Source organism: Salvelinus sp. IW2-2015, linkage group LG16 (genome assembly GCF_002910315.2).
Source record: "Salvelinus sp. IW2-2015 linkage group LG16, ASM291031v2, whole genome shotgun sequence".
NCBI classification, from domain to species: Eukaryota; Metazoa; Chordata; class Actinopteri; order Salmoniformes; family Salmonidae; genus Salvelinus; species Salvelinus sp. IW2-2015.
Window position 1 is genome coordinate 9,474,982 of NC_036856.1, and position 68,092 is coordinate 9,543,073.

Sequence of the window (68,092 nt, forward strand, 5' to 3'; positions counted from 1 at the left end):
GTCAGCACCTCAGGAGTAAATGTCAGTTGGCTTTTCATAGCCGATCATTCAGAGTTCGAGACAGCAGGTGCGGTAGAGAGAGAGAGTCGAAAACAGCAGGTCCGGGATAAGGTAGCACGTCCGGGGGAACAGGTCAGGGTTCCATAGCCGCAGGCAGAACAGTTGAAACTGGAGCGGCAGCACGACCAGGTGGACTGGGGACAGCAAGGAGTCATCAGGCCAGTTAATACTGAGGCATGGGCTCAGGGAGAGGGAGAATACTTAAATTCACACAGGACACCGGATAAGACAGGAGAAAGACTCCAAATATAACAGACTGGCCCTAGCCCACTGACACACAACTATTGCAGCATAATTACTGGAGGCTGAGACAGGAAGGGTCAGGAGACACTGGCCCTGTCCGACGATACCCCCGGACAGGGTCAAACAGGCAGGATATAACCCCACCCACTTTGCCAAAGCACAGCCCCCACACCACTAGAGGGATATCTCCAACCACCAACTTACTACCCTGAGACAAGGCCGAGTATAGCCCGCGAAGATCTCCCCCACGGCGACAACCCGGACAGGAAGATCACGTCAGTGACTCAACCCACTCAAGTGACGCACCCCTCCTAGGGACGGCAGGGAAGAGCACCAGTAAGCCAGTGACTCAGCCCCTGTAATAGGGTTAGAGGCAGAGAATCCGAGTGGAGAGAGGGAAACCAGCCAGGCAGAGACAGCAAGGGCGGTTCGTTGCTCCAGTGCCTTTCCGTTCATGGAGCTCTATAGGAGAAAGCCCAGTCTCCAGCTGTTTGCTTAGAAATTGTAGGGACAGTAAGGAGGCCTGCGTCTTGTGACCGTAGCGTACATGTAGGTATGTACGGCAGGACCAAATTGGAAAGATGGGTAGGAGCAAACCCATGTAATGCTTTGTAGGTTAGCAGTAAAACCTTGAAATCATCCCTAGCCTTAACAGGAAGCCAGTGTAGAGACGCTAGCATTGGAGTAATATGATCACATTTTTTGGTTCTAGTCAAGATTCTAGCAGCCGTGTTTAGCACTAACTGAAGTTGGTGCTTTATCCGGGTAACCGGAAAGTAGAGCATTGCCGTAGTCTAATCTAGAAATGACAAAAGAATGGATACATTTTTCTGCATCATTTTTGGACAGAAAGTTTCTGATTTTTGCAATGTTACGTAGATGGGGGAAAAAAGCTGTCCTTTAAATAGTCTTGATATGTTTGTCAAAAGAGAGATCAGGGTCCAGAGTTACGCAGAGGTCCTTCAGTTTTATTTGAGACGACTGTACAACCATCAAGATTAATTGTCAGATCCAACAGAAGATCTCTTTGTTTCTTGGGACCTAAAACTAGCATCTCTGTTTTGTCTGAGTTTAAAAGTAAAACATTTGACGCCATCCACTTCCTTATGTCTGAAACACAGGTTTCCAGGGAGGGCAATTTTCGGGCTTCACCATGTTTAATCGAAATGTACAGCTGTATATCGTCCGCATAGTAGTGAAAGTTAACATTATGTTTCCGAATGGCATCACCAAGAGGTAAAATAAACTCTGCAAAAAAAGAAACATCCCCCTTTCAGGACCCTGTCTTTCAAAGATAATTCGTAAAAATCCAAATAACTTCACAGATCTTCATTGTAAAGGGTTTAAACACTGTTTCCCATGCTTGTTCAATGAACCATAAACAATTAATGAACACGCACCAGTGGAACGGTCGTTAAGACACTAACAGCTTACAGACGGTATGCAATTAAGGTCACAGTTATGAAAACTTAGGACACTAAAGAGGCCTTTCTACTGACTCTGGAAAAACACCAAAAGAAAGATGCCCAGGGTCCCTGCTCAGTTGTGTGAACGTGCCTTAGGCATGCTGCAAGGAGGCATGAGGACTGCAGATGTGGCCAGGGCAATAAATTGCAATTCCGTACTGTGAGACGCCGAAATGGCGCGACAGGGAGACAGGACGGACAGCTGATTGTCCTCGCAGTGGCAGACCACATGTAACAACACCTGCACAGGATTGGTACATCCGAACATCACACCTGCGGGACAGGTACAGGATGGCAACAACAACTGCCTGAGTTACACCAGGAACTCACAATCCATCAGTGCTCAGACTGTCCGCAATAGGCTGAGAGAGGCTGGACTGAGGGCTTGTAGGCCTGGTGTACGGCAGGTCCTCACCAGACATGACTGGCAAAAATGTTGCCTATGGACACAAACCCACCATCTATGGACCAGACAGCACTGGCAAAAAGAAAGTGTTTTTCACTGACGTATCACGGTTTTGTCTCACCAGGGGTGATGGTCGGTTTCGCGTTTATCATTGAAGGAATTTGCGTTACACTGAGGCCTGTACTCTGGAACGGGATCGATTTTGGAGGTGGAGGGTCCGTCATGGTCTGGTGCGGTGTGTCACAGCATCATCGGACTGAGCTTGTTGTCATTGCAGGCAATCTCAACGCTGTGCGTTACAGGGAAGACATCCTCCCTTATGTGGTGCCCTTCCTGCAGGCTCATCCGACATGACCCTCCAGCATGACAATGCCACCAGCCATACTGCTCGTTCTGTGCGTGATTTCCTGCAAGACAGGAATGTCAGTCTTCTGCCATGGCCAGCGAAGAGCCCGGATCTCAATCCCATTGAGCACGTCTGGGACCTGTTGGATCGGAGGGTGAGGGCTAGGACCATTCCCCCAGAAATGTCCGGGAACTTGCAGGTGCCTTGGTGGAAGAGTAGGGTAACATCTCACAGCAAGAACTGGCAAATCTGGTGCTGTCCATGAGGAGGAGATCCACTGCAGTACTTAATGCAGCTGGTGGCCACACCAGATACTGACTGTTGCGTTTGATTTTGACCCCCCCCCTTTGTTCAGGGACACATTATTCCATTTCTGTTAGTCACATGTCTGTAGAACTTGTTCAGTTTGTCTCAGTTGTTGAATCTTATGTTCATACAAATATTTACACATGTTAAGTTTGCTGAAAATATATGCAGTTGACAGTGTAAGAATAGTGGTCCTAAAACGGAACCTTGGGGAACACCAAAATGTACAGTTGATTTGTCTGAGGACAAACCATCCAGAGACAAACTGATATCTTTCCGACAGATAAGATCTAAACCAGGCAAGAACTTGTCCATGTAGACCAATTTGGGTTTCCAATCTCTGCAAAAGAATGTGGTGATCGAGGGTATCAAAAGCAGCACTAAGGTCTAGGAGCACGAGGACAGATGCAGAGCCTTGGTCTGACGCCATTGAAAGGTAATCTACCACCTTCATGAGTGCAGTCTCAGTGCTATGATGGAGTCTAAAACCAGACTAAAGCGTTTCGTATACATTGTTTGTCTTCAGGAAGGCAGTGAGTTGCCGTGCAACAGCTTTTTTTTTTTTTAAATGAGAGGATAAAATGAATGGTGGAAAAATGATTGTAACAGCTAGGTTTTATGGGTATTATGACACCTCCACTGTGGGGCTCTATTGCGGAAAAGAAACTGATGTCTGTGGCGTGGCGTAGCATTTGGCCAGAGCAAGGGGTTTAGCTAGCAAGGCAAGCCGTGATTTAACATAGTTATAATTCATGAAGTTAAATATCACATGATGCTGACTGATTTAGGATGCGGTTCCATGAGTTTTATTACTGTAGTGTTGCAAGTATTGTGGCTGTTTCTAATGAATTGAAATGGAACATCTGTATTAGTTTCAGTAACCACATGAAACCCCCAAAAAGAACTCAAACCTCACCTTCATTTGCATGAAAAGCCAGCTTCAATTGAAAATGTAAAATGCATAAGTGTTTTTTGACAATGGGTTGCTGGAAATTATGAGGAGATGGTTTCCCTACCTCTGAAATAAGGTGCCTTCGGAAAGTATTCAGACCTGTTCACTTTTTCCACATTTTGTTACAATACAGCCTTATTCTAAAATTGATGAGGAACATTTGAACTTTTATCAATATACACACAATACCCCATAGTGACAAAGCGAAAACAGGTTTTTAATACATTTTTCCAAATGTAATACATTTTATATATTTTTTAAACCTTATTTACATAAGTATTCAGACCCTTTGCAATGAGACTCGAAATTGAGCTACGGTGCATCCTGTTTCCATTGTTCATCCTTGAGATGTTTCTACAACTTGACTGGAGTCCACCTGTGGTGAATTCAATTTATTGGACATGTTTTGGAAAGGCTCTGATGCTGCTGCTGGTCTCATTAGTAGCCTACCAAACGTGCTAACTGCCTGGTACTCAACACTATTGTCCCTCTAATCACTCTGACATCAATGCAAATGTAATTGAAAATCTAATCAAACACTTCATGAGAGCCCATGAGCTCATGTTGCACAACATTTCTATAGGCTATGCAATTACATGAGAAAACAGAGTGATGGCCTCTACTAAAAAGAGGATCCCATCAGCTTTCTATAGGCTAGGCCTACTATATTTATTTCTCAACTTTCCTAATATTAAGCACATTACTTATTTATAACAGGAGTATAGCCTACCTGGCTGGCATGAAAATTAACCACGGAAAAAGTGTCCTCCATTCGCTATTTATGTGCATAGATGACATGTATTTTTTTCCTGCTGTCCCTGTTTCGATAAAGGTGCATGATAAATGTCCGTTCTAAATCAAAACAAATTTCACACATATATTATTTAGTATATGCAAAGACGATTAAATCAAGAGTAGTCTGATGGGTGACAATATTAGCCTATCACTTGTGAATGATGCCCAGCATAAGAAACAAAGCCTATTTATTTATTTATTTATTTTTGGCTCATTTTCAAATTAGCCTAGCCCTATATGTTTTGATAACTTCTTAAAATTTAAGCATATTAATCCGCTTTACAAGGGGTTTAGAGCCAAACTGGCATACACAAGCAGCGCATGAGTTTCAAGTTTGGGGAAGATTATTTTCACCATAAAATTGCACCTTTTATAATAAAAGCATTACATTCATAATTGCATTGCGGTCACTTATGATAATGGTGTTTTCCTGCTAATGGAACATTCACGCCTAGCCTATTACCATGTGTGCATTGCTGCGCTTATAATGTGAAGAAATAGACTAATAGTTTATCAACATTTTAAGTAAACGTTCTGATCTGCTGCGTCAGCCACATTGCGTAAAAAAGTTTTATTTGATGCTTGTGTTTGTATTAATTCGGGATCTATCGCATCCCACAATTGTCCCAGACTATGTTTGGAATATTTATTTCTCGAATAGAATAGGTCGACTTTTGTACTATGGGGGATAGTAGATTGACATAGGCTAGTGCTTTTGCTGTTCATTTGGCCTACTCATCTTGTTGGCTGACTAAGTAAATGTGGACAGTTCTTCCAACATCTTCAATATGCACCTCAGAATTAGATAAGGATGCACGCAGTTGCGTCCCCTATTTGTCTGTCTTCACTTGTAGCCTGTGAAAAAGACCCGATCACGTGATGGAGAGTCATGTGAGTGAGAGGTGATTCTGAGCGAGCAGCACTCAGGGAGAAGGGCACAACGGCCACTGGCCGCAAAAGGCACAGATTTTGTTTTAGGGTGCATTACAGCCACACAAAGGGGATGCTGCCGTGAAATTGTGAATGAGTGACTGATGTAGAGTGTATGTCCTGCGCAACAAATAAAGCACACAAAGCAGAGCTCATGCCTTTTTTAAAGCAACTTTTTTTCAAATCATCTTTAGTCACGTCATGCAGCCTTACAATGTATTAAAAATCAAAACATATAGATCAATGTTTGTAGAACAACTAAAGTTACAATAATAACTAAATTAAGCATATAGGAATACCTATTTCTTTGTTAACACAGAATTGCGCACTCAAATTGTTTGGAGTAAATCGCCTTTCTATTTTATTCAGCTTTGTTCAAGTGTATTCTTCATACTAAAAAGATTATATAAAATAATCCCAAGGAATTCTAAGCAAATCTTGTCTGCTAAATTAACTAATGTAGCCCACAGCCATTTGGCATAGCCAGATCAGAGCCTAACATAAGGACAACTCAGAGTATGCTATTCTGTTCTTCTGAATTTGATTTTCTTCATATCATACTTCTTTAGACCTGTCTAAAATAATAATGGATTTATTGCGAAGGTGTAGGATATATTACATGGATTTATTAGACTTTTTAAAATGTAGATGTTCTGCATCAGGGGAGCCAGAAGATGCTAAATGTGTTTGTTAATTAACGGTAAGTTACCATGAGACCGACAGTTATTTGCTTGACAATCACCAGCCAACTAAATTTCGTGACCGCCACAGCCCTAGTCAAATCAAATTATATGAGTCACACGCGCAAAATACAACAGGTACCTTACAGTGAAATGCTTACTTACGAGCCCCTAACAAACAATGCAGTTAAAAAAATACAGATAAGAATAAGAAATACAAGTAGCAAGTAATTAAAGAGCAGCAGTAAAATAACAAGAGTGAGACTATTTACAGGGGGGGTACCGGTACAGAGTAAATTTGTGGGCACCGGTTAGTTGATGTAATATCTACACGAAGGTAGAGTTATTAAAGTGACTATGCATAGATGATAACAGAGTAACAGCGGTGTAAAAGAGGGGAAGGGAGGGGGGGAATGCAAATTGTCTGGGTAGCCATTTGATTAGGTGTTCAGGAGTCTTATGGCTTGGGGGTAGAAGCTGTTTAGAAGCCTAGACTTGGCGCTCCGGTACCGCTTGCCGTGCAGTAGCAGAGAGAACAGTCTATGACTAGGGTGGCTGGAGTCTTTGACACTTTTTATGGCCTTCTTCTGACACCACCTGGTATAGAGGTCCTGGATGGCAGGAAGATTAGCCCCAGTGATGTCCTGGGCCGATCGAACTACCCTCTGTAGTACCTTGCGGTCGGAGGCTGAGTAGTTGCCATAGCAGGCAGTGATGCAACCAGTCAGGATGCTCTTGATGGTGCAGCTGTAGAACCTTTTGAGGATCTGAGGACCCACCCATGCCAAATCTTTTCAGTCTCCCGAGGGGGAATAGGTTTTGTCGTGCCCTCTTCACGACTGTCTTGGTGTGTTTGGCCAATGTTAGTTTGTTGGTGATGTGGACACCAAGTAACTTGAAGCTCTCAACCTGCTCCACTGCAGCCCCGTCGATGAGAATGGGGGTGTGCTCGGTCCTCTTTTTCCTGTAGTCCACAATCATCTCCTTTGTCTTGATCACGTTGAGGGAGAGGTTGTTGTCCTGGCACCACATGGCCAGGTCTCTGATCTCCTCCCTATAGGCTGTCTTGTCGGTGATCAGGCCTACCACTGTTGTGTCATCGGCAAACTTAATGATGGTTTTGGAGTCGTGCCTGGCCGTGCAGTCATGAGTGAACAGGAAGTACAGGAGGCGACTGAGCACGCACCCCTAAGGGGCCCCTGTGTTGAGGATCAGCGTGGCGGATGTGTTTTTACCTACCCTTACCACCTAGGGGCGACCCGTCAGGAAGTCCAGGATCCAGTTGCAGAGGGAGGTGTTTAGTCCCAGGGTCCTTAGCTTATTGATGAGCTTTGAGGGCACTATGGTGTTGAACGCTGAGCTGTAGTCAATGAATAGCATTCTCATATAGGTGTTTCCGATCTGTGGATCGGTTGGGGCGGTATGCAAATTGGAGTGGGTTTAGGGTTTCTGGGATAATGGTGTTGATGTGAGTCATGACCAGCCTTTCAAAGCACTTCATGGCTACAGACATGAGTGCTACGGGTCGGTAGTAATTTAGGCAGGTTACCTTAGTGTTCTTGGGCACAGGCACTATGGTGGTCTGCTTGATTATTACAGACTCAGACAGGGAGAGGTTGAAAATGTCAGTGAAGACACTTGACAGTTGGTCAGCGCATGCTCGCAGTACACGTTCTGGTAATCCGTCTGGCCCTGCAGCCTTGTGAATGTTGACCTGTTTAAAGGTTTTACATCGGCTGCGGAGAGCGTGATCACACAGTCTTCTGGAACAGCTGGTGCTCTCATGCATGTTTCGGTGTTATTAGCCTCGAAGCGAGCATAGAAGCTGTTTAGCTTGTCTGGTAGGCTCGTGTCACTGGGCAGCTCTCGGCTGTGCTTCCCTTTGTAGTCTGTAATGGTTTGCAAGCCCTGCCACAACCGTCAAGCGTCGGAGCTGGTGTAGTACATTCGATCTTAGTCCTGTATTGACGCTTTGCCTGTATGATGGTTCGTCGGAAGGCATAGCGGGATTTCTTATAAGCTTCCGGGTTAGAGTCCCGCTCCTTGAAAGCGGCAGCTCTAGCCTTTAGCTCAGTGCGGATGTTGCCTGTAGTCCATGGCTTCTGGTTGGGGGTATGTACGTACGGTCACTGGGGACGACGTCATCGATGCACTTACTACTGAAGCCAATGACTGATTGGGTGTACTCCTCAATGCCATTGGAGGAATCCCGGAACATATTCCAGTCTGTGCTAGCAAAACAGTCCTGTAGCTTAGCATCTGCTTCATCTGACCTTTTTTTATTGATCTAGTCACTGGTGCTTCCTACTTTAATTTTTGCTTGTAAGCAGGAATCAGGAGGATTGAATTATGGTCAGATTTGCCAACTGGGGGGCAAGGGAGAGCTTTGTATGCGTCTCTCTCAGGTGGTCCTGAGTTTGGTCAAACGGATTTAAGTTTCCCTGCATTAAAGTTCCCGGCTATTAGGAGCACCGCCTCTGGGTGATACAGCTCATTCAATGCTGTCTTAGTGCCAGCCTCTGACTGTGGTGGTATGTAAACAGCTACGATAAATAGAGATGAGAACTCTCTAGGTAGATAGTGTGGTCTAAGTACTTTACCTCAGGCGAGCAATAGCTCGAGACTTCCTTAGATATCGTGCACCAGCTGTTATTTACAGTGGTGGCAGCATTATGCTGTGGGGATATTTTTCAGCGGCAGGGCCTGGCAGAGACTAGCCAGAATTGAGAGAAATGTGAAGTGAACAAAGTACAGAGAGATCCTTGATGAAAACCTGCTCCAGAACGCTCAGGACCTGGGGCGAAGGTTCACCTTCCAACAGGACAACGACCCTAAGCACACAGCCAATGCAATGCAGGAGTGGCTTCGGCCAAGTATCAATGTCCTTGAGTGGCCCAGCCAGAGCCCGGACTTGAACCCGATCGAACATCTCTGGAGAGACCTGAAAATAGCTGTGCAGCGACGCTCCCCATCCAACCTGACAGAGCTTGACAGAATCTGCAGAGAAGAATGGGAGAAATTCCCCAAATACAGATGTGCCAAGCTTGTAGCGTCATACCCAAGAAGACTCGAGGCTTTAGTCGCTGCCAACGGTGCTTAAACAAAATACTTATGTAAATGTGACGTTTCAGATTTTATTCATAAATTAGCACAAATTTCTAAACTGTTTTTGCTTTGTCATTAGGGGGTATTGTGTGTAGATTGATGAGGGGAGGAAAAAACTATTTCATCCATTTTAGAACAAGGCTGTAACCTAACAAAATGTGGAAAAAGTTAAAGGGTCTGAATACTTTCCGAATGCACTGTATTTGTATGAGGCAAAAGTGTTACCAGAATATACCAAAATCCCTAGGCACTGGTTTTGTGTCCCATAAATGTTATGAGACCAATGTACCACAGCTCTCTTGAAGGATACGACCCAGGATATAAAAGTTATCTAGCACTTATATTATCAAATTAGCAGAATGTTGTTCTCCATATTTGGCGCTCGGTCATGAAAAATGCTTGCTCGCCTTTTTCCTGCCTGTGGGGAATGTTTTTTTTTTTTTTTTTTACAGCACTTTTGGGACGTCGTGAAAGATAACGTTAACAGAAGTTTCATGCTAATGTGCTTTCTTTTTCCGACTTTTAGTTTTTGGAGGCCTCGATTGTGAGATACTTTAATGACGGTTGAAGTTACCCTGTACCCAAATCCATGGGTATAGCATTACTCATATGTATTATATGTCCTTGTAAGCTACAATTTCACACCATTGTGGGGGACTACTTAAGAGAATGTGTGTGTGGGTAGGTGAGTGTTTGTGTAGCAATGTATGAGGGAGAAAGATATTGTGTTAAGAGGTTTGAGCTAATGTCCTCTGGTTGGAATATATTTTCCTCTGACAGGTTATGCCACAGTACTGCTAAGCCCTGAGATAAAGACAAATGGTTCTCTTCAATTAGAGCCCAATGCCCTCTCATCTGCCTTCTCAAAAGGGCCAAGACAAAACTTACAAGCTTGACTAATACAGGCCTACCTTTGCTGTCTTTCAGTTTCCAAATGATACCCTTAGAGTTAATTACAACCTTAGAACTAGCCTATTTCTTTGCTCATAGTTTTAAACCTAGCAGACAGCAAAACATGTCAAACTAAAATTACTACAGGTTGCAATTATTTTATCCCCATACCAGCTAACTGGAACTAGTACATCTAGCTGGTAGACAATGGACAGTCAGTCAGAAGGCCTGTGACTCATGCCTGATGATAATGGCCGTGTATGAATTAGAGCAGGGCGGTATATAGTATTTTACGATATACCGGTATTGATGCACAGACCGGTTTTGGTTTTTACTTTACCTTCTATACCTGTATTGGAATGTTTGTTAATTGGGACAAGCCGCGTGTGAAGTCCATTTTTATAGTTTACTTCGCTACTTGAGTCATCTCTCTCTGCTCTCTCTCCATGCCACTTTCCACACAGACCTAGCCCCACCCCCTGTCACTCAAAGAGCGCCATTGTTGTTCCTAGACCATGAGACACTTGCATTCAGTCTAGTCTGCATGGTCAATGCAGCACATGCAACAATGTTGATGACAAGGTTGCTGTTTTCACTTTGCTTCTTTAATATAAATCCACTACCGTTCTATAATTACACTTAGTTTGTGTGTCTTACATCTGCAAACAGATAGTTTGTCTTTTTCTTAGCAAGTTGGGCCTAAATCTTGTTAGCCACTAATCGCTAGTTAGCTGGCTAGCTAGCTAACAAATGTACTGAGTCAGAGCAAACGTAATTAGCTATACAGCCTGATAATACCAGTGATGGTGTAGACCTAAATCAGCATGTTATTTGTGCAATAGTATATTCTAAATCAAAGCGGAATACGCAAAGCATGAATATGTTAGCTACATAAAGTAGCTAAAAGAAAATGTAGCCAAAGATTATAGGGTCTCCTAGGAAACACTTGTCAACACTTTGGTTACTACCCTGTCACAATAACTCTTCCCTGGCATTTTAATTCTTTGTCATGTCAAACACTATTCAAAGTGCCCAGTATTATATTCTAAGTGTAGAATTAGAATAATCATTTTATTTCTATGATTCCAGCAGTTCACCCAAGTGTTTTTCACTAAATCGCAAGTCAAATCGGAATTGCAACATTTGATTAAAAATAAGGCCTAGGTTGTTTGCCCATATCGTGGCAGCCCTACATGGCAGTGTGGAAAGGATCTCAAAGGAGTGCGGGAAATGCAGAAATTGATGAGTCTTAAATAATTTTTGGTTGAATTGAACAGTATAAAACAATCAGAATGGAGAAAGACCCATTGAAATGACTTGTATTTGAATGTATTTGTTGCCACCCTAGGGTCACGCACTACTCATGAAGCAAATGTAAGAACTTCTATTATTAAAAAACATAAAATACCATCCATATTTTTTTTTAAATACCTTGATATGATATTTTGGCCATATTGCCCAACCCTAGTAGGAATGTAGGTGTACATACATTGGCAGCCAGATATACAGTTGAAGTCGGAAGTTTACATACACTTAGGTTGGAGTCATTAAAACTAGTTTTTCAAACACTCTACAAATTTCTTGTTAACAAACTATAGTTTTGGCAATTCGGTTAGGACATCTACTTTGTGCATGACACAAGTAATTTTCCCAACAATTGTTTACAGACAGATTATTTCACTTATAATTCACTGTATCACAATTCCAGTGGGTTAGAAGTTCACATACACTAAGTTGACTGTGGCTTTAAACAGCTTGGAAAATTCCAGGAAATTATGTCATGGCTTTAGAAGCTTCTGATAGGCTAATTGACATCATTTGAGTCAATTGGAGGTGTACCTGTGGATGTATTTCAAGGCCTACCTTCAAACTCAGTGCCGCTTTGCTTGACATCATGGGAAAATCAAAAGGAATCAGACAAATTGTAGACCACAAGTCTGGTTCATCATTGGGAGCAATTTCCAAACGCCTGAAGGTACCACGTTCATCTATACAAACAATAGTACGCTATTATAAACACCATGGCGCAGCCGTCATACCGCTTAGGAAGGAGACGCGTTCTGTTTCCTAGAGATGAACGTACTTTGTGAAGATGCTGGAGGAAACCGGTACAAAAGTATCTATATCCACAGTAAAACGAGTCCTATATCGACATATACCGCTCAGCAAGGAAGAAGCCACTGCTCCAAAACCGCCATAAAAAAGCCAGACTACGGTTTGCAACTGCACATGGGGACAAAGATTGTAGTTTTTGGAGAAATGTCCTCTGGTCTGATGAAACAAACATGGAACTGTTTGGCCATAATGACCATCGTTATGTTTGGAGGAAAAAGGGGGAGGCTTGCAAGCCGAAGAACACCATCCCAACCGTGAAGCACTGGGGTGGCAGCAGGCTATCTTCAGTCAACGTGATTTTCCTGTGTCATATATTTCCACACTGAGGTTGGAATACATTTACAATTTAGTCATTTAGAAGATGCTCTTATCCAGAGTGACTTAGTTAGTTCATTCATCTTAAGATAGCTAGGTGGGCCAGCGACATATCACAGTCATAGTAACTACATTTTCCTTAAAGTAGCTATCAGCAAGGTCAGAGCTAGTAAAAGTCAAGTGCGAGTTAATTCACAAAATGCATTTTTTTTTTTTGAGAGGGGTCAGGATGCTGTGGGATTATTTAAAATACTCTTTGAAGTGGTAGGGTTTCAGATGTTTTCGGAAGATGGGCAGGGACTCTGCTGTTCTAACTTCAGGGGGAAGTTGGTTGGGGGCACTAGGACAGAGAAGAGCTTGGACTGGGCTGAGTGTGAGCTGCCCTCTTGTAGGGGTGGGAGGGGCAAGTGACCAGAGGTGGCAGAACGGAGTGGTTGGGTTGTAGGGTTTGAGCACAGCCTGAAGGTAGGGAGGGGCAGTTCCCTACCTACAGGCTATGCTCAAACCCTACACCCCAACTCGAGCACTTCATTCTGCCACCTCTGGAATAATACTGTGAAAATGATGATAATGGTCTTTTAGTGATGTTTGAAAAGGCTGTCTGAAATTTCAGCCTGTTTTGGTGGGATGGAGTATTGACCTGCCTGGGGACATCACCAGGCTGTAAATTTAGTTAATAGACCAATAAGAAAGAGTTCCTAACCTCTCTGCCAATAACAGCTACATTTCAGTTTTCCCTTCCCCACTCAGACCACTCCCAGACAGTCCTGGCAAAAATTGTTTGAGAAATTGCTCTTTACTTAGAAGCAATTTGTGTTTTATTTTTTACAGTTTTAATTTAAAATAACAGTAAGGTACTTCATTGTTACCCAGAAATGATTTGCTATTGAGATACAAACGGCAACATTGGACCTTTAAGAAATGTGCAAGGGTGCCAATATATTTGTCTGCCACTGTATCATGCGTTGTGGAGGATGTATCGTAACTGTATGTGGGTGGATTATGCTTTATAAATTGTCCCTGAAGGAATCAATAGTGGTATTGGAATTAATCAAATCATGCTAGAACAAGGGACGTACAGGGTGCCCAAGGAGTTGAAGATTGGAAGGATATTAATTTTACCATCAGCTTTCATGTGGTGGATCAATCTGTGTCATGCCATATGCATTGGAATACAGTTTCCCACTATCCCTACAATACCATATCTGTGGGTGTACTAAATCAAAGGAAACCTCTTATAAAATCGAAAGGATTCGGCATCTCTGAATCACCAGTGTTAAGTGTGTTGCCAAATGCTTTTTTCTTGCTGCATTGGAATTAATTCACTGTTAATTCACAGTTTCCCTTTCATTCTGAGAGACAGAATTTCACCACAAATGCAGAACAATATAAAAAAAATGAATTGCTAAGGGAGGAAAAACATTTGTTCTGCTTCTCAGACATTGCTCAAGGGGCGTGCGGATCAGATCTTCGGTAATTGCTTCGCTGAAATTTTAGCTGTGATAACTGGCTTTGACCTGGAGGGTGGAAGTCATCTGAGAGATGGTCTTTATATCCTCCTCTTCCTCTCCTCACATCCTTGCTCCCATCCTCCCACGCATTGTTTGCCCACACAACACTGCACCAGCCCATCCAATCGCAGCCTCACTCTCCTCTGCCACACTCTCCTGCGTCATGCTGCATGTAGGTGTTGCCATGGCGATGGTCGACAATGCCCCCCCCCCCGCTACCCGAGGATGATGATGACGACTGCTGATGCAGGTAGGCTGTGGACGTCATCACTTCCCTTTGGAATCGGGGCTATTTTTACTGCAGGGCACAGATATACCAGCCTGCCCATGTATTTATGGAAACTTGTATCTAATGCAGGCTGCCAGGAAACATTTTTAGTTTCTCTCACCGATCACATTAAAGAGAAGCTTTTCCTTTCCTGTAATTTTGGTCTATTTGATTTCAGTGTAAGTGGTGAAATAAGATTATTCCAGTGCTGCTGTTTTGAAAGGCGTTCTATTACTTTGGATAATGTCTCCTGAGCAGTTGTCTGAGTTTGTTGAGCATCCTGTGAATGGATTTAACACTCACTGTGAGACATGATGTTACAGGGTCTTTTCCTTATACTAAGTACCTGGATGGACTGATCTGAGACATCGTAGGCCTACAGAATGTTCTCTTGTAAGGACATCTGTCAAAATTTCAAGCCCCACAAGAAAGACTCTGTTTTGATTCCATTTTTATTCCGCTTTATTGAACCACTCTGACTTTTTTTAACCAAACATACAGTGAGCTCAAAGTATTGGGACAGTGACACATTTTGTTGTTGTTTTAGCTCTGTGCCCCAGCACTTTGGATTCGAAATTACAGTGACTACGAGGTTAAAGTGCTGACTGTTAGCTTTAATTTGAAGGTACCATTTAGAAATTACAACACTTTTTGTACATTCCCCCCCCCCCCCATTTTAGGGGACCAAAAGTATTGGTGTACAGAGCCAAAACAACAAAAAAATGTGTCGCTGTCCCAATACTTTTGGAGCTCACTGTTAGTGCTAAATACCTTTGCATATTTGTGTGGCTATAAGTGGCATTTATTGTTGTTTCTTGTCATTGTGGAATTACTTATTCATTCCCCAATTCTTTGATCTTATCAAGAGGGTGTCAAGTGAAGACTTATTCGTTGTGACTGGATATCAGAGGGGCATGTTAAACATTTTTGGGCACTGAGGGCAGGTCAACTTTTTGTCTGAATCACAGAATTCCTTCTAGGCTTAGTTCAGTGATGTAGTGTTCCTTTGACTTTCAGGAAAAAATCTACAGAGAAAATACTGTTTAATATGTCATTCCTTTTCTGTAGGAGTCAACACACCCAGAACATTTGATCCCACTAAACAAATTATGGATTTGTTTCACCGTTTTCCCCTCATACATTAATATTAATCTTAGTAACATGGTTTCCATAAAAATATTGTTCAATTATTGCTGTGTTGTTGGCCGCATATTACTTTCCATCAAGTTTTTCCCTCAAACATCACTAATTTGCATGCCTCTTTCCTTTTAGAAAGTGAGATGAGAATGAATGGAAAAAATCTTGACATTTCGTAATAGTATTTTGAGGTTTTGTTTTTTTTCTTGTTCAGAAGGACATAATGATGATGAATTAACTAAATGCTAATTGTCCACCTGTCCTGTCCATTGCATGTTGTAAAACAGTCAACACATCAGTATCAAAGCCATAACACAAAACCACTGCTGTGATGCGTGGCTGTGGGTTTGTGGCTTTGAGTGCATGTCTGTGTGTGGGTGTGTGTGACAGGCCACCGTAGGCTCCCTCTAACCTCGCATGTGAAACTACTCTACCCCCTCGCACACAGGGATTCCCCCATAGCCGTGAGTGTGGAACGTCATCTACATGTTGAAACTGCGTCATGGGCATGGTAGAGTGCACATCTGTGGGAACAGAGGTGAAGGCAGACAACGTACTGTGAAACTGCTGCCCTTGCTCATTCTAACGGTAAAAACACTGCAGAACCACAATTTGGTTAAGGTAGAAAACACATATCAAAGCAGTCATGCTGTGATACATGGCATCAGGTATAAACTAATTAGGTGATTTATATTTTCTGAGATATGCAATCATTAACATCCTTGTGCTTGTTACTGCCATCCCAGACTTGCCATAGGAGGGGATATAACGCGTTCTGTATCAGAGGCTACAACCAGTCAAAAGTTTGGACACACCTACTCATTCCAAGGTTTTTCTTAATTTTTTCTATTTTCTACATTGTAGAATAATAGTGAAGACATCAAAACTATGAAATAACACATGGAATCATGTAGTAACCAAAAAAGTATTAATAAATCAAAGTATATTTGAGATTCTTCAAAGGAGCCACCCTTTGCCTTGATGACAGCTTTGCACACTCTTGGCATTCTCTCAACCAGCTTCTTGAGGTAGTCACCTGGAATGCATTTTCAATTAACAGGTGTGCCTTAAGTTCATTTGTGGAATTTCTTTCCTTAATGCGTTTTTAGCCAATCAGTTGGGGTGGTATACAGAAGATGGCCCTATCTGGTAAAAGACCAAGTCCATATTATGTCAAGAACTGTTCAAATAAGCAAAGAGAAATGACTGTCCATCATTACTTTAAGACATGAAGGTCAGTCAATCTGTAAAATGTCAAAAACTTTGAAAGTTTCTTCAAGTGCAGTCACAAAAACCATAAAGCGCTGTGATGAGGACCGCCACAGGAAGGAAGACCCAGAGTTACCTCTGTTGCAGAGGATAAGTTCATTGGAGTTACCAGCCTCAGAAATCGGCAATTAATTGCACCTCAGATAGCTGCCCAAATAAATGCTTCACAGAGTTCAAGTAACAGACACATCTCAACATCAACTGTTCAGAGGAGACTGTGTGAATAACACCTTCATGTCAAAATTTAAGATTTTTGGTTCCAACTGTCGTATCTTTGTTAGATATAGAGTAGTTGGACAGATTATCTCTGGATTTGTGGTTCCCACCATGAAGCATAGAGGAGGAGGTGTGGGGGTGCTTTGCTGGTGATACTGTCGGTTATTTATTTAGAATTCAAGGCACACTTAACCAGCATGGCTACCACAGCATTCTGCAGCGATATGCCATCCCATCTGGTTTGGGCTTAGTGGGACTATCATTTGTTTTTCAACAAGACAATGACCCAAAACACACCTCCAGGCTGTGTAAGGGCTATTTGACCAAGAAGGAGAGCGATGGAGTGCTGCATCAGATGACCTGGCGTCCACAATCACCCCACCTCAACCCAATTGAGATGGTTGGGGATGAGTTGGACCGCAGAGTGAAGGAAAAGCAGCCAACAAGTGCTCAGCATATGTGAGAACTCCTTCAAGACTGTTGGAAAAGCATTCCAGGTGAAGCTGGTTGAGAGAATGCCATGAGTGTGCAAAGCTGTCATCAAGGCAAAGGTTGGCTACTTTGAAGAATCTCAAATATTAAATATATTCTGATTTGTTTAACATTTTTTTGGTTACTACATGATTCCATATGTGCTAATTCATAGTTTTGATGTCTTCACTATTATTCTACAATGCAGAAAATAGTAAAAATATTGAAAAACCCTTGAATGAGTAGTTGTGTCCAAACCTTTGACTGGTACTATTTGATTAGATGAAGACAGATGCTCTCGCCAAATACCTTTTAACAACGCTAAACCACTCCAATCAGGGACATAAATCCTGGGCGATGCCTCGCATACAACAGCTCAGCAAATGACATGTTGCTCAACATAAACACACACTACCTATTCATTACCTGGGCCTGGCCACGGCTTAAAGGTGTTCCATTCCCAGCGTGCATTAGTGATGCCAAACATTCCTGATGTGTTATCTCACTGTGCCTTGACTTGTAGCATTGAAAGATGTGTAGTCTATATCCACCGTCTGTCTATACAGGTTTGATTCTCTTCTCCTGATTTATTTGTATCATTAACCTGTTGTTGCAGTATCAGTTATAGTATAGGTTTGTGTTCATTGGGGTACACTGTAGCAAAACAGTTTGAAACAGAAAACGAACATTTATTTTTGCACAAGATCAGATATGTCCCCGTTTCACTCCGTTTCGGGCATTTTTTTTTACTGATTTCGTGCTTACTAAACATGACCCAGGTTCCTGGTGTTAGTGAAGCAGGATAGCGTCAGCAGATGACATTAGACAACATCTCAGGATTTCCTTAGCTCTTTGTGAAATCAAGACTCATCGTGGAAACAAGTTCATTGGAAGCAGTGTTCTTCATTCCCTGAGGGCTGCCGTGTGTGCAGGCTTTTGTCCCAGCCTAGCAATACAATACCTGATTCAGCTAATCAACAAGACCATGACTTGCTGAATCAAATGTGTTAGTCCTGGGTTTCAACTAAAGCCTTTGCAGCCCACTATAACCAGGAATAGAGACCAAAGCAACAGGGTTGCTTCCAATGAATATGAATTGATTATGTTTTCAGGTTAAGATCATTGCTACATGTGTATCTGCTCCTAAGCAATGTATTACTTTGCCTCCAAATGTTAGATACATTAAAGAACCAGGTTAATCTGCAGGTGGAATGCTCTTACATAGGAGTTGATGTATAGCTGGTGAATAGCTCAATCGCAGAGAGAATAAGATTCTTCCTTTTGTATTCTTCTGTACATTGTCATTCCTTGACAGTATCAAATATAGTGTCTTGCCCTATAATATACTTTCCCAGCAGCTGGTATACCCACCATGACGTATTCATTTCATCTATTACTTTTTGGGTTATTCATTGAAAATAAATCATCATTAGAGCATTGAGCCTTCAAATGTAATAAAATGAATGTAAATGATGTGATTATGTACTTCTTCATGGTCTTTTTCTTGCCCCAAAAAAACATTTCTAGTAACAGCATGTATATTATAGTATGAGCATGCTACAGCAGCCCTGTTCACATTGCAACGAAAAAATACTAGATGTTACTGGCTTTTTTTTATCCTCTACTGGCTGTTTTTTCACTGGACCGCCCCCGCACGCTTTGCACTGTTGTATTCAGCCTTTTCTTACAGAGAAATATTGCCTGTTCAGTGAACAGCGTTCACCCCCTCCCTTTTTATTTTATTTATCCCTTCCGCCACAGAGAGCTCTGTCGCTGCTCTCTCTGACATCACAGGCAGACGTGGTCCGCCCCCACGTTGCCTTGCAGAGATGGGCCTACCTGTGACGCACACACTCCTCCTCGGTGTAACCCTTACCATGCCAGAGGCTTGTATGAACACAGGGAGAACCGGATTGGCATCATCTTTAAAAATAAGATTAGAAGTGCATGCACTGCAGTGGTTTGTTGTAGAGGTGGAGCAGCTCCATTCACAGGGGGAAAATTTGGGTTGTGTGACGTGTGTCTAATAAAACAAACAAGTAAATGTCCGAAATGCTTTATTGGCTCTTCTATGACATTTGTGTGTAGAAATAATATGTTGATATAGTATGGCCTTTGGGACAGGTCTTTAATGTTAAGAAATACTTTGCAGGAAGACTAAGGGAAGACTTTCTCTGGTGACAAATATTCCCTGCATCCTTTTATACATTTCTAGCTAGTTCGTGGTCAGTTTTATCCAAGATGTGATGTATAGTTCGTATTAGATGGTGAATAATAGGCAGCATGGGAACTGAATACGCAGCCTTGGCACTGTGCTTCAATCAACCAAGCTAGGCTCTGCTATTAACGTTAGGTCAGCCTTATGGTTGAATTGAGTGGGGATAAATGTAGATGGAGTAAGTAGCAGTGAAATGGGTGTACCCACAGGATATTTGGCTCAGGGAATCGTAGTGGACTTTCCTTATCCAAGCAGGAACTGTATCCTCCCTTATACTCATGGAACATGAAATGGCGACAACACATAGACATTACACAAGTGAGGCTGATCGAGGGGTATTGGATATCAAATGTTTCTGTTAGTAGTAATGGGATTTTAGTATATTGAGCGGTTAAAATGTGAGTGTGTGGTGTCTGGGGACCCCTATATCAGGCTATAAGTGGTAGATGTCTCCCCTCCTTGTATCTCCTTATTACACTGTCACATAATAGCTACATTGTTGCTATTGTGTAATGCAGTTTTACATGAATTAGTAACTGGATTATTGACACTTTGTAACAGAGCAATACTAGTGGTTGACAAGGTACCCCCCCATGTCTATCCAACTTGATGGATTCCCCATTCTACAAGTGAACAGGTCATTGGATTCAGGGAATTCCAGAGGGGTATGTCTCTTCATCAATAACAGATGGTGTGCAGACTCTAGCACAGTGGAAGTCTCGACCTATTGTTCACCCGTCTTGGAATACCTGACGGTCAAATGCCGACCCTTCTACCTCCCCAGAGAGTTTATCTGTTATCGTGACTGTGGTATATATTCCACCTCAGGACAAGAACAAGCTGGCACGTAATAAACTCTACGAGGTTATAAACAAGCAGGAAACCATGCACCCGGAGGCTGCTTTACCTGTTGCCAGAGATACGTGATGCCCAACTTCTATCAACACGTCTTCTTCACCGCTAGGGCGATAAAGTCCTTCCTCGTCCCCCTTTCGGCAAATCAGATCATGTCTCTATACTCCTGCTTCCTGTTTACAAACAAGCTCAATCAGAAAGTACCTGTGACGCGCTCCATAGAGAGATGGCCCTCCGAATCGGAGGCTATGTTACAGGACTGCTTTGCTAGTGCCAACTGGAATATTTGGGAATCCGCCGATAGCACCAATGAGCTAACCACCTCGGGCTTCGTCAGGGAATGCATTGCCGACGTTGTCCCCACCGTGAAGGTTTGCTGCTTCCCCAATCAAAAGCCCTGTATTAACACTGAGGTATTCTCTAAACTAAAGGACACAGCTAACGCACACAGTGCTATCGCAGCCAACTAAAGCTACGGCCGAGGACACAAACGTGTACAAGAAGTCCTGCTGCGACCTCTGCAGAGCCATGAAACAGGCAAGAGGACAATACAGGAACAAGGTGGAATATTATTATGCCGGCTCCGACGTTCGACGCATCTGGCTGGGGCTACAGTCCATTACAGATTACAAAGTTAGACCTAGCCGTGATCCATCCGATGCCTCTACCAAACGAACTCAGTGCATTTTATGCACCTTTCAACAAAAACTACACCGAGCCGTGCACGAGGGCCCCCACCGTACCAGATGACTGGGTGATCTCGCTCTGAGGCCGACGAGTATGGTTTTTAATCTGGTCAACACTCGCAAGTCCGCGCACCCGTACGGTATTCCAGGGCACATTCTCAGAGCATGCGCAGACCAGCTGGCAGACATCTTCACGGTAATTCTCAACCTGTCAGTCTGTAATCCCCAAGTCTCAAGCTGACTCCATAATTCCTGTTCCTGAGAACTCTAAGGCTACCTGCCACAATAACTACTGCCCTGTGGCACTAACATCTGCTTTGAAAGTGCTTTGAAAGACTGGTCATGGCACACATCCCCTCCATTATCCTAGACCCACACCAATTTGCATACTGCCGCAACAGATCTATAGACGATGCAATCTCAATTGCACTCCACATTGCCCTCTCCCACCTGGGCAAGAGGAATACCTATGTGAGAATGCTGTTCATCGACTACAGCTCAGCGTTCAATACCATAATGTCCTCCAAGCTCGTCACCAAGCTTGGGAGCCTGGAACTGAACACCTCCCTCTGCAACTGGATCCTGGACTTCCTGAAGGGCTGACCCCAGGTTGTGAGAGTAGCCAACAACACCTCTGCCACGCTGACCCTCAACATAGGGGACCCCCGGGGCTGTGTGCTTAGCCCCCTCCTGTACTCCCTGTTTACCCACGACTGTGTGGACAAGCACGACTCCAACTCCATCAAGTTTGCTGATGACATGACGGTGGTAGGCCTGATCACCAACAACGGTGAGACAATCTACAGGGAGGAGGTTGGAGAACTGTCAGTGTGGTTCCAGGACAACGACCTGTCCCTCAACGTCAGCAAAACCAAGGACCTGATCGTGGACTAAAGGAAACAGGGATTGGTACACACCCCCATCCACATCGACGGGTCGCAGTTGAGATGGCCAAAAATTTCGAATTCCTCTGTGTCCATATCACTGAGGACTTAACATGGTCATCTCAAACCAGAACCGTTGTGAAGAAGGTAGGCAACGCCTCTTCTCCCTCAGGAGGTTGAAACGATTTGGCATGGCCCCTCAAATCCTCAGGAACTTTTACAGCGGCACCATTGAGAGCATCCTGGCTGGTTGTATCACGTCTGGTATGGCAACTGCACCGCCCGCGACGGGAAGGCCGTACAAAATGTGGTGCGAACGGCCCAGCGCATCACTGGGGGCGAGCTACCAGCCACCCAGGACGTACAATGCATCCGGAAAGTATTCAGACCACTTCACTTTTTCCACATTTTGTTATGTTACAGCCTTAAAAAAAAATATGTCATCCATTTTTGAATATCTACACACAATACTCCATAATGACAAAGCAGAAATACGTTTTTACAATTTTTTGCAAATATATTAAAAATAAAATCATCTGAGCAAATGGGGGAGAGAAGGGCCTTGGTCAGGGAGGTTAACAAGAACCCGATTGTCACACTGACAGAGCTCCGGAGTTCCTCTGTGGAGATGAGAGAACCTTCCAGAAGGATAACCATCTCTGCAGCACTCCACCAATCAGGCCTTTATGGTAAAGTGGCCAGACAGAAGCAACTCCTCAGTAAAAGGCGGATGACAGCCCGCTTGGAGTTTGCCATAAGGCACCTAAAGGACTCAGACCATGAGAAAAAGATTCTCTGGTCTGATGAAACCAAGAATGCCAAGCGCCTGAATGCCAAGCGTCACGTCTGGAGGAAACCTGGCACCATCCCTACGGTGAAGCATGGTGGTGGCAGCATCATGCTGTGTTTTTCAGCGGCAGGGACTGGGAGACTAGTCAGGATCGAGGGAAAGATGAACAGAGCAACAGTGAGATCCTTGATGAAGGATGAAGGAGCTCCAGAGCGCTCAGGACCTCAGACTGAGGCGAAGGTTCACCTTCCAACAGGACAACAACACTAAGCACACAGCCAAGACAATGCAGAAGTGGCTTCAGGACAAGTCTCTGAATATCCTTGATTGGCCCAGCCAGAGCCCAGACTTGTACCCGATCGAACATCTCTGGAGAGACATGAAAATAGCTGTGCAGCAACGCTCCCCATCCTACCAGAGCTTGACCGGATTTGCAGAGAAGAATGGGGGAAAGTCCCCAATACAGGTGTGCCAAACTTGTAGCGTCATACCCAAGAAGACCTGATACTGTAATCGCTGCCAAAGGTGCTTCAACAAAGTACTGAGTAAAGGTTCTGAATACTTATGTAAATGTGATATTTCAGTTTACATTTTTTATAAATTAGCTAAAATTTATATGAGCTGTTTTTGCTTTGTTATTATGGGGTATTGTGTGTAGACTGATGAGGACAAAGAAAGAGTTAATACATTTTAGAATACATGCCAGGCGGTATCTGAAAAAGCCCCCAAAAATTGACAAAGACTCCAGCCACCTGAGACATGCACTGTTTTCAATGCTGCCGTCCAACAAGCAGTACCAGTGCATCAAGGCTCAGACAAAGAGACTCTTAAACAGCTTCTATCCCCTGGCCATAAGACTAACAAGTACTGCTCTCCCTCTCCCACAGACTATCCACACTGACTATATGCCCATTTACAAGTTTCTACCCACTCAGACAACTCAGACACAACCTACGCTGCTGCTAAAATTATTGATTATATGTCTTACTCCATTACACTACTGTCCATTGATTATTGATTGCCATTACATTGGTATTGATCTATTTATCCTGCTACTGGTCACTATAACTTCTGTTTACATGTATATACAGTACCAGTCAAAAGTTTGGACACTCAAAAAAAAAAATCACCTTTATTTAACCAGGTAGGCCAGTTGAGAACAAGTTCTCATTTACAACTGCGACTTGGCCAAGATAAAGCAAAGCAGTGCGACACAAACAACAACACAGAGTTACACATGGGATAAACAAACGTACAGTCAATAACACAATAGAAAAATCTATATACAGTGTGTGCAAATGTAGTAAGATTAGGGAGGTAAGGCAATAAATAGGCCATAGTGGCGACTAATTACAATTTAGCAATTAACACTGGACTGATAGATGTGCAGAAGATGAATGTGCAAGTAGAGTTACAGGAGTACAAAGGAGCAAAAAAACAAAAACAATATGGGGATGAGGTAGTTGGGTGGGCTATTGATAGATTGGCTGTGTACAGGTGCATTGATCAGTAAACTGCTCTGACAGCTGATGCTTAAAGTTAGTGAGGGAGATATAAGACTCCAGCTTCAGTGTTTATTTTTTTTTCAATTCGTTCCAGTCAATGGCAGCAGAGAACTGGAAGGAAAGGCGGCCAAAGGATAAGTTGGCTTTGGGGATGACCAGTGAAATATACCTGCTGGAGCGAGTGCTACGGGTGGGTGCTGCTATGGTGACCAGTGAGCTGAGATAAGGCGGGGCTTTACCTAGCAAAGACTTATAGATTACCTATTCGTTTGGTGACGAATATGAAGCGAGGGCCAGCCAACGAGAGCATACAGGTCGCAGTGGTGGGTAGGGAGTTTTTCCTAGCCACCGTGCTTCTATACCGTGCTTCTACACCTGCATTGCTTGCTATTTGGGGTTTTAGGCTGGGTTTCTGTACAGCACTTTGTGACATCAGCTGATGTAAGAAGGGCTTTATAAATACATTTGATTGATTGATTTGATAGTATATGGGGCTTTGGTGACAAAACGGATAGACTACATCCAATTTTCTGAGTAGAGTGTTGGAGGCTATTTTGTAAATGACATCGCCGAAGTCAAGGATCGGTAGGATAGTCAGCTTTACGAGGGTATGTTTGGCAGCATGAGTGAAGGATGCTTTGTTGTGAAATAGGAAGCCGATTCTAGATTTAATTTTAGATTGGAGATGCTTAATGTGAGTCTGGAAGGAGAGTTTACAGTCTAACCAGGCACCTAGGTATTTGTAGTTGTCCACGTATTCTAAGTCAGAACCGTCCAGAGTAGTGATGCTAGACGGGCGGGCGGGTGCGGGCAGCGATCGGTTGAAGAGCATGCATTTAGTTTTACTTGCATTTAAGAGCAGTTGGATGCCACAGAAGGAGTGTTGTATGGCATTGAAGCTCGTCTGGAGGTTTGTTAACACTGTGTCCAAAGAAGGTCCAGAAGTATACAGACACAACTACTCATTCAAGGATTTTTCAATTTTTTTTACTATTTTTTAAATTGTAGAATAATAGTGAAGACATCAAAACTATGAAATAACACATATGGAACCATGTAGTAACCAAAACATTTTTAAACAAATAAATATATATTTTTGATTTTAGATTCTTCAAAGTAGCCACCCTTTGCCTTGATGGCAGCTTTGCACACTCTTGGCATTGTCTCAATCAGCTTCACCTTGAATGCTTTTTCAACAGTCTTGAAGGAGTTTGCACATATGCTTAGCACTTGTTGGCTGCTTTTCCTTCACTCTGTGGTCAAACAGAGTGATCTGATGCAGCACTCCATTACTCTCCTTCTTGGTCAAATAGCCCTTACACAGTCTGGAGGTGTGTTGGGTCATTGTCCTGTTGAAAACAAATGGTAATCCCACTAAGCACAAACCAGATGGGATGGAATATCATTGCAGAATGCTGTGGTAGCCATACTGGTTAAGTGTGCCTTGAAATCTAAATAAATAACTGACAGTGTAGCCAGAAAAGCACCCCCATGCCATCACACCTCCTCCTCCATGCTTCACGGTTGGAACCACACATGCGGAGATCATCCGTTCACCTACTCTGCGTCTCACAAAGACACAGCGGTTGGACCCAAAAATCTCAAATTTGGACTCATTAGACCAAAGAACAGATTTCCACTGGTCTAATGTCCATTGCTCGTGTTTCTTGGCCCAAGCAAGTCTCTTCTTATTTATTTAGTAGTGTGTTTCTTTGCAGCAATTCAACCCTAAAGGCCTGATGAATGAATTATTCTCTGAACAGTTGATGTTGAGATGTGTCTGTTACTTGAACTCTGTGAAGCATTTATTTGGGCTGCAATCTGAGGTGTGGTTAACTCTAATGAACTAATCCTCTGCAGCAGAGGTAATTCTGGGTCTTCGTTTCCTGTGGCGGTCCTCATGAGAGCCAGTTTCATCATAGCACCTGATGGGTTTTGCGACTGCACTTGAAGAAACGTTCTATGGTCTTGAAATTTTCCGGATTGACTGACCTACATGTCTTAAAGTAATGATGGACTGTCGTTTCTCTTTGCTTATTTGAGCTATTGTTGCCATAATATGGATTTATCCCTATTTGGTAAAATACCATCTTCTGTATACCACCCCTACCTTGTCACCAGGGTTAGGGAGAAACGGATGACGTAATCCGTTACATGTAAGAGATTATTAAAAAACTGTAACTGTAATCTGTTACCAGCAAAAATATTGTAATCAGATTACAGATACTTTTTTTAAAACTAGATGATTACTTCGAAGATTACTTTTAAATTCAGAAAGGATGTTTGCGGGGCAAAAATCTGACACTTCTGTTTTTTCAATGCATTCAAATCAGCATTGAAAAAAGGTGCACTTTTAAATGTGTTCAACGTGAGCGAGACTGACCACAAGTCAGAGACCACTATGATGACACACCAAATGTGTTTGATGGATCGCGGGAAAAGAGCAGGAATAGGCTTTTGTAGGCTACAGTCCAAGCTATATCTTCCAATGATGTGACTGCTGTCGGCATCCAAAGATTATCCAACTTGAATACATGCTTGGAGGTAGGGATGACAGCAGTGGTGTTGTCTACGGCGATATGGATTTCACTTATTATTGATATCTACATAGCGCATTGATGTGAATCACACTGCTGCTCTCTCGTTTAGCTATTTGCAGCTTACGGATTGTGGTTGTTGTAGATGGCTGTTCACAATTCTAAATGTGTATTTGAATCGAATAATGGTTGAATTCAAGAAGTTTAAGCTGCCTATCAATCATTGTTTTTTAAACCATTGGACAGCCAGTGAAAAATGGGCTCTTGCAACAGTTGCATAGTGCGGATCCGAGCCTATGGAATAAAAGTGAGGCCTTTATTGGTTAATCTAATTAATGCGGATAAAAAAAGAAACCCATAGGCCTAATGGATACATGTTCAATCTCGCACACTTTTGATAGACTTAAAGGCGCAATCTGTAGTTGCTACATCCATTTTTGAACTTATCAAATATATATAATATATATATATATATATATACTGTATATATACACACACACAGTTGAAGTCGGAAGTTTACATACACCTTAGCCAAATCCATTTAAACTCAGTTTTTCACAATTCCTGACATTTAATTTTAGTAAAAATTCCCTGTCTTAGGTCAGTTAGGATCACCACTTTATTTTAAGAATGCGAAATGTCAGAATAATAGAAGAGAGAATGATTTATTTCAGCTTTTATTTCTTTCATCACATTCCCTGTGGGTCAAAAGTTTACATACACTCAATTAGTATTTGGTAGCATTGCCTTTAAATTGTTTAACTTGGGTCAAATGTTTCGTGTAGCCTTCCACAAGCTTCCCACAATAAGTTGGGTGAATTTTGGCCCATTCCTCCTGACAGAGCTGGTGTAACTGAATCGGGTTTGTAGGCATCCTTGCTCGCACACGCCTTTTCAGTTCTGCCTACAAATGTTCTATAGGATTGAGGTCAAGGCTTTGTGATGGCCACTCCATTACCTTGACTTTGTTGTCCTTAAGCCATTTTGCCACAAAAAATGGCTTAAGGAAGTATGCTTGGGGTCATTGTCCATTTGGAAGACCCATTTGCGGCCAAGCTTTAACTTCCTGACTGATGTCTTGAGATGTTGCTTCAATATATCCACATAATTTTCCTCACTCATGATGCCATCTACTTTGTGAAGTGCACCAGTCCCTCCTGCAGCAAAGCAACATGATGCTGCTACCCCGTGCTTCACTACTGGGATGGTGTTCTTCGGCTTGCAAGCCTCCCCCTTTTTCCTCCAAACATAACGATGGTCATTATGGCCAAACAGTTCTATTTTTCATTCATCAGACCCGAGGACATTTCTCCAAAAAGTACGATCTTTGTCCCCATGTGCAGTTGCAAACCGTAGTCTGGCTTTTTTATGGCGGTTTTGTAGCGGTGGCTTCTTCCTTGCTGAGCGGCGTTTCCAGGTTATGGCGATATAGGACTCGTTTTACTGTATATATAGATACTTTTGTACTTGTTTCCTCCAGCATCTTCACAAGGTCCTTTGCTGTTGTTCTGGGATTGATTTGCACTTTTCGCACCAAAGTACGTTCATCTCTAGGAGACAGAACGCATCCCCTTCCTGAGCGGTATGACGGATGTGTGGTCCCATGGTGTTTATACTTGCGTACTATTGTTTGTACAGATGAACGTGGTACCTTCAGGCATTTGGAAATTGCTCCCAAGGATGAAGCAGACTTGTGGAGGTCTACAATTTTTTTCTGAGGTCTTGGCTGATTTTTTTTTGATTTTCCCATGATGTCAAGCAAAGAGGCACTGAGTTTGAAGGTAGGCCTTGAAATACATCCACAGGTACACCTCCAATTTACTCAAATGATGTAAATTAGCCTATCAGAAGCTTCTAAAGCCATGACATTATCTGGAATTTTACAAGCTGTTTAAAGGCACAGTCAATTTAGTGTATGTAAACTTCTGACCCACTGGAATTGTGATACAGTGAATTATAAGTGAAATAATCTGTCTGTAAACAATTGTTGGAAGAATTACTTGTGTCATGCACGAAGTAGATGTTCTAACCGACTTGCCAAAACTATAGTTTGTTAACAAGAAATTTGTGGAGTGGTTGAAAAATGAGTTTTAATGACTCCAACCTAAGTGTATGTAAACTTCTGACTTCAATTGTACATGTAATTAGAGGGTGAAACACAGAAAGTCCGGGTAGCTGTTAAATTAACTGTTCAGCAGTATTATCGCTTTGGGGTCGAAGCTGTTCAGGAGCCTTTTTGTCCCAGACTCAGCGCTCCGGTACCGTTTGCCGTATGGTAGCAGAGAGAACAGACTGTGACTTGCGTGGCTGGAGTCTTTGGCAATTTTTAGGGCCTTCCTCTGACACCGCCTGGTATAGAGGTCCTGGATGGCTGGGAAATCGGCCCCAGTGATGTACTGGTTCGTACAGACTACCCTCTGTAGAGCCTTGCGGTCAGATGCCGAGCTCTCAATGGTGCAGCTGTAAAACCTTTTGATGACCTGCAGGCCCATGGCAAATCTTTTCAGCCTCCCGAGGGGGTAGAGGCGTTGTCGTGTCCTCTTCATGACTGTGTTGGTGTGTTTGAAACCATGATAGGTCCTTAGTGATATGGACACCGAGAAACTTGAAGCTCTCAAACCATCTCCACTACAGTCCCATCGATGTGACTGGGGTCGTGCTCGGCCCTACGTTTTCATGTATTCCACGATCAGCTCCTTTGTCTTGCTGATGTTGAGGGAGAGGTTGTTGTCCTGGCACCACACTGCTTACCAAGAAGTCAGTGAATGTTCCTGAGTGGCCGAGTTACAGTTTTCACTTAAATTTGCTTGAAATTCTATGGCAAGACCTGAACATTGTTGTTTAGGAATGATTAACAATCAATTTGACAGAGCTTGAAGAATTTTAAAACGAATAATGGGCAAATGTTGCACATTCCAGGTGTGGAAAGCTTTTAGAGACTTACCCAGATAGACACACAGGTGTAATATCTGCAAAAGGTGATTCTAACATGTATTGACTCAGAGGATTGAGTCTTTATCTAATCAAAATATATTACTGTTTTATTTTTCATTATTATAATTTTTTGTACAAATGTTAGTTTTTCTTCCTCTTTGACAGAGTATTTTGTGTAGCTCGTTGAGTCTGCGCTCCTCTCCATAACGATTTAATTAGCCTACATGTATTTTTTTATATATATATCAACTGTTACTAATAATCCTCAGCAACAACCACACGGCCGTGGCAGCGTTTACAGAGGTAAGCAAATATAGGTCAACGAAACAATATAATTAAATGGAATAATAATGTAGGCTGTAACAACTGAAGGGAACTAACAGTAAATTGGCAGTTAAATATGTGTGGTTGTTAGGACTCCCTACGGTCGACACTGATTGTGGCTAATATTTACCTTGATAGAAATAGGAAACAGAGAAAGTCTGGGTAGCCTATAACTAAGACATTCGAGGGTGCCCATCCCTGCAAGTAAAAAGGCAGTACAATTTAAATTCTGCATAATGGCACAGCATTTCATAAACTTTACTGTTCATGAAATGCTGCCATTTGACTGGTTTCACATTCATCTCCAGTGATTATAAGGTAAAATAGATCTAAAACAATGTATATTTACAATACATTTACAATGTATATTTATATTACAACAATGTATATTTAATCCGTTTGGATGAGTATCCAAACGGATTACTAATTTACCTATCTCTTATCAATAGCTCTCATTAAGTTGTAAATTACAGTGCATGGAGAACGGTGTTATTTCAATCTAAAAAAATTTAGTAATGCTTTTTCCACTTGGAACCGGTAAGTTCGCTAGACCTTATTAATGTTTTCTTTGTGCGTAAAGGTGGTGGAATTAATAGGGAATTAAGTCAAGGTCAGAATACGAAGTATCTGTAGACACACCTCCGCCACACCTTCATTTATTAAATCTCCACCCCAAACGAATAGCGGTTGAATAGCATGCTATTCTCATGTTTAAGTTAAAGGTCAGAATACGCCTAGAGAGAGAGGTGCATGAAAAGGGAATTACGTTTCATTTACTTGCACTTAACTCGGGTCAGAATCAGCCCTGTGGTGAATAAACTTTGAAACTTGAAAATAAGAGTAGGTCACTCTTACCTTATAACATTGTATATGCCTTTACTGTGTCAATCAGTTAGTGAAAATAGTGTGACCTTGAATACACTGATAGTCATTATATATCATGTGTTTTTTATAAAGCTCATTCTAAAATCCACACTCTTAGTCCTAGTATCTTCTCCATTTGCTATTTTCTTCTTTCACCACACTTTTTGGACAAGGTAAAAAATAACGTTATAGGGTATTTAGTGCAAAAACATTTGTCAAACAGAACTCAATGACTTGTTTTACTGTGCAAAAGCAATAGAACAGGGAAGAAAACAAGCCTTGACCAACCCCCACGCCTCCATCCAAGATTTGCTATGACATCAAACCACAATGCACCGCAGTGTTTGCAGTTTACCCGCCTTCTCCATGGCAATGGGGCTAGTACGTCCCCTTATTCAAATAAAATACGGAAAAAACGCGATTTCTGTCCAATCTGCGCGCTCTGAAGTGACATAATGGAATTTACGAGGATAGAAAAGGTAGCGGCAGCATGCGAGCGCACACATTGGAACTTCTACCCCTCTAGTCGGGAGATTAACCATCGACTGTTTCTTATCAATTGTTTATTAACAAGGAAAAACAAAAAACGACAACATTTTTTAGGCAAAAGGTGATTTATACCCTGAACTTGGAGAAGGGGTAGGGCAACTTTAAAAGAGCATTTGATTTAATGTTATGCAAATTACGCATCGTTTCCTCTTCAGCAACTGAGAGGTTATGGGAACCCCTCTTTCTGTCGTAAGGCTCTGCTGACTTTTTACAGCTGCTGTCATCTAAGAATTTGTCTTTTACCAAAATATGATGAAGAATGACATTCATTTAAACCTTGTAGATGCCACTAATCTAAAGCCCCATCTCCGCGACGCCGAGAGCATTCTCAACTCCCCGGACCTTGGGCTGCTGAAACTGGCTTCCCCGGAGCTGGAGAGACTCCTCATTCAGTCCAACGGAATGGTCGTAACAACACCGACCTCTCAGTTCCTCTACCCCAAGTCAGTAACTGACGAACAGGAGTTTGCCGAGGGATTCGTCAAGGCTCTGGAGGACTTACACAAACAGAACCAGCTGAACGGGGGGACTTGCGCTCAAACGAACAGTCTCGACCTAAGTACCAACGTGGCTCCTGTCACTGTACACATGGACTTACCCGTCTATACGAACTTGAACAGTTATGGTAATGGACCTTTGGGCACCACTGTCAATTACTCCACAGACACTGTACCCTTCCCACCTCCTCCCTCTCACCATTTAGGTGGCACACAGCAGCAACAAGCACATTCCCGGCTGCAATCCTTGAAGGATGAGCCGCAGACAGTCCCTGACTTGCACAGCTTCGGCGACAGTCCACCACTGTCGCCTATCAACATGGACACACAGGAGCGCATTAAAGCCGAGAGGAAAAAGCTGCGGAATAGAATTGCTGCGTCCAAGTGCCGAAAGAGGAAACTGGAGAGGATATCCAGACTCGAAGACAAAGTCAATAACCTAAAAACTCAAAACACTGACCTGGCCTCAACGGCAAGTGTACTCCGGGATCAAGTGGCTCAGCTAAAACAAAATGTTTTGAATCATGTGAACAGCGGATGCCAATTGTTGCCACATCAAGTTCAAGTGTACTAATCGCAGGACGACATTGGTCAACCAGCATAAATAAGCTCAATATCTGTTCTCTTGTTGGCTCTCAAATATCTCAATTATGCACGTAGAGCCATCGACTTTACAGACTAAAAGGACTTCACTAATGTACATTTTCTGTTTACACATTCTTTCTCATGGGTGTAAGACTGGATCAAACCAGTTCATCATTATTGTATTACTATATCATAGCCTTATACTGAATAAATAAATATTTGCATGTTTATTGACAAACTCGAATGTTACCTAAGAGGGTGTCATTGGGTGCACGTCATTTCTTACCCCTTTTAACGTTTACAAGCAAGCACTTGTACATTTTATATTCAATGCTCCAGTGTCTTATTTCAGTGTTATCTTAATGTGAAACTGTTGTCACCTTTTTGTTGCACTGAATATTTCCCTTCACATTCCTATTTTACTTGGATTCAGTTATCAAATAAACCTTGCTTGATAATACACGGCACATGTTTTGCTGTCTGTTGGTTCAGTTTTCTGATTAATTTAGAAGCAACAAAACAAGATCCTACACACCAATGTCTTCACAAGCGACAGTAAGCCTTTATACTAGTTGCGTTTTCACAATAGGCTAAATGATTGGGTGGGGCACACAAGGATATTGCTCAATACATATTTGGAAAGTCCAATAAATTATAACTTGGGTCCAACCCAGCATTACAATTTATTTGATATAAATACACCTTTTAGTACAATATGCCCATGGGACACTTTTCCACTTATTTATGTGAATTTTAAAAGTTAGCATATTAGCCAACTTTATTAGGCCTAAATTGACTCCTAACTCTGGCATCACGTCCGGAGAATGGAGTCCATCGTGGCATTGTAGCATTTAGCATATTGGATACAAACGTATCCATTCCTCGCAGGAAGTCCGTTTGCTGTGATATGTCAGTGAATTGTGTATCAACATGGTGTGTTGTGCCCTCTGCTGGTGTAATACGATAGGCCTATTGCAGAAATTAGACTCCTGTGCTGTAGATGAGTTCATGTATTGATTGAGTATACGAAATGTCATCTAATTAGTTGTATCAACACAATTTCTTTGTTCGATTGAGTGCCGGCTATGCTGGTAGGTCTACGTATGATCATTTAGTCCAAAACAAAAATGAAGATTACTTTTAGTTACTTTATACAGTATGAATCTGTTTGCATAGGACCAAGTTGTGGTAGCACAGTTGATCTATTGGTGTTGTTTTTGTAAATCAAACCTGTAATAATGCTTCATGGATAATTTTATGACAAGGTCATCTCAGGTATAAACACCTTAGTGTAGACAGCCAGACACCTATGAAACAGATGGTCCAAGCCTTTGAATGCAGCCTCAGAGACCACTCTATAGATACCGTAGCGTAGGCACCTATGAGCCAGACACCTATAAGACAGTGAATAACAAATGGTCCCAGCTTGCTTTGAATTTGCAGCATCAGTACCAGGGCTATAAAATATGTGATGTTGCAGGGGCTGGCAGGCTCCTGGAAGCAATGTTACGAGCCAAATGAGATGGTGCAACTGCTGTGTTTGTGAGTGTGTGTCTTCTGTATTTTTATGTGAGACGCACACTACATAATGATAGTGGTGAACATACATCAATGAGGAAAACTGCAATATTGCAACAGGCCAAACTTTTATTTTTGTCATTGAATTCCACAACATGTACAGCAGATTTGGTAATGTTCACATTTTAACATTTTGACACCATATTCCCTTATTGTTATAACATTAGTTGTTGTATTCCCACAATAGAAATGCAAAGTAAAAATCTATGTAAACCAAGTCAACAGTACTTTGCAGAACAGTATTCGGTGGATGCACAAAAATAAAATTTAAAAAAACATTTAAAAAAAACTATGAAATAAATTCCAAAAACAAGCAACACTTTGGGTCTTTTGAAAAATTGCAATACCTTCCTGACAGCGCAAACCTTATTGGATGCCTTGAAGGTTGCCTTCATAGCAAATCAATGAAATAAAAACATAATCTCAAATACTCTTATTGTACTCTTCTAAATTTACACTCAAGTCAAATGTTTCTTTTTCTCCCAAGCTTTGGTGACATCCAAGATCCTAACAACATTTCTCACTATAAATCCACCAATTTTACAAGAGTTCTAAAACCACGTATATTTGTGTAAATGTTTTTTTGAAAGTAATGGCTTTATGTAACCTAACAAATCAGTTGAACATGATTATTCCCTCTTTTTATACCCGACACCCTTTATATAGTAGATCTACTGTCAGCAAGCTCTACTGTTTGAAATGCTGTTCAGTTGTACTGCATATTGCTTTTTATTAAAGAAAGTGACACATTCATTCACAAGCAGGCCTAGAACTAATGCAGATAAAATACAGGTTTCAGATTTTGTCCTTTTTTTGCAAGCCTGGAGTCAATACAACACACAATCCACGCATGAAACATATGACAAATGCATTTACAGTTTGTTTCATAGAAAGGAAGACAGGATCGGCGAGGAGAGGACAGGTTACAGGGGGGGGGGGGGGGGGTCTCTGGATACTATTGAGATGGCAGACTCACAGCCATAATATAGTAGAGCAAAATTATGTTGAAAATGTATGCTGGATTGCAAGATGATCAAATATTGTTGTTATTGTAACTACAGTAGTATTATTGTTACACATTATCAATATTGTCCCACATCAAAACTTTGGTATGACTCAGTGAAGTACAAATGTGACAGTTTCATCAATTGAGGATGCTTGAATGACTGATCTATTTGTATGATTATTTCGCACTCATTCACTCTAGTAAAGACAGCCATTTGTCAACAACATAGAAAAGTTGACTCGTAAACATCACAAAGGTCTTAAGGGAGATAGTGGTTCTCTAATTTGAGTGGAAACTTGCCTGGATTGAGACCTTGGACTGAATATCAATTCAAAGACAAGAGGCAAAAGGTTTTTCTTTCCTAAATGAAACAGTTTACTAAATTGCACTAAAATAGTCTCATAAGGGTTAGCGTTTAATTTTACACACATTTTACTGCAAATTGTTCCAGTCACACACACACTACAAACCCATAAACTCTTTGTTGCATAAGCCTACGCTTGTGTGCATTAAAGGTAGAATCAGCTAAATTACATTGCCACGAGCAGCATTGCAGATATTGCGATGAGTGAGATGCAAGACTTCACTCCCACACAGTATCTGCGCATGGGTTCAAGTCAAGCTGTTTGAGCATGGTAGGTACGGGATCCAAACAGCAGAAGTTTACCCTCACTCTTTAATGCTCTTAGTTGTTGTGGATATTGGCTCTGGTTTACTTGTGCACCTACGTCATATCTACCTTTAAGTACTTACAAGCTGTGGGACAAAAACAGCCTTCGCCAAAACTGAGCAAAACATATTTTTTTTAACCTATGTTATTGTACAGGACACAGTATGATTTCTATATTATTTAACCTCACTTGTGCAGTCTCTTGTATCCTATTTCAAGTCATAAGGAGCCAAGTATTGCCTCTGATATAACATGCACATTGTAATTCATTATTTCTCACAAAAATACAAAATAAGATAATTGAAATGGATGTAAAAGGTGAGCGATGCTGATATACTTCAGCTATGCTCTGGTTCCGTGGCTTCAGCCTCTTTCCATGCAACTAGCATTAATCTTAACAGCTCTTAGTAAGTGTATTAGCAAGTACCTGAGAGCGGTAGTAGGAGCAAAGAAGTTTAGTGTAAATGGGCATAGGGGGATGACAATGAGATTAATTAAACCATAAATAAATTGATTCAGAGAAAATCTACAACATTGACCTCTCATATCTTCATAGATCGTTTCTTTATGCTTTTTTAAAAAATCATTTTTTTTCAAATGGATCCCTTAGATATTAGATAATGCACATTATTTACATACACATTTAAACCAAACATGTACCAGTCAAAAATGCCAAGAGTGTGCAAAGCTGTCATCATGGCAAAGGGTGGCTACTTTGAAGAATCTCAAATCTAAAATATATTTGGATTTGTTTAACACTTTTCTGGTTACTACATGATTCCATATTTGTTATTTCATAGTTTTGAAGTCTTCATTATTATTCTACAATGTAGAAAATAGTAAAAATAAAGAAAATCCCTGGAATAAGTAGGTGTGTCCAAACTTTTGACTGGTACTGTATAAAGAATGTCTCTGTTTCTTTTTACCTATCTATAATTTGTTTGTATTTTCCTTACTGTTTTTTCATACGCGAAAAGCTTTACAAAGGAAAGCGGTACCAGTATACAAAACATAAGGTACATAAATAAAAAATAAAAAAGGCTGATTGGACAACAATTTGAGACTGGAATGATGTTATACCAGTGACTGATGCAATCCAATATATGTTTTCTTGTATTTCACACAGAGACAGGGGACTTAGACAGTATATATGCACTAGGCTTCAATATCTCTGTTTCCAAAGTATTGACCTGTTTATGACAACACGTACTTTAATATGGAATTCCATCCGTCTCTAACAAAGGCTTTTATCAGAAAACCATTAGTCTGAGAAAATAAGGTAAACAATGATGAAGATTTGAGGCAGACTCTGGATAGAGACCTTCCAGTTCATAATTTAAGACCACAGTAAGGACCCGAGTAAAGGAAGCAGAGGACACGAGAATCATGTGAGAAACAGAGTGAACATCACCTATTCACCCATATGGAGTGATTCATTGATTTGTGGGGAAGGGGGGGTTGTGAGGGGACCTGAGGATGAGTTGATGGTGGGGTGGGGGGGGTCGCTCAGCTTTAGCATGCACAGTCCTGGTGGGGGGGTGCGGGCTGCTCGGTGAGCTGGGGCCCTTGTTTAGCCCCTGTAACTGCCGGGTCAGCGGCATCCAAGCTCTCAGACATCTTTTCGCAGATTATGTCCACCAGCCGCTCGAACGTCTGTTTCACATTGATGTTATCTTTGGCACTGGCCTCAAAGAACTCGAACCCTGGAACATGGTGTTATAATGGTGTTGGATTTAAATGTTTACCAAACTAGCCATACGTGATCAGTATTCTTGCCCATTGGTTTCTGAAGCTATTGTGAGCAAACTTTGTGTTTTGTCATTCCTGTATGTCATGACATTTGGTGGTGGCTGGGGGATCTGTGTTCAACAGCCAATTCGGCACAATTCTTTTTATGTTTGCTTATGATGCTGTTCCACCTCCTGATCGCATTTACTCTGGATAAGAACTTCTACCAAGCAATTGCAAACTAATTATACATGTTATTGTTGCTGACAACTCAGATGATAAAATCAAATCATCAGATAAGAAGTACCATTAACATCAGCAGTATCATTGAATTGTATAGCTCATGTAATTATGGTGGGCACTGTGAGTTGGTGTTGTGTGACTTGAACTCACCCATGTGTTCAGAAAGCTGCCTGCCCCTGTCTCCTGCCACCACCCTCTCGTCCTCCATGTCACACTTGTTGCCTACTAGCAGGACCTGGGCGTTGTCCCACGAGTACGTCTTAATCTGGGTCGACCTATGGCAGCCATACAGAAAGGTTCAGTATTGGAAAAGATTACACACACATCCAGTGGTTTTGAGCAGGTGCTTGAGGTCAAAGAGACACAATGATGATCTGAGGATCGAAACATTGTTTCAATAAAGCACTCTTACTAAGAACATAGATTGCAGTGTGCAGACTGCAGAGATATGGTCCACTGCAGAGCCATTGAAAGCTTAGGTGACATTTTCACTGCACTTATCCAACATTCAAGGGTCATCCAAAATGAGTTTGGAATAATGCAGCTTGCGATAAGATTAACGTTTATTTGGGGTTATTGTGAGTAATAGTATTTGGTTACATGCAAACTTCACCGGCCACATTATGTAAGCAAGCGTTGAAAATAAATGTACACATACATGTTATTCAATAATTTTACCCACGTGAACATGCGTCTGCTTAGCCAAACGTTAAAATAGAACTTGGTTTTATTTGAGACGCTCCACGCGCTGCAAGTCCCCTCCTTATTGGATATCAGGAAGATACAAACCCACGTCCCCTCCTTATTGGATATCAGGAAGATACAAACCCACGTCCCCTCCTTATTGTATCAGGGAAGATACAAACACCACGGCCCCTCCTCTATTGGATATCAGGAAGATACAAACCCACGTCCCCTCCTTATTGGATATCAGGAAGATACAAACCCACGTCCCCTCCTTATTGGATATCAGGAAGATACAAACCAAAGTCCCCTCCTTATTGGATATCAGGAAGATACAAACCCAAGTACCCTCCTCATTGGATATCAGGAAGATACAAACCCACGTGGACGCTTTTTGTCTGGGGATTAATCGTCGTAGTAAAGAAACACACGATTTTGTCTGACTCCGGGTCAAAATTATATACTAAACATGTAAAGTGTTAAACCTTTGTTTCATGAGCTGAAATATAACATCCCAGAAATGTTCCATACGCACAAAAAGCTTATTTACTTCTACTTTTGTGCACACATTTTGTTTACATCCCTGTTAGTGAGCATTTCTTATTTGCCACGATAATCCATCCACCTGACAGGTGTGGCATATCAAGAAGCTGATTTAACGGCATGATCATTACACACACAGCTGCACCTTGAGCTAGGGATAATATAAGGCCACTCTAAAATATGCAGTTTTGTCACAACATAATGCCACAGATGTCTCAAGTTTTGAGGGAACGTGCAATGGCATGTTGATTGCAGGAAAGTCCACCAGAGTTGTTGTCAGAACATTGAATGTTCATGTCACTACCATAAGCCGCCTCCAACGTTGTTTTAGAGAATTTGGCAGTATGTCCAACCGGCCTCACAACCGCAGACCACGTGTAACCACGCCAGCCCAGGGCCTCCACATCCAGCTTCTTCACCTGCGGGATTGTCTGAGACTAGCCACCCGGACAGCTGATGAAACTGAGGAGTGTTTCTGTCTGTAGTAAAGCCCTTTTGTGGGGAAAAACTAATTCTGATTGGCTGGGCCTGGCTCCCCAGCCATGGGTGGGCCCCTGCCCAGTCATGTGAAATCCACATATTAGGGCCTAATTAATTTATTTCAATTTACTGATTTCCTTATATGAACTGTAACTCAGTAAAATTGTTGAAATTGTTGCATGTTGCATTTATATTTTTGTTCAGTATACAAAGAAGGAGCTAAAAAGTGGACCATATGCATGTTTGGTAAAATATCAACCCAATGCTCATCTTCCAGGACAAACTAGTTAGCAACAAACTAGCTAGCTAAATGTCCATGAATGTTTCATCTGTGTTTTGACCTGCCTCAAAATTAATATACTTGGTTCACAATGGCAGACGCATGCGCATGGCCAGTGTAGTCAGCATGTTAGGGTAATTTAAATCGGTTAGTGTTTCTAATAGTATTTTTGCATAGGATTGAGGACAGTGATTAGGAGTGGAAAATGCCACTTGGTGTCAACATGGTCCCTGTTACAATCCTGAATCTCAAATTAACTAGAACTATACGTGTAACTGCCAAAATAAAGGAAACACCAACATATTGCATTGGGCCACCACGAGCCAGAACAGCTTCAATGCACCTTGGCATAGATTCTACAAGTGTCTGGAACTCTATTGGAGGGATAATTCTTCCACGAGAAATTCCATCGTTTGGTGTTTTGTTGATAGTGGTGGAAAACGCTGTCTCAAGCGCCACTCCAAACTCTCCCATAAGTGTTCAGTTGGGTTGAGATCTGGTGACTGAGACGGCCTAGACATATGGCTTACATATTGTTTTCATGCTCATCAAACTGTTCAGTGACCACTCGTGCCCTGTGGATGGGGGCATTGTCTGGCCAAAATAATGGCCTGGCCAGCATTTTTATAAATGACCCTAAGCATGATGGGAGGTTAATTGCTTTATTAACTCAGAAACCACACCTGTGTTGAAGCACCGACTTTCAATATACTTTGTATCCCTCATTTACTCAAGTGTTTCCTTTATTTTGGTAGTTACCTGTATATATAGTATGTATGTATGTATGTGTCTCAAGTCTAATGGTCTTTATTTAGAAAAGGTCAACAAATTCTTAGCACTTCGTAGGCCTTTATGAAGAAAAGGTCAACAAACCTTTGGTGCCAATTGGACCTCCTCCAGTCAGGCGTGTACTGTATTAAGGAACACTGGTCTATGTTTGTCCACTGTTGTACTACTATTTGCCATATGGTCACATGACCACACCACATTCCTGAGCAATCACTTACCAGTCCTGCACAGCATTAAAGGAATCCTCATTGGTGATGTCATACATGAGGATGAAGCCCATGGCACCGCGGTAGTAAGCGGTGGTGATAGTCCTGTACCTCTCCTGCCCTGCCGTATCCTAGAAACATCACACACACACACACCTGTCTCTTATACACATCTAGATGTGTATAAGAAACAACACACACACACACACACACACACACACACACACACACACACACACACACACACACACACACACACACACACACACACACGGAGGTTGCATTAAAACGAGCACCACAGCCAAATTGACATGCACCACAGTCAAATTGACATTGACAGCGATCGTCCCACGCACACCAATAACGACAGAACATTAAAACCCTCCGGTGATTTCAAACAGTCTACCCGCAGACTGCTTTTGCTGCCAACAGATGATGATGGGGTATCGGTAGCTTTTACAGCTCCTGACGCATTTCCACTGTGACTTGCCAAATTTCGCCTCCCTTCCTTGGTTGGCAAGCCGGGGGGTGGAGGGGGCAGATTGAGTTACGGACTAAACTCTAATGAATGCTCAGGGAATGAGGCCTCCCTGACAACCCTAATACTGCATCTCTCTAAACTGTGGAGCAACATCAGCCCCAATCCCCATTACACACAACACTATGCTGGTTAGGCTTTATTTTAGGGTAGTAGTCAAATTGTTGCTTTTTTTATGAGCGATGTCTAGCATGCATAATGAATCTGAATACACATGTAAATATGTAAATTGGGTGAAATATGTACATTATATGGTGTGTAACAAATGTGCTTGTTTATGTTTTAGGTCATATTTGAATTATCAGCATACACAGCTTTTTCAATTTTACTACACTTGAGTGTGTGCTAAGCTGACTGTATGCTGTACTGGGAAGTGGGGGATGGGGAGCAGTGTGTGTATAGGTGGTGGGGGGGTTATATACTCAAGAGAAATGTGTAGTAATGGGGGAGGGCGCACACTTCAGAGTCATTGCCCTGGGAAAAGGCTGACAACAGAACAAGCCTTTCCTCAACACACATACACGTATCCTCTTTCACCAGCCCACTATAGCAGTGTTTGATACACAATATGGATGTGCAGTAGAGACTGCAGTGCCCCACAGCACAAACTGGTTGAATCAACATTGTTTCAACATAATTTGTCAATGTATTGTGATGTGGAATCTATGTGGGAAATACATTGGATTTGAAAAAAGTAATGAACGTAAACTGTTGTTTTGAGGGTGAAATTTCGACCGCAGTATTATGTCATCATGGTAACCAAATTTCAACATAAACCTTGTATAAAATATGTTGAATTTGTACCTTTAAAATGTCAGATTTTCAACGTTATATCCACTATCAGAATTGTTTTTTAAATAGTCTGGGCAGCACCTTCTAATTGATCTATCTACAGCTACCCTTTTGTCTTCCATCCAAGGTTTTAACCAAGGCCAGCCCTGTTTAGCTATGATATTTGTCATTGATTATTAGCAATGTGCTATCATGAGAATGATTGTTGAGTGGACCCCACTTAAAAATGAAATAGATTCACTATTAAAGTCATTCCAAAGGGTAGGTTTAACAGAGCAAATTAAATGTGAACTTTATCAATCATCAATGATGCTATTTAGGCCTATATAGCATTTGCAAAGTCATCAACAGCAACTGTTTGAATTCAACCCAGAATTCAACTAAAAATAGACAACACAATAGGCCAAATATCAACATTTGAAGGAGAAGTATCTTCTACTTGGATAGTTCCACCTTTGCCACTGACTTAGTCTGGCTTTAATTCACATCTCCATCTCAAACAAAAATCAAAGTTAAATAAAATGAATCAATCAAATCAAACTTTATTTAAAGTGCATTTAAAGTTTGATTTGATTTTTAACATATCAATTATTAATGTGTAGACAAACTGGAATTAAAGCCAGACTAAGTCAGTGTTACAGATGGAACTATCCAAACAGAATATAAATATTCTTAAAATGTTGATATCTGGTTGCATTGACAACTAAACACAATTCCTATGTGGCCCAGCTGGTGGGGCATTGCAAATGCAATGCCAGGGTTATGTGTTCGATTCCCATGTAGGACCAGTATTAAAATGTATGCCGTCATTCTGGGTAAGGGTGTCCGCTAAATGTAACTCAATATTATTTTTGAAATACAATAAATAGCTTATTAGCATGTCTACAAGTTAACCAAAAATAAAAGTTAAAGAATGGGATTAAGCCAGTGGTTCAGATGGAACTATCCAAGTAGATACAGTAGATACATCTCTTTTATATGTTGATATTTGGTTGCATTGTTAACAAAACACAATTCAATACTACTTTGTAATACAGTAAATAGCCTAAAGTTAAAGGAGCTATATGAAATATTTGTGCATTGTAATTTCAGTGGAATCATAGTGTTTCACAATGTTTTAAAATATAATGTTTTTGGGCCCACACGAAATGACATAAAGATTGTTCAGCCTTCCTATTGGTCAACAAAAGCCGGACTGGCTCGATGTCAGATTGGCAGGCTGCACCCTCCCACTCTTCCATCAACGTCTCTCAGAGACGTGGTTATCATCTCACAAGCAGAATCATCAATGGCAGAAATCGACTTGCCATTACCTGGTTGATAAAATTCTATAATGTTGGCCTCCTGAGAGGTGCAGCGGTCTAAGGCACTGCATCGCAGTGCTAGAGGCGTCACTACAGATCCGGGTTTTATCCTAGGAGACACATGAGGCTGTGCACAACTGGCCCAGCATCGTCTGGGTTAGGGGAGGGTTTGGTATTTTATCAGGATCCCCATTAGCTGTTGCAAAAGTAGCAGCTACTCTTCCTGGGGTCCACGCAAAACATGACATAATACGGAACATTAATAGACAAGAACAGCTCAAGGACAGAACACTACATACATTTATTTTGGCCGGCTGGGATGTCTTTGTCCCATCGCTCTCTAGCGACGCCTTGTGACGGTCTGGCGCATGCACACTGACTTCGGTTGCCAGCTGTACGGCGTTTCCTCCGACACATTGGTGCGGCTGGCTTCCGGGTTAAGCGGGCAGTGAGTCAAGAAGCAGTGCGGCTGGGCGGGGTCGTGTTTCAGAGGATGCATGGCTCTTGACCTTCGCCGCTCCCGAGTCCGTACGGGTGTTGCAGCGATGGGACAAAACTGTAACTACCAATTGGATATCACGAAAAAGGGGTAAAAAGTACAAAAATAATAATACAATTAAAAGATTCTGTTCATGTGACAAAACAAGCAATTTATAGTGTAAAGAATCATTTCACCATCTAAATCGCTGTGAAATATATTTTAAATTACAAATAAAATCGTATTTTCAGCTGTTTGAAAGTGATGTACAAAACCGAAAGTAAAAAGACACAGAAATGCAGCATCACATTAGTGGAAACCAAGACTGTTCTCAGGGCAGGCCTGGTTTTATCTAGATACTGTATGTTCAAGTCGCGTCGGGGACAATTTTTGCATTTAAGCTAACCCTAACCCTTTTCCTAACCTGCCATGTTAATTATCCTAACATACCACGTTAATTATCCTAACCTGCTACGAAAAGTTGCTTCTGCTAGTCAAAACTGGCAGACCTGCCATGAGAATAGTCTTAGTTTCCACTAATGCCATTCAGCCACAGAAAATCACCATGCCATTACCTGGTTGCTAAAATTCTAATTTGTTCGCCTAATTTCATTTTATGTGACAATACAAGCAATTCATAGTAAACAGAATCATTGCACCATCAAAATCGCGTGAAATATCTTGTTTTCAGCTGGTGGACAAAACTGAAAGTTAAAGGCTCAAGCGCGAGTGGTTTCCACTAGATTCCACAGACACAAAGTCTCCAACATGTTGCAGGGAAATAGGATGTAGAGGAGGAGGGATAGTTGTTTGTATTCAACCTAAGTGTTGTTACAATTCACCTAGCTTCCACATGTGTGTAGCACCTTTAAGGCTATCTTACAAACTAATGTTACATTCAACCTAAATTGACTAACATATCCATGGCCACATTTTTAGGTTACTGTAACTATGCATTCCTTCTTATGTAATCATATAAAGCGTGCTTGTTCAAGATAGCATGCATAGGTCATCACAGGTCTACCTATTGCTATAATAATCTATGCAGAATCTCGAACGGCATTGATCACTTGCACTATGTACTTTTAAAGTAATCTCAACTGCAGTCCAGGTCCTTTGTTTCTGCTATTAGATGAAGCACAATGATGACATTAATCTGTTGTATAAATAAACAAAATATCTGACATTGTATTCCCATTTGAACTTTGCTGTGCTTTTAAATGGTTGAAAGCCCAGTGATAGACATTTGGGTGACAACTAAACCAAAAATCTGAAATTGTTTTTCCATTGGAATTTGGTTGTTATTTTAGATGGTTGAAAGTGTAGTGATAACACATTGAAAGTTCAACTAACTTTAGGCTGTGTTTGAGTGGATGAATATAGGGACAGAATTCTTCGTTACAGGGACATATCAACCGTATGAAAGGGGCCATCTCCAAAACTCACCCAGATCTGTAACTTGATCCTCTTGTCGTTCCTGTAGATGGTCTTCACCTTGAAGTCAATGCCCACCGTGCTGACGAAGGCTGGCGTAAAAGAGTCGTCTGCGTAGCGGAACAGAAAGCTGGTCTTGCCCACGCTGCTGTTTCCAATGATGAGGATCTTGAACATGTAGTCAAAGTTCTGGTCTGAAGACTCCTTCTGTCCATAGGTAGCTGTAGCTGAAGCCATCTGAAAGATTAGAGAGAGAGAGTTTGTCAACTGACTGAAAATATCCCTTGTATTTGGAAGTATCATGGAAAGAGTTCCAATACTGATTCTTGGCGGATCACAGAGCAGTACTATTATTACATTGTGTTTCTATAAATGGCCTCCAACACTTCAGAAATGCCTACTTCAAAAGGTAAAGCCTAGGATAAGCAGTAGAGGCCATGTTCTAAATACAGACGAAAACAATACAGAATCCAAAGTGCCAAATATCCACACAGGGCCTGCTTAACCCCTTGTCAAACACACCTAGTACAAAAAGTGAGCAACCTCATCCATCACAGTGCAGTTTATCAGTGTTCACCAAGGCCAACTAGTGGTAGTAATCAATACGACACTAAGTTCTGGAACATCGATAAACCAGAGGCACAAGAAGACAAAGCAGTGCATCAAGAAACATTTAAATCAGTTCCCTTCAACGTGACAACAAGATATCAGTGGGCGAGGAAATAGTCCACTGACGGCTTCTCTTGCACCTGACAGGAATCAAAGCTTTTCGCACAAAGTGGAACATTCTGAACTGCCTGATACTTACAACACCTCTTTAATTATGGGTTGCTGGTTTTACAGACCAATCATTCTGTCTCTCAAAAGATGTGAGCCATTGTGTACATATTTAGTCAGCTCTCAACAGTGCATTCTTGAAAGATAGAGCAGCCTACGCCACATGCCACAAAAATGACTTCAAGTGGATTGACTGCTCGTCCTCTCAGGACATCTGCCCCCGTGATAGAACAGTATAGTTGTAAAGTGATTGATCGCATTGGCAGGGATCATATTGATCTTGTGGCGGGAATCGTGTCTACTCTTTAGGGCAACATTGACATCACTTCAGCCCATCAGGATTCAAGGTCTCTTAAGGCTCCATCTATAGCACAAAAATTTGCTTTTTGGTCTTAATTTAAGGTTAGAATTCGGCATTATTGTTAAGGCTAGGATTAAGGTTAAGGTTAGGTTTAAAATCAGATTTTATGACTTTGTGGCAGTGCCAGCTAGTGACTACTCTGCACAGCTGCCTCCAGAACAAGTTTCATGACGAAAAACGCTAACCTGTGTGGAGTACATAGTGCATCTTTGACCTTAGTGCAACTGTACCTATAGTGCTATTTTCAGATTTACTGTGGTGCTGTTCATAGCTTTGACACAGGACTCTTGTAAAGAATAGAGAAGGAAGTGCAAATAAGGTCAATAGAAAAAGCATGCCAGGAATTGATATGCAACCGGATCAATACTGCAAATTCGAAATACATTCTAAATAAGTCTTGACAAAATAAACTGACATAACAGACTATACAACCTTCAATATAATACATCACAAATGGCCAGAACCTGAATCATGCAGGTTCTTGTTTAAGTGTATCCCTGACATGTCAAAATATCAGAGTGAAATTCAAAGTATTTTCTAACGTGTCTGCTTCTAGTCATGATGACTAAGATTTCTCTAAGCTTCCTCTGATGATAGATAGTCATATGACTCTGCCTTACTTGCTGTCCAGTGTTACTAGAAAAATAATGTTTGTCTCAAAGAACACTCTTAGCTTTGAACACTCAGGTTATGAGTGAAATAAGCTTGCTTGTGGGCCTGATAATAAATGTCCCCAACATTCAAAGCCATGTGGTTTTGGCTCTTGTTTCCGAAGAACATAATTTAGATGATAGGCCTAGACCTACCAGTACATAGTTGCTGGACCTCACAAAGAGCTTATAGAGTGGTGAGGAGTCTGTGTCCAGAAGCGAATTCACCATTCATTCTCTGTATTCTGGGTTCACTCAAACATAATTTTAAGCTTTGCTTTACTATTGAAAGTTACAGCTGATTTTGGGAATGTATATCGATTCTCTCTCCTTAAATATAAACCATCTGATTTATTCGTTTCAGTCTCTGAATTGTTTAACTTTCCGCTGACAGCTCCTGATAATATCAGGGCATAAAAACTCTAATCTGTCTCCTGCATTAGCCTAGTGTGCCCAGCTGGCACACATGCGCACAAGGCCCAAGCTCACTTTCCCCGATTTTCCCTGGCTAAACTAAATTCAGCAAAGAAACGTCCCTTTTACAGGACCATGTCTTTCAAAGATAATTCGGAAAAATCCAAATAACTTCACAGATCTTCATTGTAAAGGGTTTAAACACTGTTTCCCATGCTTGTTCAATGACCCATAAACAATTAATGAACATGCACCTGTGGAACGGTCGTTAAGACACTAACAGCTTACAGACGGTAGGCAATTAAGGTCCCAGTTATGAAAACTTAGGACACTAAAGAGGCCTTTCTACTGACTCTGAAAAACACCAAAAGAAAGATGCCCAGGGTCCCTGCTCATCTGCGTGAACGTGCCTTAGGCATGCTGCAAGGAAGCATGAGGACTGCAGAGGTGGCCAGGGCAATAAATTGCAATGTCCGTAGTGTGAGACGCCTAAGACAGCGCTACAGGGAGACAGGACGGACAGCTGATCGTCCTCGCAGTGGCAGACCACGTCTAACAACACCTGCACAGGATCGGTACATCCGAACATCACACCTGCGGGACAGGTACAGGATGGCAACAACAACTGCCCGAGTTACACCAGAAATGCACAATCCCTCCATCAGTGCTCAGACTGTCTGCAATAGGCTGAGAGAGGCTGGACTGAGGGCTTGTAGGCCTGTTGTAAGGCTGGTCCTCACCAGACATCACCGGCAACAACGTCGCCTATGGGCACAAACCCACCGTTGCTGGACCAGACAGGACTGGCAAAAAGTGCTCTTCACTGACGAGTCGCGGTTTTGTCTTACCAGGGATGATGGTCGGATTCACGTTTATCGTCGAAGGAATGATCGTTATACCGAGGCCTGTACTCTGGAGCGGGATCGATTTGGAGGTGGAGGGTCCGTCATGGTCTGGGGCGGTGTGTCACAGCATCATCGGACTGAGCTTGTTGTCATTGCAGGCAATCTCAACGCTGTGCGTTACAGGGAAAACATCCTCCTCCCTCATGTGGTACCTTTCCTGCAGGCTCATCCTGACATGACCCTCCAGCATGACAATGCCACCAGCCATACTGCTCGTTCTGTGCGTGATTTTTTGCAAGACAGGAATGTCAGTGTTCTGCCATGGCCAGCGAAGAGCCCGGATCTCAATCTCATTGAGCACGTCTGGGACCTGTTGGATCGGAGGGTGAGGGCTAGGGCCATTCTCCCCAGAAATGTCTGGGGACTTGCAGGTGCCTTGGTGGAAGAGTGGGGTAACATCTCACAGCAAGAACTGGCAAATCTGGTGCAGTCCACAAGGAGGAGATACACTGCAGTACTTAATACAGCTGGTGGCCACACCAGATACTAACTGTTACTTTTACATTTTGACCCCCCGTTTGATCAGGGACACATTATTCCAGTTCTGTTAGTCACATGTCTGTGGAACTTGTTCAGTTTATGTCTCAGTTGTTGAATCTTATGTTCATACAAATATTTACACGTGAAGTTTGCTGAAAATAAATGCATTGACAGTGAGAGGACGTTTCTTTTTTTGCTGAGTTTAGCTGGCTAGCTGAACTAAGCTAGTTTTCGTCCTCATTGCCAAACTTTATAAATACTGCACCCTCAACTTCAATACTCCTTTGCTAGTTATGCAATCATGTAACTAAGACATTTTCTGGAAAGAAACGTACATTTTGTTTTATTGTTTTGTTGAATGGTCATGACTGGTTCGAGACATCTGTCGTATGACGACAGTGGTGAAGGATATCATTGCTTCTTAACGGGGATCCAACTTCAGTTTTGAGATCCACTGACGTCATTAGCGTAGAGTTATAGCTGGATGTTTCGACTGGTCTTAGAACTGTGACAATGGGCAACTTCGATGGAATATGTAGTCATTTTGCCAACACAGCTGGATATGTACACAAAATAGCAACTCAAGAAAATATGATACAATGAATGGCTAAATTGCTTCCGGACACTTAAGGGTCCGCAGAGCTCCTCCTCCCACTCACCACTCTATTGGAAACCCAATCATCATTATTGACACCTCCCTTTCAAGAGATTTGTGCAAATTTGTCTAAATCTTATAAAGAAAATGCATTCTATTCAACTATTGACTGAAATATGCTTCTTGCAATGTCGTGACAGGACTTGATGGTCCCTAGACTCCTTATATCTTTCTAAGGACACAAGTCTGGCTGGCCAAGAGAACTAATCCCACAATTTGGACAAAAAAAAGATGACATGAGTCTTGACCATATGTTAAATGAGAGACGAAGACTCAAAATAATTCCAACCAATGTGATTTACCATAAACTTTTCAACCTCTCCCAACTGAGGAAAGTATCTGTGGCACCAACCTGTGTTTCTGTGGCATAAACATGTGCATCTGTGGCACCAACCTGTGTTTCTGTGGCATAAACATGTGCATCTGTGGCACCAACCTGTGTTCCTGTGGCACCAACCTGTGTTTCTGTGGCATAAACATGTGCATCTGTGGCACCAACCTGCGTTCCTGTGGCACCAACCTGTGTTTCTGTGGCACCAACCTGTGTTTCTGTGGCATAAACCTGTGTTGGCTCTTCTTTTCAGCCTAAAGAGATTGACACCTTAACAGATGTGTGATGTCAGCCGGTCCTAAACTGTGTCGCTGCACTATGAGTCAGACAGTTTTGATCAGTCTTTTGGATGGGTTCCCACTGGCAGCTTGTTAATCCTGTTTTAGTCCAGGATGATCCCAGAAAGCCTGAGAGTCAGACCTGATCCAAACACCCTGGCATTAGGCAAGCTAATGAGAAAGACAATGACAGTCTGCCAAAGGAGCTGAAGTATACCTCAGCTTAATCTGGCTCAAATAAAACAAAACCAGCATTTTGTGAAAGCAAATTGGGCAGCGCTATACATTACATATGCATTATTCCAGGGTAACTATAAGGGTATAACTTTAGTGAGTTAGTCAAGTTAAGTCCAGGCTGTTACCTAGCTAGTACTTATTTTCTTACAAGACAATACAAAAATGCTAATGAAATGTGCCATAACTTAATAGCATATTACTACGTAATTACTAAGGTTATTCCACGCCGGATAGTTGTTCTGAGGCCCATCTAATGTGAGGCAATAAATAATCCACTTACATTTTGGGATGTTAGAATGTCCATAATATTGTTATAACCCCTGTCCTAAATATGCTTAACCTTTATTGATGTGAGATACGTGAATTTATATTCCCAGCTAAGCAGTCTGAAGAAACCATTGCGCTTCTTCATAAAACATTGTATTTTTCAAACCTATATCAAACATTTACATTTAAGCAGACACTCTTATCCAGATGGAGCAATTAGGGTTAAGTGCCTTTCTCAAGGTAACATTAGCATATGTTTCACCTCATTGGCTCAGGGATTCAAACCAGCGACCTTTCAGTTACTTGCCCAACGCTCTTAACCGCTAGGCTACACGCCAACCCCAGGTGACCCAAGTTCATGAAAGATATAAAGAGTTGCTTGGGTGATCTAATTAGGAACACATTGTAGCTATCCTCTTTTGTCAAATTAAGTGGCCGACAGTATTAATTCAAGAGCAAAGATTAAACTTACTTAGCCAAGATAATAAACGATATTGGTGAATTTCTCATCCTGAAATCACAGAACTGAATGTACTGAGGCCCTCTACAGTAAAGTAACTTTGCCCAGTAAAATAAACATCTGTCAACACATTGCTAGAACTGAGAAATTATACTCCACAGCAGACACACCCATTTCCAAGACAACTCCCTGCATTCTCTTTCAAGGATGGGCTGAATTCATTTAACAAAAAGTGATGATTCATTACTTGGGTAGTGGAAAAACATAAAAGGGAAATAAACGTTCAATTGACAGTGGACCGAATTGGACTGAATCAAATCACATGAAAATTCATAGTGAGACATTAACCAAAGAACTGTAAGGTACCAAAACATCCAGAAGGTTGCCTAATATGGCATTTTCCCCCCATCCAATCACATTTTCCATTTTCTAAGAAGACAAATGCAGATCAGAAGGAGCTAAATATAGCATTTCCTCCCTCTTTATAGAGCAGAAGATGCCATGAACCTGCTAGTATCACAATGGAAGCCTGCAATTAAGAGAGTGGAGTTTTTGTTTTCGTAGTATGGGGGGGAACAAAAAGTGCTCTGTAATCTAATCTAATATTGTAGGGCAGGCAATAGCAACCCTTATTAAACCATTAAACATTGAAGGTGCCTTAATATTTTTTCTGTGATGCATTTCCCCCAGAGAATCCAGCAATAACATTGGAGTATGATCTCTTTCAAGTATATTTAAGGTAAATGCTCACACACACATTTAGAAGATGCCTGTATATAATATTGCCATGGGACTCAAAAGATCATATTTGCAACAATATAGTCCTTCTGAAACGTTGAATAGGCCAGCCACATCCTATCTGTGATTACATTTGTTTAGTAGGCCAGGTAGCTTAAGGGACCGTTTGAAATGTATAGGCCACAAATAACAAATGTAGCAACCCTTTGTTTATGAATGTGGATATCTACTTTGCCACTTCAGCATGCTTTTGTGGCACAGTTGATGCCGCGCTGGGCTACGGACCAGAAGGTTGAGCGTTCGCCGACCACCATGAATGAGCTCACTTTCCCTGCCTGTTTCATTAGTCCTACACTATGATCAGAGTTGGCTGCAGACAATGATCAGCTAGGAGGAAATCTGATTTTCAACATTTTGATGCCATATTTATAATTATATCAAATGTGCCTTCGGAAAGTATTCAGACCATTTGACTTTTTTCACATTTTGTTAAGTTATTATACCGCATTATTCTAAAATGTATTAAAATCCTCAGCAATCTACCCCATAATGACAAAGCGAAATCATCCTTGAGATGTTTCTACAACTTGACTGGAGTCCATCTGTGGAAAATGAAATTGATTGGACATGATTTGGAAAGGCACACATCTGTCTATATAAAAGGTCCCACAGTTGACAGTGCATGTCACAGCAAAAACCAAGCCATGAGGTCGAAGGAATTGTTTGTAAAGCTCCGAGACAGGATTGTGACGAGGCACAGATCTGGGGAAGGGTAACAAAAAAAATTATTGCAGCATTGAAGGTCCAAGAACACAGTGGCCTCCATCATTCTTAAATGGAAGAATTTTGGAACCACCAAGACTCTTCCTAGAGCTGGCCGCCCAGCCAAACTGAACAATCGGGGGAGAAGTGTATTGTTCAGAGAGGTGACCAACAACCCGATGGTCCTTCTGACAGAGTTCTAGAGTTCCTCTGTGGAGATGGGAGAACATTCCAGAAGGACAACCATCAATCAGGCCTTTATGGTAGAGTGGCCAGACAGAAGCCACACCTCAGGAAAAGGCATATGACAGCCCACTTGGAGTTTGCCAAAAGGCACCTAATGACTCTCAGACCATGAGAAACAAGATTCTCTGGTCTGATGAAACCAAGATTAAACTCTATGGCCTGAATGCCAAGCGTCACGTCTGGAGAAAACCTGGCACCATCCCTACGGTGAAGCATGGTGGTGGCAGCATCATGCTGTGGGGATGCTTTTCAGCAGCAGGGACTGGGAGAATAGTCAGGAGAGGCAAAGATGAATGGCGCAAAGTACAGAGAGATGCTTGATGAAAATCTGCTCCAGAGCGCTCAGGACCTCAGACTCGGGCGAATGTTCACCTTCCAACAGGACAACGACCCTAAGCACACGGCCAGGACATGCAGTAGTGGCTTCGGGACAAGTCTCGCAATGTCCTTGAGTGGCCCAGCCAGAGCCCGGGCTTGAACCCGATCGAACATCTCTGGAGAGACCTGAAAAAGCTGTGCAGCAATTCCCAGTATCGAAGGCTTGGCTTGACAATCCCTGAATGTCATTAAACATAAATACATACAATTAAATACACTGAGTATACAAAACATTAAGGACACCTGCTCTTTCCATGACAGACTGACCAGGTGAATCCAGGTGGAAGCTATGATCCCTTATTGATGTCACTTGTTAAATCCATTTAAATCAGTGTAGATGAAGGGGATGTTAAAGAAGGATTTTTAAGCCTTGAGACATGGATTCTGTATGTGTGACATTCAGAAGGTGAATGGGCAAGACAAGATATTTAAGTGCCTTTGAACAGGGTATGGTAGTAGGTGCCAGGCGCACCAGTTTGTGTCGAGAATTACAAGGCTGCTGTTTTGTTTTTATACTCAACAATTTCCTATGCGTTTCAAGAATGGTCCACTTCCCAAGGACATCCAGCCAACTTGACACAACTATGGGAAGCATTGGAGTCAACATGGGCCAGCATCCCTGTGGAATTCTTTCGCCACCTTGTAGAGTCAATGCCCTGACAAATTGAGGCTGTTCTGAGGGCAAAAGGGGTTATGGTTGGTATGGCTTTGAGTTTCTCTGGTAGTTTGTTCCACTCAATAGCGCCGGTATATAAAAATGTTTTCTTACCAACTAGACTTTTATATTTAAAACAGTGAATATTAGTGTCTAGTGTTGGTATTGTGCTGGTGTACATTTCAAACAAATTAAAAATGGTTGGATAGGTACAGTTGAAGTCAGAAGTTTACATACACCTTAGCCAAATACATTTAAACTCCTGACATTTAATCCTAGTCAAAATTCCCTGTCTTATGTCAGTTAGGATCATCACTTTATTTTAAGAATGTGAAATGTCAGAATAATAGGAGAGGGAATGATTTATTTCAGCTTTAATTTCTTTCATCACATTCCCAGTGGGTCAGAAGTTTACATACACTCAATTAGTATTTGGTATCATTGCCTTTAAATTGTTTAATTGGCTCATTCTTCCTGACAGAGCTGGTGTAACTGAGTCAGGTTTGTAGGCCTCCTTGCTCGCACACACTTTTTCAGTTCTGCCTACAAATTTTCTATAGGATTAAGGTCAGGGCTTTGTGATGGCCACTCCAATACCTTGACTTTGTTGTCCTTAAGCCATTTTACCACAACTTTGGAAGTATGCTTGGGGTCATTGTCCATTTGGAAGACCCATTTGCGACCAAGCTTTAACTTCCTGACTGATGTCTTGAGATGTTGCTTCAATATATCCACATAATTTTAATTCCTTAAAATCCACATAATTTAAAATTCCTTAATTTTAATCTATTTTGTGAAGTGCACCAGTCCCTCCTGCAGCAAAGCACCCCCAAACATAACGATGGTCATTATGGCCCAACAGTTCTGTTTTTGTTTCATCAGACCTGAGGACATTTCTCCAAAAAGTACGATCTTTGTCCCCATGTGCAGTTGCAAACTGTAGTCTGGCTTTTTTATGGCGGTTTTGGAGCAGTGGCTTCTTCCTTGCTTTCGGGTTATGTCGATATAGGACTCGTTACTGTGGATATAGATATTTTTGTGCCTGTTTCCTCCAGCATCTTCACAAGGTCCTTTGCTGCTGTTCTGGGATTGATTTGCACTTTTCGCACCAAAGTACGTTCATCTCTAGGAGACAGAACTCATCTCCTTCCTGAGCGGTATGACGGCTATGTGGTCCCATGGTGTTTATACTTGCGTACTATTGTTTGTACAGATAAACGTGGTACCTTCAGGCGTTTGGAAATTGCTCCCAAGAATGAACCAGACTTGTGGAGGTCTACAATTTTTTTTCTGAGGTCTTGGCTGATTTCATTTGATTTTCCCATGATGTCAAGCAAAGAGGCACTGGGTTTGAAGGTAGGCCTGCACAAAATAGATGTTCTAACCGACTTGCCAAAACTATAGTTTGTTAACAAGAAATTTGTGGAGTGATTGAAAAACGAGTTTTAATGACTTCAACCTAAATGTATGTAAACTTCTGACTTCAACTGTACCTGGGGGCTGAGTCCATGAAAATTCTGTCGTCCAGACCAAGTTGAATGAATACAACTCTTTTTTCCTTAGCTACTTAAAATGCGCGACCTCCAGATGAGTAGGAGGGAGGAGTTTAAGTATAATTCTTACAAGCTTGTTTTGGCTGGTCTGTACTAGAGGTCGACCCGACCGATTAATCGGAATGGCCGATTAATTAGGGCCGATTTCAAGTTTTCATAACAATCGGTAATCGGTATTTTTGGACACCGATTTGCCGATTTTTTTAAATTTTGAATTATATTTATTTTTACACCTTTATTTAACTAGGCAAGTCAGTTAAGAACACATTCTTATTTTCATGACGGCCTAGGAACAGTGGGTTAACTGCCTTGTTCAGGGGCAGAACGACAGATTTTTACCTTGTAAAAATACTTATTTTCCACCATAATTTGCAAATAAATTCATTAAAAATCCTACAATGTGATTTTCTGGATTTTTGTTTCTCATTCTGTCTGTCATAGTTGAAGTGTACCTATGATGAAAATTACAGGCCTCTCTCATCTTTTTAAGTGGGAGAACCTGCACAATTGGTGGCTGACTAAATACTTTTTTGCCCCACTGTATAACCACTCCAATTGGCACTCTGGTATTGGCACGTGCACGTGCACTCTAGCCAACAGCTCACAAATACAGTGTGGGTATAGCCTACATGATGAGATTATTATGGACAAAACTGCGAGATTATTGTTATTTGTCAAACAGCAGCCAAGCATCGATCATCATGTCACCAGAATAAGACCCTCGATCTTTATTGAAAGGAGCATCAAGCTCCTCACTCAGCACTTTCACCACCCTGTGAAGTTCATCGTAATTTATTTAATCTGTAGCCTAATGAACTGCATGCTTTCCCATGATGTGACATTTTTTATCCGACATGTACTTTACTCGCATGAAAAGGTTGGGTGGAAACCTGGTTAATGTCAAGCCATTTTGAGGATGCTGGAATTATATTTTGAACAGAAGTGTGCATGCCTACGGGAGATTTTTGAAGAAACCTAATAAGATTAAAACATTGTGACTGGTTGTGTTTATGTCACATATAAAAGGTAATACATTTTAAAAGTGAAATAACAAATGTTTAGGCTATATTGAGGCGCTAGGTTCTAGGTGTGTGAGGAATAGCCACTTGGATTGGAGAGGAGGCAGAGCGTGCACTAAGCTTTCCTGAATAACTAGGCCTGCCGGAAGCATATGTGGGCACATTATTATAGGACGATTTGGGAGAATGATGATCTGCAACAGACAGCGCATCTCAGTATAGGTAGAAATACAGCCAGAATGGCCTGCTACTGTGCCTTTCTAGACTTTATAAAATATCTAGAGTAGACCCACAACTGATCCAAATGGAACGAAATATTCAAATCACAGGGCCTTTGCTCTGTTATTCAAATGAGATTTTCACTGCAGCCTAGAGTAGAATTTAGTACTCATTTGAAAACAATAATGAAATGAGTCATTGCATTGTGGTGTTGTTGGCTAGTCTAGGTAGGATACTAGTTTTTTCCCCTAAACATGGTCAATAGGGGAGCTTTTTGAGTGTCTCATGTCTTCAATGTTCTTTCATGCGCAATGACGCACCTGGCCTCTCCACTGCCTATCAGCTATTCCTATTTCTCCTTGTGGATTCATATTGAATATTGATCCAGCCTATTTTGGACCACCCCCCACCCCAGTAAATTTCGAACTGTCCTTTATAGCATAGAATATCTACTTTCTTGCATTCAAATTATGATTATTTCAAATGGTCCCAATCTAACATGCAAAAATGCTCAAGTAGCTTTTTTAAAATGAGTATTTATTATTAGTTGTCCAATTTAACATAGCCTGCTTTGCTATTTTGACAATTAATATAACGATGTATAACTACCTAAAATGGGGAAATGTACAATGCATCATCCCAAAGCTCATAGACGGTGACCTGGGTGAGTGGCTTAAAACTGTGCGTGTAAACTGTCCTGAGATTACAATCAGTTGGTAACTAGAGTTCCCTACCCCTGCTTGCTGATGTGGTCCCATTCAGACACACAGCATTACGATTCTCTCTGATAGGTTTTGTGCTGTCAAAGCCGTGGTTTTATGAAGATGTCAAGGATTTAAATAGCCAACAGAACAGTGTAAAGTCAATCAGCCTATACGAGTATGTTCGTTCCCTTGTCTTTGAGAGCACAGAGCGACCCGTGTACCTATCTACAGCGCATTGGATTTCCATATGGCAGTCCTGATATTAATTCGCGTAAATTATACATTGCTTAATTGATGTAAGAATTATCTCGCACTTCAAATGAAGGATACACATGTGGTATCGCGAACAAGATATGCTACTGTAACCGATTAGCTATTTTTGGAATTTCGACAGGTCATTCTTCTCTCACTGATGCTGTGGTTATTCGAGGCTTGAAATGTCATACATTACGGCATAATTGTAAGCAACCCCATATGAAATACTATATTTACGAGCTACTGCAATTACATGTATCTGTAAAAAGCAAGCATCGAATGTCAAATGATGGTTATTGTTTCTCCTTTATTCTATTTTGTTGGCGCATTTCCATAGAAAATTCTAAACAAACGTAACTCTACACCAGCTATAGTATAGTGTAAATGAAGAATATAATAATTATATCCTTACCTTTAAGTGTATTTTAGGCTCCTATTACGCAATACACCACCGCGTCAAGCACCTGCAGAAACCCTAACGTCATATGACTGACAGTTGACTACTGAGGAGGGCGGGCCCTCAATGTTGGTGGGGTTTGATTGATATTTCAAGCCACTAATCCTGGACCACGTACACTGAAACGTCCTAAAATATTCAAGATGCGTTAAACCTATCCCTATTAATTATTTATCCTCCTAGCTTGTGCTTCTTTATAATTTATTACAAAAGAGTGTCAGGAAATTATTAATCGAATGACCATACATAGCCCTGCTCTTCAACATCAGTTGATAATAATAATAATCTCTCTTTCAATTTCTTGTCCCTGGTGTAAATAATTATTAGATCTAGTTTGGGACTTATTATTACTTATTATTTACTTGAATCATGTAGAGTCTACCACAGATTGCAGTAATTGATTGTAGCCTACATTTACATTTACATTTAAGTCATTTAGCAGACGCTCTTATCCAGAGCGACTTGGCCTACACTGTTTATTTCATTTTAATGGATATGGTGATGAGGAGGAGGAGTATAGGTGCAGTGATGAGTAGAGAGACCGGTGGTGCAGTATTTCTGGTCCAATAACTCTTCTGAACAATGATAGCAAGTATTGGGAGAGTGTCTGCCATTTTGAATGGATGAGGAGCAGAGGGAAGGACAGCCACCCTTGGCCACCCAGCTTTGTCTCCTGAGTGCTTCTTTCTTGTAAGACCCTCTTATACGTCAGCCAGCAGGGCTGGATTCAATTGATTTAAACTCACACATCTGGGAACAAATAAAAAAAAATGTAATTGCTGAATTGTAGAAATGCAATAGACCCCAAACCCTTCCAGACTGAGGTTAAACCATAGGATTAACACCAAGGATAGCAGGTAATGGAATTTACATCGCAGAATGTTGCCCTTTACTATTACAACCCTCTGGGCTCACGTCAAATAGAACACACTAAATGAGGATGTGAACCCCTATAGGCACGAGCACTACATCTAATGAAATAGAATCGGTTCATACGATTTTCTCTTGTGACCCCATTTTTCAATAAGATACCCCCGTATGGAGACCTAGAGGGCCTGTTACATTTCAGACAGAATTACATTACTGGTGACAGCCACTGGTTGCCACAGCCTACAGCAGCAATATAATAGTTGATTTGTAGCTTCCCCAGGATGACATGCAGAGAGAACACTATCTCCTTTATAAGATGGTTACTGTGCATTCAGTAGACCTTGGTGTACTGTACAGTAAGTAAAGATAATTCACAGATGTAAAATATATTCCATAATATTGTATCGTTGAGCTGATCACTTGGACTAGCTGCAAGCGCTGCAGGGTCTAACTAAAAATTTTACAGCCAGCACTAGGTGGCAGTAGCTGTGGCAGTGTGTGATTTCAGGACTCTTTATATCAACCAGGAAGACAGGGAAACTCCTACCTGTGTTGATAAGGAAGTGAGTCAGTTGTAATTAAGATAACTCACGTTTTATTTACTATTTTAACACATCTAATGTGTTTTTGTCAGCTAAATTGCCACATCAGATGTGGTCGACCCTCGATAATTCCAACAAAGATATTGATTAACCGTGAGGGTGGGCAACCTTTGCCAGTCAGGCATGAGCATTAGTTAGCTAGCTAGCTAATGCGTTGTAGATGACTGGTCCTCTGCAAATCAAGCATGATGATTGCTCATATTAACATAAGACCTCCGCTGAGAGTGTATGTTGTCTCTGGGAGATATCATACAGCAAACCAGGGAGAAAAGGAAAGATCATGATATAATTTGTGACGAGTCACAGAGGTGAGAATATTCAATGGCAAATTGATGCAGTGAAATACATAAATATATACAAAAGTATGTGGACACACCTTCAAATTAGTGGATTCGGCTAGTTCAGCCACACCCGTTGCTGACAGGTGTATAAAATCGAGCACACAGCCATATAATCTCAATAGACAAACATTGGCAGTAGAATGACCTTACTGAAGAGCTCAGTGACTTTCAACATGGAACCATCATAGGATGCCACCTTTCCAACAAGTCAATTTGTAAAATGTCAGCCCTGTTAGAGCTGCCCCGGTCAACTGTAAATGCTGTTAAAGTGGAAAAATCTAGGAGCAACAATGGCTAAGTGATAGGCCACACAAACTCACAGAACAGGACAGCCAAGTGCTGAAGCGTCAGGCAACACTCACTACCGAGGTCCAAACTGGAAGCAATTTCAGCACAAGAACCGTTTGTCGGGAGCTTCATGAAATGGGTTTCCATGACCAAGCAGCCGTACAGCCGTACTAAGATCACCATGCGCAATGGCAAGTGTCGGCTGGAGTGGTGTAAAGCTCGCCGCCGTTGGACTCTGAAGCAGTGGAAACACGTTCTCTGGAGTGGTGAATCACGCTTCACCATCTGGCAGTCTGGCGGACGAATGTGGGGTTGGCAGATGCCAGGAGAATGCTATCTGCACAAATGCATAGTGCCAACTTAAGTTTGGCAGAGGAGGAATAATGGTCTGGGGCTGTTTTTCATGGTTTGTTCCAGTGAAGGGAAAGCTTAATGCTACAGCATACAATGACATTCCAGACAATTCTGTGCTTCCAACTTTGTGGCAACAGTTTGGGGAAGGCCCTTTCCTGGTTCAGCATGTCAATGCCCCCGTGCACAAAGCGAGGTCCATACAGAAATGGTTTGTCGAGATCGGTGTGAAAGAACTTGATTGGCCTGCACAGAGCACTGACCTCAACCCCATCGAACACCTTTGGGATGATTTGGAACGCCGACTGCGAGCCAGGCCTAATCGCCCAGCATCAGTGTCCAACCTGACTAATGCTGTTGTGGCTGGATGGAAGCAAGTTGTGTGACTTTCCTTGTCTATCAGTGTTTTGGTACTTGTTTTGTGTTTTTCTGTAGACCCAGGAAGAGTAGCTACTGCCTCGGCAAAAGCTAATGGGGATCCAAATAAAGAAATTAAAACCAAGAGGACTGCATTCAAATATAATTACAGTAGGCTCTATAGGCCTATTTCAATCATATTGAAATACCTTTCATGTTCAATAAATTGAGTTATATTTTGCTACTTGTAGGTTACTGTCTAATTTGTCTCGATATATTTCATGATGTTAAGGTAAGCATTGGAATAAGGCGCCTCAATATTTGCATATCTACTGTTTGATGCAAATTTGCCGCAAACTAACTATCAATATGCAAATTAGATCATGTTTGTGGTTAATGTGTGTTAAAACATTTCAATGTTATCTACATAAACCATATCACATATGACTTTAAATTAACTTCTCAGAAAAAACACACACAAAATGTTGTAAATATATTAAACACATATTCAATGTCTTAACAGATCAAATAAATCCAAGACAACTTGAAATCATCATCATGGTAAGTCAGCAAAGACTGGATATTTCCCAAATAAATGGTTTAATCTTTATGAAGCTACACCATTTTAAATGAAAGAAATGTGAACACTATGGGGATGTTGACAGTAGGATGTTTAAAGGGACAACTACAGAGTTATTTAAATGAGACGAGTGATAACTGAGCAATAGATTTCAACCAATGGAAGTTTAAAAGATAACTAACAAATGTGTAATAATTCAAACAAAAACTCAATCAAACCCAGTTCAGAACTATTGCCTGAAACAACCAGAAAACACAAAATTTGGATACTGATAACATTTTGGGTAATTTCGACAACCCAGCACTGGGTCAAGATTGGCAAAACAGAGAATTGGGTTAATTCAATCCAGCTGGGTTATTTTCAGTGTAATCCTAATTTAAATTTTGCTTATATATTTTTGATTTCTCTACCATCCCACCCTCTTCCTTTTCCTACACACAATCAAGATACAATGTTGAATTTCAAATAATGTATTTGTATGGCCTCAATTTCAGAACATACATCACGTCAGAGAATTGTACATAGAAATTAAAACATGTATAGCAAATTGAAACAAAGCCCTATTGGCCTAGTATGTTATTTCATAAGATAGGATTGATTATTAAAATTCATTTATATTATTTCATGAACCAAACAGTCCAAACAAACATCAGACTAAAGCCTCAGCTGAACTTGATCTGCAAAGCAGAGTGAGACAGTCTGTTTTAAGTGGTACCGGGGCCTCCCACTCCTTTCTATTCTGCCTAGAGCCAATTTGCGTTGTTCTGTGAAGGGAGTAGTACACAGCATTGTACGAGATCTTCAGTTTCTTGGCAATTTCTCACATGGAATAGCCTTCATTTCTCAGAACGAGAATAGACTGACATGTTTCAGAAGAAAGTCTTTGTTTCTGGCCATTTTGAGCCTGTAATCGGACCAACAAATGCTGATGCTCCAGATACTCAACTGGTCTAAAGAAGGTCTGTTTTATTGCTTCTTTAATCAGAACAACAGTTTTCAGCTGTGCTAACATAATTGAAAATGGATTTTCTAATGATCAATTAGCCTTTTAAAATGATAAACTTGGATTAGCTAACACAACGTGCCATTGGAACACAGGAGTGATGGTTGCTGATAATGGGCCTCTGTACGCCTATGTAGATATTCCATAAAAAATCTGCCGTTTCCACCTACAATAGTAATTTACAACATTAACAATGCCTACACTGTATTTCTGTTATTTTAATGGACAAAAAATTTGCTTTTCCTTAAAAGAATCAGTCGCACACCTTATGTAGCCTAGCCCATAGGCCTATATGTTTTGATAAGGTTTGTATCACAACTAAAGTTGCAAAATAACTTCTTAAAATTAAGCACATTAATCCACTTTACACCGGGTTTAGAGCCTAACTGGCATACATAAGTAGCGCATTAGTTTCAAGTTTGGAAAAGATAATTCTCACCATAAAAATGTACCTTTTATAATAAAAGCATTACATGCATAATTGCATTTCCTGTCACTTTTGATAATGGTGTTTTCCTGCTAATGGAACATTTGCGCTTATAGCCTACTGCCATGTGCGCATTGCTGCACTTATAATTTGAAGAAATAGTTTAGCAACATTTTAAGCCAAATGTTCTGATCTGTTGCGTCAGCCACATTGCGTAAAAAAGTTTAATGCTAGTGGTTGTATTAATTTGGGATCTATTGCATCCCACAACTGTCCCAGACTGTTTGGAATATTTATTTCTCGTACAGAATAGGTCGACTTTTGTACAATGGGGGATCGTAGATTGACATAGGCTAGTGCTTCTGCTGTTTGTTAGGCCTACTCATCTTGTTGGCTGTCGAAAGTAAATGTGGACAGTTCTTCCAATATCTTCAATATCCACCTAGGTATTGGATAAGGACGCGCATAGTCTTCACTTGTAGTCTGTGAGAAAGACCCGATCACATGATGGAGAGCCATGTGAGTGAGAGGCAGCACTCAGGGAGAAGGGCATAACGCAGCAATCCGGGCCAGGAGCACAACGGCCACTGGCCACAAAAGGCATGGATTTTGTTTAGGGTGCATTACAGTGACAAAAGGGATGCAGTCGGGAAATTCGAGGCATTATCAAGTGCTTGTCAAATTGTGAATGAGAGACTAATGAAGTGTGTACAGCCTGGGAAAAAAACAAAGCTGAGCTCATGCCTTTCAAGCGACGTTTTTCAAATCGTCATTACAGTCGCATCATACAGCCTTACAATGTATTAAAAATCAAAACATATAGCCCAAGGTTTGTAGAACAACTAAAGTTCCATGAATAACTCTAAATTAAGCAAATAGGATTAGCTATTTATTTGTTAACCTCTCAACACAGAATAGCTGTATGTGCGCACTCCCTCAAATCCTTTGGAGAAAATATTTATACTATATTCTTCATACTATAAAATACTATAAAATAATGCCATGGGTTTCTAAGCAAAGCTTGTCTGCTAAATTAACTAATGTAGCCCACAGCCATTTGGCAAAGCCAGATCAGGACCTAACATAAGGACAACAGAGTATGCTATTCTGTTCTTCTGAAATAGAATATATTTTCCTCATATCATGCTTCTTTAGACCGGTCTAAAATAAATAATGGATTTATTGGGAAGGTGTAGGCTATATTACATGGATCTATTAGACTTTTTAAAATGTAGATGTTCCAAAGGTCTGCATCAGTGGCTTGTAGCGTGTGTGGAAGCCAGGCGATGCTAAATGTGTTTATGTTAATTAATGGTAAATTACTGTGAGTCCGACAGTTACTGTATTTGGTTGACAATCACCGTCTGACAAAATTTCGTGACAACCACAGCCCTAGGCACGCCCCTTTCTTCATTCACAATTGGTGATTACATAATTATGCATTGTTTGCTCCCCCTCGCTCATCAACTCATCCATTCTCCCCATCATACTTTACTTTTTATTTAATCTGTTATATGTGTAAAATTAGTTTTGGTTCAGGTTCAGTTTCAAGGCAATTATTGAGGTGATTATCAACTGGGCACAGCACATTCCACTGTTGCGAAAAGGAGTGGAGCAGGCCCTACTGTCAGGAGAAAGATGTGAAAACCATAAAAAAATTACCCTCATTAAACTGGTTATAACTCCAGTTTGTTATATTAAGATTGGAACAATGGCAGTGTGTCATAGACTTATTTAGGAAAAGTTAAGGACGGAGGGGGTGATGACTTTAAAAATGACAGAGCAATAAAAACATTCAATTCATGAGCAGTCAAAATGACTGCTTTAGCAGTTCTAGTGTTAAGAGCATATTAGTATTGCAATATGAAAGGAAAGGGGATATTTTATCAGTTGCACAACTCAATGCATTCAACCAAAATGTGTCTTCTGCATTGAACCCAACCCGTCTGAATCAGGGAGACACTCATGGCTCATCCATCGATTGATCTATTAATTCACAGGAACACAAACACTTATTCCTGTCACTTGTCGCACTACATACAAGACAAGATACTTATCCAGAAACTGTGGGTTTGCATAACCGAAGAATTTCTGCTCAAACTGTCAGAAACCGTCTTAGGGAAGCTCATCTGCATGCTCGTTGTCCTCACCAGGGTCTTGACCTGACTGCATATCGACTTCGTAGCCAACTTCAGTGGGCAAATGCTCCCCTTCAATGGCCACTGGCACGCAGGATAAGTGTGCTCAGGCAAGCTACGGACAACGAACACAATTGCATTTTATCGATGGCAATTTGAATGTACAGAGATACCGTGACGAGATCCTGAGACCCATTGTTGTGCCCTTTATCCGCCGCCATCACCTCATGTTTCAGCATGATAATGCATGGCCCCATGTCGCAAGGATCTGTACACAATTCCTGGAAGCTGAACATGTCCCAGTTCTTCCACGGCCTGCATACTCACCAGACATGTCACCCATTGAGCATGTTTGGGATGCTCTGGATCGACGTGTACGACAGCGTATTCCAATTCCTGCCAATATCCAGCAACTTCACACAGCCATTAAAAGAGGAATGTGACAACATTCCACAGGCCACAAACAACAGCCTCATCAAAACATTCCACAGGCCACAATCAACAGCCTGATCAACTCTATGTGAAGATATCTCGCTGCATGAGGCAAATGGTCGTCACACCAAATACTGACTTGTTTTCTGATCCACACCCCTACCTCAGTAATCTGTGACCAACAGATGCATATCTGTATTTCCAGTCATGTGAAATCCATAGATTAGGGACAAATGCATTTATTTTAATTGACTGATTTCCTTATATGAACTGTAACTGTAAAATCTTTGAAATGGTTGCTGTTGCGTTTATATTTTTGTTTTAGCCATTTACACATCAATATAAACACCCAATCCCTGGTTGATGCCTACATCTCCCATTCATTTGGGGCTGAGGCTCATAGGTTCATTTACACAACAATGTATTGAAGTGTGCAGTTATGCATAACATATTTTGGAATGCTGGTCTTTTCATTCAAGGTTTACAAATGGTATCATCTAATTTCCCTATCAATCTCCCCATGCCTATCCACTATTTAAATGTACAGGCTGCAAGTCAATGAAGGACTTTGACTTTCTGGTCTTTTGGAATCTCGGTTGGAATGTCTTCCTGACAATCTTGTACACTGGTGTTGAGAGGACTACTGACAGAAGTCTTAAAGCGATGTCACCTTGTGTATCTGGAGAGAAGAATGTTTAGGGAATAACTTGATTGTTTCAGACTAAAAATGAATCATCGTCTGAGGCACCACCAGCAGGGTGACTTCAAGCTATACCTGCACTTCCTAGACAAGATCTTGGGCCTTGTTCTCTCGGCTGGCGAGGCAAAGTTTTTTGTCCTTGAAGACCGGGATCCAATTCTCAGTGAGTTTCCCCAAGCAGTCTGGGTGTAAAATGGAGAAGTCATGCGCAATCTGAAGTAAAGTAGACAAACAATTACTTTTCTATTGCAGTTAATCGTTATTTTGGCTAACACCTAACTCTCGAAGTCCCCCTAACCTCATTCTGGAATGGCTCTTTGATGTTGTCGGCATAATGAAGGGGGCTGTGCTTACTGGTTGGCTCTCCTCTGTCTTTCTCACTCAAACACCCACACTCAGGCTCCGAGCGCCACCCCCTTCTATTATAATGTTTGGATTTTCAAATTCAAACAATGAGAGGTCTGAGATGTCTCAACCCCTGAGGGAAAAAAACACTTGAGAGAACCAATCAAACCCTGTCTCACAATTTATGAGTGAATATTGCATTAACAAACAGCTTCCTTTCCAGACAAGTGAGGTTATAGCTCTCCCTGCGCTGTGTCCCATCAGCCAGGCTTGTTAATCACAGAAAACAATTAAATTCAAGTCTAATGTTTTTGTAAAAATGTAACCCACCATGCCTGGAGTATCCAGCATAGTGGGATACTCTCAGACTATCTAGACTGTCTTGGCCCCATTCTGTCTGGTCCACTGAGCCCTCTGGATTGAGGTCTCCTTCATGTACTCTGCAACTTGGTTTGTCGGCTAGATGTTGTTCTTCACCCACTCGGTCATCTGGGCTGCCCTCTCACATTTGACCCTGTTGTGAGCACAAAGTACTCAATTATTTTTAACAATCAGTTTTCAAAATACACAACCAATCTTTCAACATATACCTAGCAAGACCCGGCTACTGCTCAAGCCTGGTGTGTCCACAGTCCTATGTATTAATGTATGTGTCCTGAGGACCTCCTTTTGTGTATAAAAAAGTGTGGTGTTAAGTTGAAGTTATTTTTATTGTCCCAATTGGGAAATTTGTTGTGCAGTCAGGGTTCAACAATTAAAAACGGTGAAAACCATACAACCGATATAAGATCGGTAAAAAGGAGCAAACATTGTGCAACAGTGCAGCAATAAATAGACATTTCATTTCATGTGCAGATTCAGAAAGTTTATGGCCTGTGGGATAAAAGAGTTCCTGTATCTGTTGCTATTGAGTTTGGAAAGTGTAAAACAACGATCTGTGTAAGTCTGATGTTCTTTAATTTCAGGCTTAGGGTTGGGCGATTGGCCCACATGTAATTTCACCGTATTAAACCAAAGTGTTAAAAATTATTATTTTGAAACCAAAGTGTTGATAAGTGTTTCCTAGGTGACCATAGGATTAGCATTAGCGGCTAACAACATTTAGTCCCAACTTGCTGAGAAAAGACAAACTAGCTGCATGGGGAGAGTGGAGAGAGATGACTCAAGTAGCAAAGTAAACTATAAAAATGTATGTTACACACGGCGTATCACATTTAACAAACCAAACATTGAAATACCGTTATAGAACATAAAGCAAAAACTCAAACCGGTCTGTGCATCAATACCGGTATATCGTAAAATATATGGTATTTTTTTAACCTTTATTTAACTAGGCAAGTCAGTTAAGAACAAATTCTTATTTTCAATGACAGCCTAGGAACAGTGGGTTAACT

General features: G+C 41.4%; 2 protein-coding genes across 2 annotated transcripts; one reads left to right on the top strand and one right to left on the bottom strand.

Moving 5' to 3' along the window:
• The first annotated feature begins 31,481 nt into the window (after positions 1 to 31,481).
• Positions 31,482 to 33,177, top strand: LOC111976133 (transcription factor JunD-like). Its single transcript, XM_024004891.1, has one exon. The coding sequence runs from the start codon at positions 31,878 to 31,880 to the stop codon at positions 32,697 to 32,699; it is 822 nt and encodes a 273-aa protein (XP_023860659.1). The 5' UTR covers positions 31,482 to 31,877; the 3' UTR covers positions 32,700 to 33,177.
• Positions 33,178 to 37,395: 4,218 nt separating this feature from the next.
• On the bottom strand, positions 37,396 to 58,294 carry LOC111975397 (ras-related protein Rab-3A). The gene is made up of 5 exons (XM_024003667.2): positions 58,220 to 58,294; positions 45,476 to 45,700; positions 40,930 to 41,048; positions 38,086 to 38,210; positions 37,396 to 37,667 (listed from the first exon to the last, which is right to left on the bottom strand). Exons 2-5 carry the CDS (start codon positions 45,698 to 45,700, stop codon positions 37,477 to 37,479), a joined length of 660 nt encoding a protein of 219 aa, XP_023859435.1. The 5' UTR covers positions 58,220 to 58,294; the 3' UTR covers positions 37,396 to 37,476.
• Positions 58,295 to 68,092: the final 9,798 nt, after the last annotated feature.

What these genes read in the sequence shown, in the direction of transcription:
- LOC111976133 (XM_024004891.1), top strand. Translation starts at nt 31,878, where the DNA reads ATGATGAAGAATGACATTCATTTAAACCTTGTAGATGCCACTAATCTA.
- LOC111975397 (XM_024003667.2), bottom strand. Translation starts at nt 45,700, where the DNA reads ATGGCTTCAGCTACAGCTACCTATGGACAGAAGGAGTCTTCAGACCAG. An exon ending in TTTAATGCTGTGCAGGACTG is followed by an intron (nt 38,211 to 40,929) that starts GTAAGTGATTGC and finishes TGGCTGCCATAG; the next exon opens with GTCGACCCAGATTAAGACGT. An exon ending in GCAGCTTTCTGAACACATGG is followed by an intron (nt 37,668 to 38,085) that starts GTGAGTTCAAGT and finishes ACCATGTTCCAG; the next exon opens with GGTTCGAGTTCTTTGAGGCC.